This window comes from Bidens hawaiensis, unplaced genomic scaffold (genome assembly GCF_021521415.1).
Source record: "Bidens hawaiensis isolate Kalapana, Puna unplaced genomic scaffold, B.hawaiensis_p1.1 tig00040004_1, whole genome shotgun sequence".
Classification (NCBI taxonomy): domain Eukaryota; kingdom Viridiplantae; phylum Streptophyta; class Magnoliopsida; order Asterales; family Asteraceae; genus Bidens; species Bidens hawaiensis.
In genome coordinates, this window is record NW_027505637.1 from 47,097 (window position 1) to 119,185 (window position 72,089).

General features: G+C 35.9%; 2 protein-coding genes, 2 long non-coding RNA genes and 2 pseudogenes across 5 annotated transcripts; 2 read left to right on the forward strand and 4 right to left on the reverse strand.

The window, feature by feature from the left end:
• Positions 1 to 19,490: 19,490 nt before the first annotated feature.
• LOC143614429 (cell division topological specificity factor homolog, chloroplastic-like) lies at positions 19,491 to 20,131 on the forward strand. The gene has a single exon (XM_077087872.1). The coding sequence runs from the start codon at positions 19,708 to 19,710 to the stop codon at positions 20,110 to 20,112; it is 405 nt and encodes a 134-aa protein (XP_076943987.1). The 5' UTR covers positions 19,491 to 19,707; the 3' UTR covers positions 20,113 to 20,131.
• Positions 20,132 to 21,685: 1,554 nt separating this feature from the next.
• Positions 21,686 to 25,024, forward strand: LOC143614424 (eukaryotic translation initiation factor 5A-like). Its single transcript, XM_077087868.1, has 5 exons — positions 21,686 to 21,883; positions 24,233 to 24,355; positions 24,440 to 24,496; positions 24,590 to 24,664; positions 24,750 to 25,024. The coding sequence occupies exons 1-5, from the start codon at positions 21,761 to 21,763 to the stop codon at positions 24,849 to 24,851; spliced, it is 480 nt and encodes a 159-aa protein (XP_076943983.1). The 5' UTR covers positions 21,686 to 21,760; the 3' UTR covers positions 24,852 to 25,024.
• Positions 25,025 to 25,611: 587 nt separating this feature from the next.
• LOC143614425 (isopentenyl phosphate kinase-like) lies at positions 25,612 to 29,390 on the reverse strand (annotated as a pseudogene). Its single transcript, XR_013150289.1, has 10 exons — positions 29,090 to 29,390; positions 27,569 to 27,976; positions 27,009 to 27,070; positions 26,855 to 26,911; positions 26,743 to 26,778; positions 26,572 to 26,649; positions 26,396 to 26,462; positions 26,235 to 26,297; positions 26,045 to 26,148; positions 25,612 to 25,955 (listed from the first exon to the last, which is right to left on the reverse strand). The product of XR_013150289.1 is annotated as an isopentenyl phosphate kinase-like (transcript).
• Positions 29,391 to 30,843: 1,453 nt separating this feature from the next.
• LOC143614427 (uncharacterized) lies at positions 30,844 to 31,454 on the reverse strand. The gene is made up of 2 exons (XR_013150290.1): positions 31,190 to 31,454; positions 30,844 to 31,093 (listed from the first exon to the last, which is right to left on the reverse strand). It is a non-coding gene; the product is annotated as an uncharacterized LOC143614427 (long non-coding RNA).
• A 514-nt stretch (positions 31,455 to 31,968) lies between these two features.
• Positions 31,969 to 32,732, reverse strand: LOC143614428 (uncharacterized). The gene is made up of 2 exons (XR_013150291.1): positions 32,652 to 32,732; positions 31,969 to 32,190 (listed from the first exon to the last, which is right to left on the reverse strand). It is a non-coding gene; the product is annotated as an uncharacterized LOC143614428 (long non-coding RNA).
• Positions 32,733 to 32,839: 107 nt separating this feature from the next.
• Positions 32,840 to 35,019, reverse strand: LOC143614417 (disease resistance protein Roq1 pseudogene; annotated as a pseudogene).
• Positions 35,020 to 72,089: the final 37,070 nt, after the last annotated feature.

A 72,089-nucleotide genomic window follows, 5' to 3' on the forward strand; every position in this document is an offset into this window, starting at 1 on the left:
TATTTGTATAAAAAATTATACCCTAGTAACAATAATTTATTTAAAATATAATTTAAAACATTGATTTATTAAAAGAAAATTCTTTTGTATTGTTAAATTTTATGTATATTGAATAGCGTATAATTCAAATCAATAAAATGTTGAAAAGTGTGAAAACTATAGGCACATAACAGTCACGTTAATTATATTTTATATCTTAAATATAAGTAGGGGCGTTTTCCCATCAGCGTCGGGTGGAGAAAATGATGGAATGTGATTAGTGGGTTTGTTTTTTGTTTATTTTGATAATGAAATATAATAATAATTTGAATGAGCTCCATTCACAACACTCATTTTAACGAAAAAGTCTTTATTCTAACGTCACGTCACATGTCGCACAACGCCCACAAATGGACATCATCCACTATACATGGTTTTATATAGATGGTTGTTATAGTCTTCAATATAAGGGGGGGGGAGGGGTGGTGGATGTGGTGACATCACTCATCACACACCTCACCCAATCAAATGGTGCCACATCACCAACCCAAAATCCATCACATGTGATGGTTTTTTACTATGGGTGGTGGTGTGGTATGATGGTGTGTGATGGAATTTTTTTTTGTAACTTAAAAACTTAAAACAATATTTAATAGAACTTAAAAATAAAAACAATAGTTTACTAGAACATAATTCAACTTAAAAATTAGAATTAAAAAATAAAAGTTACAATAAACGTCTACTCCTCGTCTGAATCCGGGAATTCCAACCCTAAAGAACCTATAAGTTCAACTAGATCCCATCTCAACCGATAGTGAATATCTTCATCCCGCAAGTCTAATTGGACATCATCGGGAACGGGAACTTGAGTCGGAGGATCCGGTACCCAATCGGGATAAATTGCATTTCCATCTTCTTTTATTAACATATTGTGTAATATGATGCATGCATACACGTAGCTAGAGATCACAGGTTTTTCATTGCACGAACCGGTCGACTAAGTATGCACCAGCTACCCTTTAAAACACCGAAAGTTCTATCGACATCTTTTCTTGCCGATTCTTGCAACTTCTTGAACGCCTTTTCATTGGTCTCAACAGGAAACGAAAAGGCTTGCACAAAAACATACCAGTGCGGGTAGATGCCATCGACGAGATAGTAACCACGTCTGTAATATCTCCCGTTGACAAAATACAGACAGAAAGGTGCGGTGCCATATGTTACGCTCTGAAACAACGGTGATGTGTACAGAACAGTGATGTCGTTGTTTGAGCCGGGAACACCAAAATAAGAATGCCAATTCCACAAATCATTTGACGCAACCGCTTCTAGTGAGATGGTCGGTCGTTTGATATCACCCCTAACATACGCCCCTCGCAACTCCCGTGGACAATTCCTCTATTCGATATGTGTACAATCGATGCTACCGAGCATCCCTGAAAAATGCCATCTAGCCTCGTGTGCGGCGTAAAGACGTGTAATGTCGTGTCTTGTTGGTTTTCGTAGAAACTCTTTGGCATACAATTTTATAATCGCGTTACAAAAGAATTGTAGACATTCACGTGAAGTTCTCTCAGACATTTGTAAGTATTCATCGAATTGGTCGGGTGGGTTACCTGTCGCTAGTTGACGAATAGCGGATGTGCATTTTTGAAGCGCCGTAAAACTTCGTTTGCCTCTCGCGTCGTAAGATTCTTGAAACCATTATTCGTTTGCTTCGACGTCAGCTACAATATTTAAAAATAAAGATTTCGGCAAACGAAAGCGTTCCCTAAACGTCTCGTCATTGAATTTCGGCTCCTCCACAAAATAGTCGTTCATTAGCACGTCGTGGGCATGTATACGATCACGCTCCACCACTTTTTTCTTTGGACGGCTCGGGTCTTCAAGTTCTTTATATAGCAACGGGAACCATTCGAGAATGTCATCGTCCGAAGACGAAGAGCTATCGGTGTCTAAGGGCATCGAGTGTTTCGGAAATGCCATATTTTTTTGTTGTGAATGAAGGGGAAGTTTGAGAGTGTTTTTGAGTTGGATTTGGTTTTGAGTTGAATTTGGTTTATGTTTTGGTTTTATATTGGTATTTTTTATTTAACCCCCCCCCCCCCCCACCCACCCACCTCCCAACGGTACAATTTTTTGGAAACCACCCCTCATCAAGCGTAATGGCCATCACGCAAACCACCCTCCTCAAGCGTGATAGAGGAGCGGCGGCGGCGTGCTAGTAGCCACACGTGTGATGGCTTCATCACCACACGGTGCCTCCTCCCCCCTAATGGTTTTGAATAAACGTGTCGCATAATAATTTCTTTATATAGCAATAGATAAAAGATTCATGCTTTTTTTTTATATTTTATGATTAGGTGCATTTGTAACCAAACAAAGAAATACATGTAGCCCCTAATTTTAAAAGTGTTTTTTTCTTTGATCTATGAGTTGTATTATTCAACACGGGAAGATAATAACCAGGTTTATTAATTATATACAAAAAATGGTATAAACTTTTTATCTATACAAAACCCACTCAGATTTTATATACTTTTATTTTTATGAAAATTTTTAGACCAATTAAAATTAACTGATTTAAATAAAAGAGTTACATTTTGTTACTACTTAATATATTTCTTTTATAATTAAAATAATAAGATAGTAGTAAACGATAATCATCTGCCAATTAGTTTTAGCTCAACTAGCATTTAAAGGATAAATAAAGATTTGGATGAGAGACTGCAAGGCCTCATGTTTGGATCCGATCCCAGCCGGATTTTACCGCAATGGGCATTCAGGCAGCGAGTTTCCCTGAAAAATTAGGTGGTGGACTTTGGCTATCCAGTATTGCCCGTGATCGTGGATTCGTGGGCGTATATGATCGTCTTTTTTCATTGAGTTACCCCGAGTAACCGGGCTTTATTCGTTGATCGTCCAAAACAAAATGATAATCAACTTATTTAAAATATTGATGAAGTCACGGAACCTTATTAATATTTACTAATTTTCAACTGAAAAGAATAACAAAAGTAATCTTAAAATAATAAACAACATAAAGCACAAGAAAGGCAATAACGATTGAGGTGGGCGATCTCGATGGTAATATATTCAAATTTGAAACTTGGATATATATTAATTGCTTTAAATTGAATACTAAACAAAAACTTTTCTTTAAAATTAATAAATTCAAGTGTTAATAGAATCAATAAATTATTAGAATTTTAGTGACATTCATTTCAGGTTCAGTAATATATTATGAACTACATTAACTACAAAGCTTTTGTATTCAAACTTTGTAATAGAAATTGAGCTAATAATGGAGATGGTTCATGTGTTTTACCAAAAGTAACATTCTACTTTGAGAAGTTTTAAGTTTGGGATCTCTAATTTCAATTATTATTATATATAATAATTAAGAACTTTGGCGACGCATTTGATTTTAATTTGCTTTTTGTTTTTGAATTTGCGTCGGTTTGTTGCCGTAAAATACGGGTTTTTTAGCGTTGATACCGTCAAATGATAAATTCGCGTAAGATCGCGGTCACAATCTAAGGATTTTTCTTCGTGGGAATTCTTTTTTGTCCATCGATTTTGGACTAATTTGCATCAGGTCACGGTCACAACGCACATATATTTTTTTTGTTTTTGCTAACCGTCTTTTTTATGTAAATATGTTAATTTGTTGTATTTTGAGTGTAGACGAATTAACTTATTGTTTTAATTTTGGTGTCGCAACCTGATACCAACCGAACTCGTGTCGGTTCACCACCACAAGACATGGTTTTCTATGTACTCCCTCCGTCCCATTGTAAGTGTCCTACTTTGATTTTTCAAGTCTTTCTTATTTAACTTTGACCGGCAATATTTTTGTTTGTGTTATATAATACTTGATGTAAAATATATGAATGGATTGGGTTTTAAATGTATTTTACATTGATATAATTTTCATCAAGTATTATATGACATGAACAAAAATAATTACGGTCAAGTTGCAAAAGAAAGACTTAAAAAGTCAAAACATGACACTTATAATGGGAGAGGGAGTATGATTTAGTGCCGACAACGTCGATTCCTGCTGAATTCGCGTTAGTTCACAAACACAACGCACAAGTTTTTTTTATCCCTCGATTCCAGAATCAACGAATTTGTATCAGTTTGCAACTGCAACACGTGTTTATTTTTGTTCGCCGTTTTTATATTTTAAATATGTTAAACTTTTGTATTTGGGTGTGGACGAATTTATGGTTGCTTTATTTTTGGTGTCGTAACCAGATATCAAACGAAGTGTCAAAGGTTCGTAACCGTGACACATGTTTTGTTATGTTAATTTGTTGTATTTTTGCGTTAAAGTTTTTTTAGGGGGTTTATTATTAGTTTCGTAACCAAGCACCGATAGAATTCACATCGACTCGCAGACGCATTGCAAGGTTTGATAAGTTGTACAAGTTGCGCCGGGAATCTTTCTAGTTTATAATATTTATGGGATCTAAAACTAACGTCTATTTGTTTTAAACGGGAGAAGATCACATTTGTCTTACACATTAGGGCATTTACCGTTATTAAACGTGACGTTTTTCTGGTGGCTTCGTATATATTTTAGGCGCAATTTCTTTTTAGCACAACCTCGTCACATATGGTAGAAAGTTACTAGAGTAGTAGAGTATAAAATTCAATAAAAATTATATATAACATCCCACACAATCCTACCAGGGTTATCATAGTCATTCGATGATGTTATAAACTATAAACCATGTGTGAGTTTGTAGCTTTGAGGTTAAAAATATGGGATCAAACAAATCAGTTTGAAATCAACATAATCAAACTGGGATCTTTGCTATTGAATATTCTTTCTTTTTTTAATTTTTTTAAAATTATTTTGATCTTTTGAAATCAATTCCCTTGGTGTGATATACGATTAATCCAATTATCATATTGTAATCTATTGAGTTTTTAAAATTTGATGGATAAACAACTAAAAAGAACTAAATAATTTAAATACTTAACTAAAATAAACTATTCGACCATATTACCTTTATACCTTTTCAACAAAAACAAATTTAGTCCAAAAAAAAACATCGTTATCGGTTAGATGATATTCTTTTTTAGTTTTTCTTTCTTTTTTCTCGCATGTCTTTGTTCTTGTGTGTGTATGTATATATATAGTGTTTGAATAATACACAAATTAAATTAACGTGCTAAACATGCAAATCAAGTAATATAATTTTACATACAACATAGTGTAATTATAGCGTAGTTTCACTACAACATTTTAATATTACACTACGATGTAATTACATAATTACAATACTTGGGCGTGTTTTTGTTCGTGTGTGTGTGTGGTGTTTGGATCAGATACAAATTTAATTAACATACTAACGTGCAAATCAAGTAGTATAATTATATATACAACATTGTGTAATTATAGTGTACTGTCATTACAATATATGGCAATTACACTACTTGTCTAGATAACTACACTACTTTACACTACTTGATTCCACGTTAATTTAATTTATACGTTAACTTTTCCTTATATGTATATTGATTCTGATTGAGTTCAAAGGAAAATAAACTTAAATAGAAAACTAAAGTTGGTCTCATATATATAAAGAGGTTGGATACTTGGATAGGACTTTACCTTCCATCTCTTTATGTCCCCCATTAAAAATAAACTATAAATGAAGGATTTGAATTGTAATAGTTCAAAAGAAATTTTGGAAACATATATTTACAAAGAGGGAAAGGGGTGAAATCACCTTTTGGATGGTGGATGAATGTGGTTTATATAGGTGCCAATGGAGAATTAAAAGCATATGCATTTTCCTTTTTACCTATTGAATGAAATATTTCTAGTAGAAGAAAATAAAGCATATAATCAAATTAAATTAACGTATTATACGTCCAATCGTGTTGTCCTGTTGGGTTGGCACTTTGCCGTTGAAATGTTCAATCTGAACCCGACATATATTACTATTCATTTTAAAATTTTCAACTCCAACCCACGTTCACATAAAGTCGGATTGACTGGAAAACGATCCGTTTAACCCATTTATCAAAAAACTACTAATACAATTGATATAATTTTGAGTCGGTAGAGTAAATGAGTAATGTGATTTTTTTATTTTTTTTAGAATTGTTAAAAACCTTGAAAATGATTGGAAATTACACGTGTATATAAAGTATATTCAAAAAACGGAAAACGAAAAAAAGCCTAAATAAAAATATAATTATAATTTTTATAACATAATTAAACGGGGCCAACTCGTTTTTATACAGGTAAATCCTGAACCCGGCTCGTTTTTTAAACATGTTGTGTTAGTCGATCTGAACCTGACTCTTTTATTATTTTTTAAATGGTTGTATTAAGCAAACCTAAAACCTTTTTATTTCATGTCGTATTTCATATCGTCTCAACAATCGTCACGCCTATATACAACTAAGTTTTGGATGTCTTCTTGTGTCTTTTCACTACGTTAAGTCGTTAATCATTTATACTAAGTTAGTTCATCTATATACGATCTTTGTGTCTAATTAGATTCACTTGTTATTAAACGATAAGACTATTGCGTAGTGGGAGACAATTGGTAAGGTGTAACATCCTAAAAATTTTAATGATGAATAAAGGAAGTTATGTTTAGTGATTTCGCGTAATTAATTTATATCGGGTAAGGAGCGGGTCTTGGACTTGGATTAATTGAGACGGGTTAAATGAGAATGGGATTTCAGGGATATAAATACCCCCAAAACCCCAAAATACCTTCATTTCCATCATTTTCCTAAAAACACTCCATAACATACACACCACCTACAGCCGCCGGCGGCAGCCGAGGAGAGGGAGAGCGAGGTCCGAGAAAGAGAGAGCGGTTGGTTGTGATTAAGCAAGTAAACGAGATCCAAACAAGCCCAAAAAGGTATGGTTCTTGATCTTTGAAGTTTAAAGATCCAAGCTTTTTAGTGTATAAACGACCGAAAATGGCCGGGTAGCGTAGTGGGTGATATTGAACCATAGCAAGGGTGTTAAAATCGCTCGAAATGCCGATCAGAAGCTAAAACAGCAGCTGTCTGGGCAACTTCGCCTTCATCTGGGCAACTTCGCCTTCAAAGCGATGAACTTCGCCTGCAAGCCAAGTTCGCCTGATGAACTTCGCCTGCAAGCTAAGTTCGCCTGATGGCAACTTCGCCTAAAGCTAAGTTCGCCTGATGACAACTTCGCCTAGAGCTAAGTTCGCCTGAGGCTTAACTTCGCCTAAAGCCAAGTTCGCCTGATGACAACTTCGCCTAAAGCTAAGTTCGCCTAAGGTTTAATTTCGCCTAAAGCTAAGTTCGCCTAAGGTTTAACTTCGCCTAAAGCCAAGTTCGATTAGAAAATAAATTAAAAATCTAATGAAAAATGTGTTAAGACAGTTAATGGAAATAAAATTTTTCCAAGCTGACCTGGCAGCTCGACCCCAGCCAGGGGCTCTGCCCCTTGGACCCTGCTAGGGGCTGCCGCCCCTAGACCCCGCTGCCAGGGGCGCTGCCCCCGGACCCCCGTTCGTTGTGGGTCATATAAAGATAGAAATACATTATAAGTAGTGATAGTTAAATTGATATGTATACTTGTTATACAGTCAGCCGTGCACAACTGAAGAAAGGGATTACGATCAACGGAGAACGTAACCGTGTTCAGGTGAGTTTCTAGCCCCATTCCTTGTTATGTTTTCGGGGCTGTGTGCATACTTGATGTGTTGTTAATACATTTATCCTAAGTGATAAGTGTATGCCCTATGTGATATATGTGTTATGTAATAATGATTGCTTGATGGTACGTGAACGATCTTCGGATATTGCACGTACTGTCAGGTTGTAATGCTATGTATAAGGTAAGTATAATATGAATGCTTATGCGTAAGAACGTGATAGAGATAATAAAAGAAGGAAATAATGATGTATGGTCGTATGGTTACGAAAAGGGGTACCGAGCCCTAATAATACTCGAGGTATGATGTATGGTTGTATGGTTACGAAAAGGAAATAATGATGTATGGTAACGAAGAGGGAATCGAACCCTACTAATATTCGAAAACTAGGGACCAGACCCTTATAATATCTGTGATGTTAGGGACCAGACCCTTATAATATCTATGATGTTAGGGACCAGACCCTTATAATATCTGTGATGTTAGGGAATCGAACCCTTCTAATATTCGAAACTAGGGACCAGACCCTTATAATATCTGTGATGTTAGGGACCAGACCCTTATAATATCTGTGATGTTAGGGAATCGAACCCTTCTAATATTCGAAAACTAGGGACCAGACCCTTATAATATTTGTGAGGTTATAGGGCGAAAGGCTCTTTAAAACGTATGATTATGTATGTAAAGAAAGTATGAAGGTAAAAATGAAAGTAAAAGCACTTAAGTGTGTATGAAAGAAAGTTAAGAGGTTAAGTATGAAGTGTAAAGAATGTATTGTATGATTATGTGATTAACTAGAACTCACTCAGCGTAGCTGACTTTTAGTATGCACGCAGGTGAGTAGGATGAGACAGCTGGCTTGAGCGGGGACACATGGCAGAAGAATAAGAGCCTGGCATCTGAAGACTTACGATGTTTTAATTTTAATGTTTTAATGTGAAAGACAAAGGATGTTTTGAGACAAGTTATGAAATATTGTAATGTTTTATGAAAGTTTTATATTCCGCGTAAATGTTTTAATTAACTCTGATATTTAGAACTGTGTTTATGAGTAAATCCAACACGAAAGTAGGCTTACCGGTAACGGGGCCTTACATAAGGGTTTTGGGCGACAAAGGGCGAGAGCCCCCCCCCCCCCCCCCCATATTCGGGCGATAAGTGGGGATGACATACCTTTGTCTCCAGCTTGTGTGATGGAGATGTTGACATGGCGATCAAGTATTAGGGTGGGCCGATTTGTGGGCTACAACACTGTCCCCCTTGGTTGCATATCCCCCCCCCCCCCTCTGACCACCTGTCAAAAATCCCCATATTATATAGCCCTTCACTATACATAGTCTAAATATCTAGTTTATTAATTGAACTAAAGATAAAGAGTTCATTTGTTGTGAGTGTCTTAATCATTTTTTTAACTACTTTTTTTATTCCGCCTTCCACCCAATGTCTCAAGTAAGACTAGATACCCCAACTATTTGTTTTTAAGATACACATCTTTTTCACAAGATCAAGTTACCGATGAGTGTCTTAATCTCTAATTTGCTTACCTAAAGCAATCATTTCTGAGATCTAATTAATGACGATTTTAAATATCAACACTGTGTCAATGCTAACGCCCATTTTTTTACTTGTGTAGTGATAACATCATATAACGCAGAGTGATTAAAAAAAACAGTGTCAGTCTTTAAGACTCAGAGAACTTTAAAAGACAAAAAAATCACATGGATTATAAGAAAAACAAAACCAAAGTTGTCCTATAGACATTTGGTGTGGAAGGTGGTCCAAACAATTACCTTCATCGGACCACATCATGGACGTCATCATCTGATTTCACCGCTTGCATATGCTATAACCTAATATTTTTATCATGGTTTTGTAGGTTTCTTATTTCCAGATGTCGCGAGTAGTTATTTTGAACAATCTATGTAACTATGTTACACTTTTGTATTAAAGTATTTTGTCTACATACAAAAATCAATAACCTGATTAGACGTAAAGTGATCTTTGAAATAAAGAACACACGGTTGGCCAATTGACACAATGGTGGCGTTTCTAGTTATAGGACATGAAAGTAACTCTAAATTATAAGTTCAATATATCAACTTATTTAGAACCCGTTAACGCATTTGTAAATCAATTACTTAGCCAATTATTTAAGATCGTCAAAAATAAATAAATAAATAAATAAATAAATAAATAAATAAAGATTGGATGTTTATAATAAGATGTTACTCAAGTCATTTCATGCTACATGGGTTAATAGAGTGTCGTGATTTATTTATTTTTTACAAAGCCATACTTGAAAATCATTTATATTATATACTTAATGATTATGTTCTAATAATATTTACAATTAATGTTTAGTATTTTAATTTAAAATTTAATGTCATTTGTGAATACATACATTTTAAACGTATCTTCAGAAATTTTATCTAAAATAGTTATAAAATGCTCATTTTCAATTCAAGGGTAATATTGTCATTCAAGACCGTTAATACGCTATAAATAAAATAAATAAATATATATTTTTAATACAATACCTAACCATTTAGTCTAAATTATGATTGGTAATGGGTCAGATTTGAGCCGTGTTTAGATAGCCTTAGCTCCATACCTGATTATAAAAGATTGGCATACCCGGCCTAAAATCCATTAGATATCTAACTGATAATACTTACCCGTCGGACATCGGATTTACCATGGCTTTAGGTAGTTATATATAGTATATACTTAAACAAATTGGGTGTGTGTGGGTGTGTGTCGTATATACATTAATAAGTAGGGTAAATTATATACCATATACCTTTAAAATAAATCGTGTTGGTAGGAGCTACAAATACACTCAATAATATTATACTCCGTATGACGTATATACTTATAAATAATAGAAAATGTTGGGGTATATAATCGGGTAAACGGGTATATGTTATCGAGCAATCGAGTCGCGTAAACAAGTATATCTCCAAACCTCACATCTGTACCATACCCAAGAAAATAAAGTAATTTCATACCCTATCACAATTACCCGACCCTATACCTGAATTCTTATAATTTCGAGTTTCATTGTCATCCATATTCTAAGATACCTTGTTTATCCGTACAAACGTTTTTTCACACATCATTTAATACTCTTTAATGTTTTATAAATGCATACCTACAAAAATATATTATTCAAGATATTTAAGAAGAATTAGTTTTTTCATCAACCAATATATGTGATATCACCTACTCACAAAATATAATTTATTAAGTGTAAAAACATTACATTGTCATTCAAAAATGGCCTGTAATATTGATTGCTTTTTAATCCAGATCTATTGCAACAATAAGCAACCATTAAGGCAGGTTTGACAAATAACCTCCTGAAGCTAAGCTATAGTTTACATGTATTAATTAATCATTAATTATATCTCAATGTTGCCCCTTAATTGGCTAATATGTTTAGGCAGAGGGTCCATCATGGGTACATTCTCTTTTTTTAAGGTGGGATATTATATTTTGTTTGTGTTATTATCTCACTTTTATTTTATAAACCATATTGCATACTTTATTATGCGTCAATGATTTATTTAAGCCGTTGAGGTAAAACTTTTAAAAACTTCTTTTTCAATATTTGAAAAGGTAGTTAAGGGTTGTGAGTGATTTAATATTTGAAAACTTTCTTTTTCAATATTTTAAAAACTTCTTTTTCAATATTTGAAAACTTTTAAAAACTTCTTTTCCATCTCACTCATGATGGAATAAAGATGATCAAATCACTTAATGAGTCAGTAACTTGTGAGTGATTTAATTAAATGTTAAAAAATAAATAAAATAAAATACCATATTATGCGTGTGAATCTCCTATACACATGAAATATGATATCTCGAAACTTTCTTTTTGACATAGGGAGATTTTCTTAACGTGTGGGGTTTAAAAAAATAAAATAAAAGTATGTAATTTTTCTTTCTTGTTTAAAAATATGGTAATAGTAACACCGGTTTCAACAACAACTACTGATTTGGTCTAGTGGTAAAGCCGTAAAGATGTATGTTTACCACTAAAAGATTGTGGGTTCTAGTCTCACTTAAGACATTGAGCGAAAGATGAAAAAAAATTGTTAAAAAAAAGTAACGCTAGTTCCAAACCTCGTATCCATTCTCTATAAACTCACTAACTTTATGTCTTTAAAAAAGTTCGATCATAATTTATTTTTCTTTAATAATTGTGATTTAAAAATATATACCTAATTACTAATTAGTAAGTAAACTTATTACGTCTCGTATTATAATTTTTATGTATTTTAATCATATTTTTATATCAAAATATCCTTTAATTGCTAAATCTTTATTACTAGATGTTTAATGTTTTTTTTGTAATTTCCGTTCAATACAGGTATTTACAACCTAATTTATATAAAAAGTTGTATCCTTTTTTTCTCTAGATTTTAACATATATTATTTCTTAAACTAAATTGTATTCATCGTAAAGTACTTTATATTTATGTTTTCATTAAAACTTACATCAAAATATAACAAAAATTAAGTAAATTTGCATGTTTAGACTTTTGATCAAATATAAATTATTAAAAAAAATATTAAATTTTACGTCTATAGGAAACTTTAAAAAACATTCGGAAGGTTGAGGGTTTGAAATTATCAAATTCTTGTTCAAAAAAAATTACGCTATTTTAATTATTTTTAATAGTTATTTTAATTATAAAATCGCATAGGATTAGTTTTTTATGAGGGTTTTAGTTTATTGTGTCTAGGCCCACTTCCAGCGTTAATTTAATACCATATATAACATTATGCATGTATTCATGAATCATATTCCATGGCACATTTTTTTATTGCACAAAGCATCGTCTTTCTCTTTAATCTAGTAATATTTAAATTTATTCTATGATTAAAAGAATATTTGACTATTAATTGTTTATTAAACACATAATGTGAAAATAAAAGTTATTATTTTTGTAAAACATGCTATTTTTAACAACATTTTTGACGATTGGTACTGAATAGGGATGAGATCGGTACAGTATCTGTATTCGTACATTATTATAACCGTGTCAAAAATCAATAAAAACGAGTACCGAGCGTACTGAATTTATTGGTATTGTACGTGTATTTCGATACAGTACTCGCTTATATACCGCTTTTATTTCTCCAAATTTCCAACGATCTTGGTACTTGTACCGGTACGAGTAACAAATAAGTTGAATTGGTTATCCTACTAGTACATGACAGGTACATGATGGCTAAATTGGTACGGGTACCAACATTATTAATGCCACAACCAAACATAAAACCAAAAGCAAAAATAAAACCAATAAACCATAATACCAAAGTAAACCATAATATCAAATTCGAACAAAATGTAACATAATACCGAACATAATACGTGTGTAGGATTTATTTTAGATATTAAACGTTGAGAATCGCAATAAAAATAAAACATCTGCATATTTCAAACAAGTACAAAAACAAAAATAAAATAAAACGAGTGCTGATACCCTTACTAAATCAAATTGTTATGGGTGATACGGATGCGTACGAGTATTCGGGAAAAATCTCATCCCAAGCAATGAAGATACAAAAGATGGATACAATTTAAAGTATTTAACCATTATTCAAGTATTTAAAATATAAATCTATCAATAAGAGGCGAATAATGGGATTGGTGGTTAATTAGTAAAGGCAAAAGCTTTAAAATTAAATCACCAAAAGGTTGAAAGGTCATGTGTATAAATCTCCTAGATAGAGATGAGCAAAACGGATAAGCATACTGATTTGATACCAACAGTACAAAGTCGGTATTAAGTTTTGAGTATCCAGTATTGTACTGGTATTTTTCAAATTTTACATTTAATACCGGTACCAAAAATTTAAGAAAATCAATACATGTACCGATACCAGTATCCGTTCATCACTATTCTCGGATGGCATAAAAGATTCGTCGTTAAATAAAAAAATAGAGAATGTTAAACCTCAGAAACATCTTAAAATATTACAAAAAGAGGTGAATGCTATTAATATACACATCCGTTATGCATAATTGCATGCATATTTTTCACACTGTCCAAATCACATTTTTATTTATAAAAAGGGAATTATAAACCTCACATACGTCATAAAATAATTACTAAAAAGACTGTGTATAAGACAATATTACGAATGTTAAACGGTTGTATTTATAGGTTATCAAGGTTAAACCCGATACAAACCTGGAAATTTGATGTGAATTCAAACACGATATAAATTTAAAAATCATGCCATACATGTAGCTTGATAATGACAAGAGCTTTTGTCACACCCTCAAAATTCACTAACGGAGTTTTACCGTCAGAGGGTGTGAACTGGCAGGATCGGAATCATCAGTTATAATCAAACCATAAAATAAAGTTTCAAAACCATGAAAACGTTTACGAGTAATTAAATGCGGAAGCGTAAAAACCTTTAATCAAAAGTTGCGTCACGCAGGACGACTTAAAACCAAAGATAATCGTTAAAAATAAGTTTGCAGGACAAAAGCGTTTTCAATCAATGCATGTTCCTAAACCGCGCGCCCGCCTCGGCTACCTGAGAATAACATACTAAAAGTGTCAACACAAGGTTGGTGAGTTCACAAGTTATATAAAATAAATCGTTTTAGCGTTTTGCGTAACCACGTTACGGCGTTTTGCGTTAAGCGTTTTGCGTAACAACGTTACGGCGTTTTGCGTTACCAGATAGTGTTATGTCAAATTATATATCGATAGGTAGCTAATCTATACAACAAGTATTACTAAGTGTTCGACACCGAAGCTGACTCGTTTAGTAAGTGCCTTGTCACCAGGTCCTCCAGACCATGGTACGTGTTAGCCAAAATTACACCCGCTCGACCTCCAGTCGAGTTTAGCGTTGGGTGGGGTTTGTCAAACCCAGTAGTACTACTCAACAGTGACTCGCTATTCTAAATATTAACCGGTTCGATGTGTAGGACTTCAAATATTTCGTTTGCCACTTAGCCTTTACAAGTGATATATAATTTATAACAAAATCTCAAATGCGTTGTGGAGTATGTTATCTCCCCCAAGTGAAAAGCGTTTGAAAACAGTTTAAAGAGGGGAAAGTGAAACTCACTGTTTGCGAAGAATTTCCCAAAATAAATCACCAAGATGCGCGTCACCGAAAAACTCTCTCTAACGTTCTAAAACAACAAAGAGATTTTTCTAAGTGTCGGAATATTATCGAGTCTCTAGACCCGGCACATAATACCTATGCACATAACATGTTTCGTGTTTCGTTCGTGAATCGTGTGTGACTTTAACAAGTGTTTTTGTGACACATCACATGTGTAAGAAATCATATACGTGTCATGTATTCATAACGTACATTACTAGCAATTTTTCCCCGTAAGGGCATTTTGGTCAACAAATAACAATTAACTAGCCATTATTCCCCATAAGGGCATTTTGGTCAAATTATGACAATCAATTAGCAGTTATTCCCCGCAAGGGCATTTTAGTCAAAACACGACAATTATCTTGCAATCATTCCCCTCAAGGGCAATTTGGTCATAACACGATAATAAATTAGCAAGTATCATATTTCATGCATTTTCACAAAACTCAGCAGCTAGTTTCACCGAGACAGAAATCCTACTAGAAAGATTGTACTATTTCACCGATCATAGCGTCTCAATTAATTTACCAAAAATCATCACAGAAGCACATATGTCTCAGGTTTCCAGAACATATTTTATTACATTTTTATTCCTCATAGTTTTCTCACAATCATCAAATCATTACAGCAAACTCATAACAGTCAGATTCATGCACAACAGAATGTTATTTGCAATTACCGTTAAACGAAAAATCCAATAAATGCAAGACCACTTGGGTTTGGTTCCTAACTCAATGAGTCAACTTCCAGAAGTAGAACCAACCCAATTGGTCTCGTAGTTCATGAGATATAACATTTACAACATAACCTAACAGCAGGTCTAACAGCTCAGCTTTGCACAACGTTTTTGTAAAATCATAAAAGTTAACTTCTACTTGTCCAAAAATTACAAACTTATACTTTATAGAAACTAGACTCAACCTAGTTTACTGCAGTACCCACAATCTCAACCAAATTTCACGTTTACACTTCGTTACAGTCACTTAAACATCGTATACACATTCTGTCCAGAATCTGTTTGCATCCAAACTCAACATAATAACAATCTATGAACTATCATGCATCCATATAACCCTCTAGACTCCATAAACACCATCCATGCACATCAATTTCACATTACATACAAGATTAGGGTTTTTGTTTGAACTCAAATCATAGACACAACAATCAACATGTAACAACATCAATACTAGTTATCAATCATCATTGATTCAACAACAATCATGTTAGCTATGTACATACTCAAAATCGGCAGCCTAGGGTTTGTGGTTAACCCAACAAACATCAAAATCAAGCAACAAGAATGTAAAGTATGATCAATTATACCTTCCTAGCACCTAGTTCTTCAATCAAACACTTGATTTGATGGTTGAATGTGTGTATAGAGTGGACGGCAGCCAAGGGTTCACAAGGGAAGGAGGCCGATCGGACTTGAGGTTAATAATAAGGAGTTAGGGTTAAGTTATTAAGGTTATATTTATAGACATACAAGTTACACTCAAGTCCCTCCACTTCCAATTGTTGTTTTTCTAACTTAACTAACTTAGTTATTGTTTCTTGTCTAGCATTACACACCATATAATCAAGTAACACATATGTTAACACATAATTATCCCATAATTATTGTTTTGACGTTTTTCGTTTATTCATCAATCGTTTGCGTCAACTCGTTTGCGTTTCGGTGCAAATCCCGAAAGACTACACATGTAGTAAGTGTTAAGCGTTATTTAAATCCTAGTTTAAATGTAATGAAGTGTGCGTTGTAGATTTAGTGATCTTAAGTTTGAATTGACGGAGTTGAGTTAACGGAGTTAACCTGAAATTGACGATTGTCACATCATTCCATGTTAAAGAATTTTCGTCCCGAAAATTTGAGTCAAGTCGTGATGAGTGTCTGAAAGAGTAAGAAAATTTTTTTTTTCAGTTTGTCATAGCTTTTGTTGGTTAACAAAATAAAATTTTATTTTACTTCTTTTCGTATCAATACTCCAAGGCTATATTTTATTACAAAAAGTACAAATGTACATAAAAATGTAAAATAATTACATTTAAACAATAAACTTATACATGTATTTTTTATTTTAAATTTTAGTATAAAGTATTTAATTAGTTTAAGTTATGACATAATACACATTTTAAAAAAATAAGTGTATAATTAAAAAGGTTAAAATCGAAGGTCTACCGAACGCAAACTATTTTAACAAGCGTGCTTGGCTTGAACCTCAAAATTAATCTAAACATGATTAGGCTAAATTCATACGATCATGAACTATATATTAGATTCATATCGTGAATTTTCCTATCCATAACACATTTCGCAATAAAATATACGATAAGAAATGTGACTAATATCTTGTTGAAAACTTACATTGGAATTTTTTTGCAATATCATCACTACAAAATATACCATGACTGACCAAACACATTACTGTATATATTATTTTCAAAAGTAGGTATGAACATTGATTTTTTTTTCTTAAGTTTCATATTCATTTTTATGGCGTAAGTAATATATGTCTAACTAATTTAATTATCGTTCAATTTAATTGTGGGGCCATTCACTAACAATTAACTAAACTTTTGTTTTACTTTAGAGTAAACTGCGGTTTTCGTCCATGTGGTTTATCCAAATTTACGTTTTTAATTCAATAGTATAAATTTGTGATTTTCATTCATGTGGTTTCAATTACTTGTAATGAAACCTGAATTCACTAACCCCGTTAAGTTTGGTTATTAAACCCATCAGCGTGCCTCTCACGTCAGGGGCAGTATTGCCTTTTTTATCCCAAAATAAACATCAATCTTAATTCGTAAGTCCCCTCATATGAGGGGCTGGGTTGTATTTGGGGAGAAAGGGGACAAATTTGCCCCTCATGTGAGGGGCACGCTAATGGTTTAACGACCAAACTTAACGGGGTTAGTGAATTCGGGCTTAATTGCAAGTTAAATGAAACATGGATAAAAATCACAAATTTAAAACTATTGGACTAAAACCGTAAATTTAAACAAAATACAAGAACAAAAACCACAGTTTACTCTTTTTTCCTTATTTTCTCTATTATCATAACCAGCTAGTTATGACTAATTAATAGGCCTGTCAATTTTCACCCGAACCCGAGAACCGAACCCGACCCGAATAGACCCGACCCGAAGACACATCCAAACCGCATAACCCGAACCCGAGATACCACGTAACCCGAACCCGATTGCAATAGTTCGGGTCGGGTTTTGGATAGGATTTCCTCAATTCGGGTTAACCCGAAAAACCCGAGAAGGTAGCGATTTAAAATGCCAAAATTTTATAGGTTTGAATTTTTACCTATTATACATACAATACAATTCAAAAGAGAATAATAATATATGCATACGGCACACTCTGTTTCTTCATCAGACAATACAACTTCAAAGTTCCAATCAAAGAGTTTGCAAAAGGTATGCTCGATCAATGTTTAATTGAAATTAGTTGATTATATTTGAACGAATGCGGTTTCTCTAAATTCCAACTCAACAGTATGGTTATTTCTTGTTGAATTGAATCCATTAAAACTAGAGCATTCATGTGTTTCTTGTTGGTATACTATTTAATTAAAATCAATTGAAATTAGTTAAAGAAGTAACATCAATTGGTTTGAGACATGGTATTTCTATATAACAATTGTTTGTTACGGATTGAGATTTTGGTGTTTTTTTACATTTAAACGATTACTCGTATTTCTTCTTAATGTTTGATTTAATTATTGTTAAATGCTAATATGTTCATATACGAGGTGGTGTATAATAATACTATTTAAGTGCCATTGTACACTATGATGACAAAAATACCCACCTTTTTGTAAATCATTTCAACCCTTTCACAACATTCACTTAACCCGAAACCCGAATCAAACCGACCCGATCTAATACGACCCAATAAACCCGAAAACCATAAAACCCGAAACTAGAATGGTTTGGTTTTCGGATTATATTTCCACTCATAAAACCCGAAAAACCCGACCCGAAAAATCCGAAACCGACAAAAAAACCCGAAGAATACCCCTACTAATTAACCCACAACGTTCAAGTTAATATATATCACGTTTTAAGTTTTAAGTGGTTCTTGCTAGTTTAACCAAACATATATAAGGATTAGCCTGGAAGTTGGTGATAATTACAAAAGGTTTTGTACTTGTCCACATTTGATTGATGGATGGATTGATACTCTGTCACAAACAAAGAGTCTATAATTTGTGTGTGAGGGTACTATTTAAAGGTATATTATTATTGGGATGTGTTATTCATACACTTTTATAAGGGTGTATGTAGAGATAAGATGTGTGTTAAGAGGGTGTGTGAATATTCAAAAAAAATGTGTAAATAATCATTGCCTTATTATCTGTATATGTTCTGACACGTGGCTCCATGCTTTTCCCCTCATATTATTTTAAAGACTGGTCCCACCTATGGATACCATCATCTTTGATGGCAACAAGTTTTTCTTTTCTTTTTTTTTTTCTAAGGCTGAGGGGTGTGGAGTGCGAGAGGGGGCGCGTGAGCCCATCCGCTCGCGCCCCGGGGCGCGAGCACCTATGTTCTGATTTAATTCATGTTTGTTGACATAGCTTATGGTCCTAATGTTTCTGTGTATATTTGAATTTGATATTCATTAAAGCTAATTAAAAAAATAGCATTTCAATACATTTTAACAGAGTGTTCATGTATGTTTACTGATCATATTTCTTGAATACAGGTGGATTCAGTTAGTTTTCTAACCCGCAGATCGAGTGTTTCTAAAAACACGCATAAACGGTCAACTTCAATATCACGTGTATCGAGCACACGGTGCCACGCTAAACGACCTCTCGGGATATTTAGCGACTATGATTTTTCCAAAACCTCAATCAACCAAGACGCCGAAAGCTTCTTAATAAACACGATAAACATGAACTTCTTCGAGCGGTTAACTTTAGCATGGAAGGTAGTATTCCCGTCTTCATCAATGATCAAGAACTCAAACGCGAGTGTCGCTAAACAACGGTTGAAAATGATTTTGTTTTCTGATCGGTGTGCGGTCAGTGACGAGGCGAAGCAGAAGATAGTTGGAAATATAGTCGACGCGCTTTCGGATTTTGTGGTGATTGAGTCGCAAGATAAAGTCCAGCTCAACGTGTCGACGGACCCTGCGCTTGGGACGGTTTACTCGGTTACTGTGCCCGTGAGACGGGTGAAAGCCGAGTATCAAGAAGAGGACGAAGAGGGAACGGTTGTGAATGTCGAAGATAAAGATGATGGCGCGAGTTCGGGTTTGATGGATGTGAAGTTTGATTTTTATGTTCCAAGTGAATGATTGATTGATCAACTGGTTGGAATTTTTATAATTTATAAGATAAGTTGTAAATATTTGACATGATAATGCTTGTTAGATGTTTTGGATTTGATGGTATGATCTGTACACGATCCTACTAAAAACTAAGTTACAGTTCTTTGGCGTCGATAAGTTACGGTGCACGACCCGTTGAACTTTTACAACTTTTGCTATAAAATTGATAACTATATCTAGTGCTGCTATTGACTACAGGTACAACCAATGTTTGCATAACTGAATCGAACATGCCGTTTATGGCCGGTCCCAATCCAATCGATGGTTTTGTCCGTTTATGAAAACGGTGACTAGAATATAAACCATGACGGTATTGATTCTAACGTTTATAGTTATAAAAAAATGCACAAAACCACTTTAGACATCTACTTTATGTTCAAGTATCATTAGAAATGTTTCAAAGTATGTAAACCTTGATATACTTTTTACCATTTTTTTCCTACGCATCAAACATGCTTTTTTTTTTCACAATACATAATGTTTATAAAGTTTATATAACTCTCATAATGTTTGAATTATAAACTTCATACCGCTTAAATCACCAAACTTATATAAAAAAACAATAATTTTGGCATTGACAATATTCCTTGACAACTAGGTCATAAGCGAACCGAACGAACACAAAGATGGACAAATTCGTGTTTGTTCATTTAATTTTAAACAAACATGAATGCGAACACTTAACCGAACAAATATATTGTGTTCATGTTAGTTTATTTAAAAAAATGAACATGTTCATGTTCTTTTGTTTAAAATCTAAACGAACAGTTCGGTTTTCGTCCACGTGGTTTGTCAAAATCTGCGGTTTTAGTCTAATAGTTTCAAATTTGCGATTTCCGTCCCTGTGGTTTCATTTCACTTGCAGTTAAACCCGAATTCACTAACCTCGTTAAGTCTTATTGTTAAACTCATAGGTGTGAGGGACTGTTTTGTCCTTTTTCCCCATATACATCCCAGCCCATCACGTGAGTGAGCTTGCGGATTATTATTGGGGTTTATTTTGGGAGAAAAATGACAAAAATGCTTCTTACACCAATGAGTTTAACGACCAGACTTAACGGGGTTAGTGAATTCAGGTTTGATTGCAAGTGAAATGATACCACATGGACGAAAATCGAAAATCGCAAATTAGAAACCACTGGACTAAAACCGCATATTTGAAAAAACACAGGAACGAATACCACAGTTTACTATGATCTTTAAGTAGATTACTCATTTAAATAGTATTTAATTATTTTCTGTTAATACATAAACGAACATAAATAGACAAAAACAAACAAACATAAATAACCAAACACAAAATTTTTGTTCATCTCCATTCGTTTAATAAATAAACAAACTTTAGCCGAACGATTCATAAACAGTTCACCGAAAATTCGGTTCATTTACATACCTATTCACAACCCAAAACATTGAGGATGTAATATGTCAACCAAACAATACACAAAGGATATAATAATAACCACCAAACCCCAATCTCTTCAATCCAACGGCCACAATCCAATCTCACCAATCTGTTTGTACGGCTGCCATTAAAAACCCTAAATCCCCAATTCTTCACACTCCTTCAATCAATCAATCATCTTCTTCGTCAATATCAATAATAATAATAATCATGTCTGACGAAGAGCACCAGTTCGAGTCGAAGGCCGATGCCGGAGCATCGAAAACGTTCCCGCAGCAAGCCGGTACCATCAGGAAGAACGGTTATATCGTTATTAAGAATCGTGCTTGTAAGGTACTGATTTAATATTTTAATATTTAATATTATAATTATAGATCTGATTTAGTTGATGTTAATGTTATGGATTATTATTATTATTATTATTATTATTATTAGGTTATTGTTATAAGGTTATATGGATTGAAATGTTGATATGTTCACTTGTTTAGTGTTTGTTATGATTAGGCTTGAGTTTGGCTTGTTTCGAGATATTTTTCTAAAGCTTTGAGTTTGTTATGTTTTAAAGCTCGAGCTCGAGCTCGGCTTGTTTATTGTTTTATTAATTAATTTATTTAAATACACTTTTAGTTATTTTTAATTTTTTTTTATGAGAAAAACTAAATAGCTTCTTTTCTAGAGCTTGAGCTTGGCCTGTTAGTTTTTTATTGATTATTAATAACTTTATATACAGGTTTATATATTTGTATATATATTGTGAAAAACTAGACTAGCTAAAGATCGGCTGGAGTTCGTATTCAGAACCTTAAACAAGCCAAAGCTTGAGCTCGGCTTGTTAGCATTTTGTTAATTATTAATTTCTTTATATACAATTATATATATATATATATATATAGAGAGAGAGAGAGAGAGAGAGAGAGAGAGAGAAACCAGATGAGCTAAAGATCGGCTGGAGCTCGTATTCAGAACCTTAAACGAGCCAAAGTTTGAGCTTGGCTTGTTTAATTTTGGAAAACTTGCATAAGTAATCTAGTTTGACTAATATTTTTTCAAAAATTTACCCTCCAACTTCAATAGGAATTCTAATTGAGTCAATCAGGCTTTGACCACACACTACAAGATGGCTAAAAGTATGAAAGCTTAGCCACCACTTTTTCAGCACTGACAATCACAAAAAGTAACCACTGACCAATCAGAAACGGCCACGTGTTCAAATCCTGCTGAATTTAGCCTACAAGCCTTAGCCGCATCGATGTGGGCTAAAAGAGAACGTCGGCTAAACCACCTTCTCTTTTTTAGCCGCCTTTTCTTTTTTTAGCGGTTAAAAAGGAGATTTTGGCTTAGCTGATGTTTTTTAGCCTACAACGAGGCAACTAAAATTTGTAGGTTATATTTAGCCTGCTTTTGACGTGTGGCAGTTTCTGATTTGTTTTGAGGTTGTTTTTAATGATTTTCAAAGTCCAAAGAGTGACGGCTAAGGCTTAACCGCCTTCCATATTTGTAGCCGTATTGAAGTATGTGGTGAATACTGATTGGATCAATGCGCATGTCTTTTGAGGTTGGAGACTAAATTTTAGTGTCTGTTTTTGAAAAAAATTGGTCAAATTTGATTTTTTTTTTGTAGTTTTCTCTTTATTTTTATTTATTGTTTATTAATTTCTTTATATACAATTTTATGTATTTGTATATATTGTGAGAAAAATCAAACGAGCTTAAGGTCGACCTGAGCTCGTATGCAGAACCTTAAATGAGCTAAAGCTTGGCTTGAAAAGACTATGTTGTGTGAAACTAATACATAGAAGTTTAAAAGAGTTGAACTTTAAAAGGTCGCAAGGCTGGTTAAGGCTCCACGTGCCTAAACAATTTTCCATACAATGCTTGAGCTCCAGATTGATATAACTAGGCAAGCTTTATTTGAGGCTTGGCTTGTTTTGTTTTGTGCTTTTCATCCATCTGATCTTGAATTGCTTTGTGAGCGGCTCAGCTCGTTTGCACTTCTAGTTTGTGGTCTTGTTTAGAGGTTGAAATGAGTTGAGCCTTAGCTTGTTTAGGCTCAAACTCAGCTTGTTTAGAGTTGTATTTCTAAAGCTCGAGGTTGGCTTCGCTTGAGCTTGGCTTGTTTATTGATTATTAGTTATTTAGTTATTTCATTTATATATTTATATAGTTATTTACAAGTTACTTATAATTCCAATTTATCATTATAATAGAGTATATATTAATTAGTTATTTTATCATATATTTGTGTATAATAATTATTATGAAAATATATTAAATAAAAATGAAGGAAATTATATATATAAAAAGCTTGTTTAGGCTCGAGCTTGTTTAAGTTTGTTTCGAGGTGAGCTTCTAACGGCTGGTCTCGAGTGGCTCGGCTTGTTTGTGAAGATTTTCTGGTTTAAGTTTGACATTCTGGAAAATGTATAGATTAATGATCATCCATCTGTGCCACTTGTTCTTTAATCTGATAGAAATTTGAAGTTTATTGTCACCATGTATCGGTGGCTTTTTTTTTAATTACCAGAAACAGTATTCTGATTGAATTTCACCTCTTTATATGGACCAATTATTGAAAATGAAAGCAAATTCTGTTATTGTAGTTTGTGTTTATAACGTGAATTAGTGTTAATTTAAATACTTACATGTGTTAACTGTAATAATATAATATTATTTTTTTTGCAGGTTGTTGAAGTTTCTACTTCTAAGACTGGCAAGCACGGTCATGCTAAATGCCACTTTGTTGCAATCGATATCTTCAATGGAAAGAAACTTGAAGATATCGTTCCATCTTCCCACAATTGTGATGTATGTTTTTTATACATCAAAAATCATTTTCATTTCTTTATTAAAAATTATATATTTTTCTTATGTTATTCTTGTTAATTGCAGGTTCCACATGTTAACCGTACCGATTATCAGCTCATTGATATTTCCGAGGATGGATTTGTAAGTGTCCTATAGTATCTTTTGGTATTGTCACTTTCTTTAAATTTCTATGTAAGTTTGCATATAGTGATATTTTGCTTAATGTTTGTATAGGTGAGTTTGTTGACTGAGAGCGGTGGTACCAAGGATGACCTCAAGCTTCCAACCGATGACACTCTGCTTACACAGGTCTGTACCGATAATCACGCTAATAAGTAAATCGCCATGTTTCGTATAACGCATATTGTAACTATAGTGTACCATATGTATGCAGATTAAGGATGGTTTTGCTGAAGGAAAGGACCTTGTTGTGACGGTCATGTCTGCCATGGGAGAGGAGCAGATCTGCGCTCTTAAGGATATCGGTCCCAAGTAATTTCTGGAAGTTGTTGCTTGTTTGGATTGGAATGTGGAGTTATTGTTAGCTTTCATATTAAAGAACCATATGCTAGAATCATGGTGTTTGGTTATTTGAAGGTTTCTACTAGGTTTCTGCTATGTTTCCTACAGTTTTTGCTTTGTTTTGTTTTGTTTTGTTTTCTTGTGTTACTTTGACATTTTGGTTGTTTGGTGAGAGAGATATGTACACTTTGCCTCTCATTTTTTTGGGAAGCTGACATGTGAACTTATGAAATGCTTATTTTGCATAACTATTTTTGTTTTGTAACATCTGTTCTTTAATGCTAACTAGTATTAGCTCGCATTAGTCGCTCAAACCACACGAGCTTTGTTTCTAAGCATAAAAACTGTTTATAACCATGTCCAGAATCGACAGCACGAGGGCGCGTGTTCATTATCTATTTTACTCTCAAAACCTATGGTTACGAGAGTTTGAGCTTGGCTTGTTTTGAACTGTTCTTTTAAAGCTTGAGTTATTTTGAACTCTTCTTTTAAAGCTTGAGTTAAGCTTGTCTATTTATTTTCATTTGATTGTTTTGTTTAAGCATTATAATTTCTTTTTATTTTCTAATATCACAAATATATACATATAGTAAGCTTTGACAAGTGAAGCCTAGGCTTGAATATTGAAACATACAATAGACTCAACCTCTTGTTTAAGATTGTCTCGATTTAGAGTTTAATTAGCCGATCTTGTATAGTTCACCAGCGGTTTAGCTCGCTTACACTCTTTACCACTTATACAAGAAAAAAACTTTATGAATCTAACATTGTCTTAAAGTTTTAATCAAAAAAATCCACAATAAAAACATATATAAATTCCAAATGAATCTTAAAAACATAAATTTTAGCAAACTACAAATATATCTGATGAATGAAGAATGCCTGAAAATTATATCAAAACCTGAACTGGTCAAATTGCATGGTACAATAACAAAGAGACTCATGAAAAAATGAAGTTGCACAACACATGACAAAACATGTTTCATGGAACATAACGAATAACTGTTCCGAGCCAGTCTTCAGGGATCTTATCTCTCAGTTTACCACTTAACGCTGTCAACGAATGTTCAGTTGTCGCCTGCAAAGAACATTTTCATAATTAAGTACCTTTATATAAAAAGCAAGCTACGAATGACAAATATTAAAAATAAAAATACATATATATACCTTCACAATATACACATCAATACCAAGTTTTGCAATCATTGCGGCTTCTGATATTTTGGTCACCATACCTCCTGTTGTATCGTGCGACGCCACACTAATCTCAACTGTTTAACAAAAATCATTTATAAACTTTATTTTTCTCTTTATTTCATTTCATTTTCTAAATAATAAACTTTATTATTTTACTAACCTTGCTTATCTGAGTCTTCAAATGTTGGGTTCACAACCGACCAGCTGCCATCTTCACGTACGGCTGCCACAGTCATTATTTAATCAAGTTAAACGACAATAAAACCGTTAATAATAATATTGACGTACCGACGAAGAACTGTGTATAAAGATTGTACTCACCAATCTCTCTGAGAAGAACAGCGTTCGGTTCTGCAGGAGGGCGATCATATACGCCAAAAACATCGGTCTTTATTGCTTATTGTATAGGAACACTATAGAAATAATATTTATCATGTTTGATATTACTTTGGTTTAAAGCTATATATATAGTGAAGGAAAACAAAACAGTAGGATACAAGGAAAACTACAAATTGAGGCTTTAAATGCGCGGCTAGATGACTTATGATCACGTCTCCGCTTAATATAGTGCAGCCCTGAAACAATATCAAATCACATGTTGTAATTAGATACTAATCGTCATTAGCATAGAAGAACTCTCGTTGTTAAATGCTAATAATGCTACATACCAGTGACTCATCAAGCACCGCATCACCGTGCAAAACCTAGATGGAAACTATTAATTCAAATTTACAAAATAATTAATATTAACTTTTTGACAATCATATGTGCAAAACTTACCGGAACAAAACCGGAGTCAAGGGCTTCAACCACGTTTGACACATCAGCAGAAGCTATCTGTAAAAAAGTATGCTTTCGGTTTTTAAATGTTCACATGTAAAAGATGTCACAAAAATTCAAATAATCTTATAAAGATTTTTATGTGCGTCCATACATTTCTTTCACGAGTTGACCATCCACATGAAAATGGAGACATTGCAACTGACGGGATACCCTCTGTGACAAATTTTTAAACAAACGTAAATAATAATCACGTCTCGTCTTTAAGATTAACTTTTTTTTTTTTTGGAAACTGAGATAATCAGTTAGAAAAACTCATGGGCCCCACCAATACCCTGCTAACCAATAGGTTTACCCGACACTAACAAACCTCTGCTAGGATATTGGTGGGGCCCGTGACTCCCTTGCCAACTAATGGAGAAAAACATGGGGCCCACCAATACCCTGCTAACCAATAGGTTTACCAGACACTAACAGACCTCTGCTAGGATATTGGTGGGGCCCGTAATTCCCTTGCTAACTAATGGAGAAAAGCATGGACCCACCAACACCCCGAGAATCATGAGATCTCTAAGGGAAATCGGACGCTTACCAAAGCGCCACCCTTGAAATGTTGAATGATGAATAATGACAACATGTATGTAAACATTTTACACAAGTCAAACGATATAATCTCTATCGGCTACATTACTAAATAGTAAACTAGAATTGTACCTCTCGCAAGTGCTCTAACTATTTCAAGATTGAGCGAAGTCACCTTACAAAACGAGAAACAACTGAAAATAAAAACACGAGACAAAAGCCAGCAATAATAAAATTAAAAACCCTGAAAAACATAAATAATAAAATTAAAAACCGAAAACATAACTCACATATACAGCTTAACTGAACCTGCTCCATGAATAACAACAAAACTGTTGGACTCTAAAACATGTTGTTCCGTAAACTCGTCAACTTTAATCGCAGTTTCCGATGTTCCAGGGCGTTTGCTCCAATCCATTTCAAGTACGGGTCCAGATGACGATCCAAACATCATTGATTCACGCAGTTGCGAAGAAACTGTAGTAAGATTGGTTTCGTTTATCTTTTCGAATTCGTTCTTGCAGGTGATCGCTGCGCCTCCTATAAGTTCACATATTATTATTATTATTCAGTATGGGATCTTGTTTAGGGATGACAATGGGTTGGGTTTATATAATCCCAACTCCATATCCGATTATTAAAGTTTGTTCCATACCCGTCCCAAAACCCGTTGGGTATCTATTGATGTGCATGAAACCGAAGAACCCGAACAGGAAAAACTGAACCGAAACAAAAACCGAAGGTACACTTTTATGTTTTTGTAAAAAGAAAACCTACAGTTGAATGTTCGGTTTAGGTTTTGCATGAAATAAAAGCCAAAAAACAGAACCAAATCAAATTTATAAATTTTATATATTTTTTGTATTTCAAGTAATTTATAAGAAATTAATAAATCTGTAACTCAAATATTTTAGCTCAAATGTATAATAATCCATTAATTTTTAGATAACTAAATGATTTAGGCCCGACTTCATTATTTTGAGCCAACATTTTTTTCGATCCAAAATTTTCAATTTAAGCGGCAAAACCAAAAAAACCGAACCAAATTGGAAAACCAAAAAATCCGAAAGTGAACGTTTTCAAAAATTCAAAGACCAAACTTTTAGTTTTTAGTTCAAGAATTCAAAAAAAAAAAAAAAAAAAACGAAAGTAAAATTTCAAAAACCGAAGTTTTAGCTTTAGCTCACCCCTAGGTATATTATTATACCGTATATACCTAAAATAAATCGAGCATATTATATACCGTATACACTTGAAATAATTCGGTTAATAAAAATTAGAAATATATCAATATAATCAAGTTATTATCTACCGTATATGCTTAAAATAAATCGGGTATATTATATACCGCATATTCACATACATTTAAAATAAATAAAAAAAGAAAGTCATTTCGGGTATCTAATCAGGTAAATGGGTATATAACCAAATCCCATACCCGTCCTATACCCCACGGAAAATTTAAAAAATAATCCCAAACCCATCCCTTACCTATAGTCCTATACCCGTCCCATCAGTTTCGGGTTTCATTTCCATCCCTTACCTATACCCGTCCCAGATGTTTTGGGTATTATTTCAATTCCTAATCTTGTAACACAATTTTATAGCATGAATCATAATTAGGGAATTAATTGAAAAGAAAGGATGTTTGACCGAGTTTGACGATGCAACGAACTGGGGTTTTGGGTTTTGTGTTATTTTGCTTTGTCTCCATATTGTTGTTTTGTTTGATGATTGCTTCAGTGACCAGTTGAATCCTATGAATTTGATTTGATTTCACACTTGTTTGGTCTTTCAAGTGTTAAGTTGTTGACTAATCGAATCTTGGTAGTTTGTACTTTTGTTTTGGGAAGATGATATAAAGAGCCCCTTATCTTTTGTATACTTATTTATTCATCCTTACTGTTTTTGTAAAAGCACATGTTAACATTTTAACATGTGTATTTGAGGTAAAGGTTAAGAAATGTGATAAAAATTTGTAGAAAAAAAAATCCTCAGAATTTTTTAATAAAAATAATAATATAATAATCGTAATTCAAAATATAAACAAAAATTAAAAAAAAAAAAAAACTAAAACGTTTCCCACGTCTTTTGGGTTAAAAAAAAAAGAAAAAAAAAACACTAAGAAAACACAATTTTGAGAAAAAAGTCACATTGACGGAAAATAAAAACACAATTAATGACAAAAATATACAAAAAAACACAATGAAAAATAAAAATACACAATAATATTTTTTTCTCAATATCGTGACTTTTTTTTGAAGAGTGAGGAAGATAGGGGAAACATTTTTGTTTTCATTTATTTCTTTTTTTTCGCTGCCTGTTTTAGTTTTGAGTTTTTTTTTTTAAATTTCTTGGCCATAAATCCTTATCATTCTTCTCATTTTTTGTCTTTTTTATAGAATAACTTGACCCACGTATTTAATTCCAGTTTTTAAACCATAATAACAGCCAATACTAATCACCGAACAAATAACTAATGAAATAAAATCAAAGTTATAATATTACATTATGACCAATTTTGGTAAAATTAGATAAATCAAGTAGCATACTTTATGATAAACAAACATAATTGATCGATATAAACAAACACAAATGAACATAATTGATCGAGCATGTATGAACACAAATGAAGATAATTAAGTTAGTATTAATGTACACAAACGAACAAGTGCAATACATCACAATTAATTCAAACACACATCTATCTAAACTATGGATTTGATTTACACTATTCATTCAAAAATATCCATTATAATTTTACGAAAAAGAAATTTATTATCATGATTCATCCGAATAGATCCATCTATCCACCTTCCATGTTTCATCTAAAATCATCCATCAATGCTTAAACCTGTAATAGAAAAGAAGAAGCTCAAATACATAAGATCAAAAGTTTGGTTGTGTCCTCAGCTCAGCATATATATGTTTTGTACACACAGATGTTGCAAAAAACAAAAAAAAAGGAAGGAAAAGAATATCGATTGCTGCAGCAATCCGAAAACACATTTAATTTGTTGACTGAAATTACCATTTTAATACATATTGGATGTCAAAATCAAGTTCACGCACCACAATCTCGAGTAATCTTTCATTTAACGATCATTGATGCAGACAAAGGTTAAGAGAACTTACATAACAGCATAGAGAATTATGTAACCATGCAATTTCGATAGAAGACCCTGAAGCCTGCTGGATTGTAAATGTCTTTCTGTCTTTAATTTGTTCATCCCAAAATTCTAAGCAATCTGTTGATCTTTCCGTTGAACCACCATTACTTCGCCTAGGAACAAGTTCAACTTTAAACGTACACCAACGAATGAAAAATGAAATATTACCATTCCATCGTGGCATATGCATCAATGAACTAAAGGGTATATAACATGTTTTCCTTATTTCAGTTGCACCAAATTCGCCCAAAAAACAAGATTGATCGTTCATGTGCATCTCTTGCTTGATAACAATCATCAAATCGGGCGTCTCAGACCAAGCAACACATATTAAGAATCCACTATAGTCACTATACCAATTCTGCGGAAGCAGAAATGTAAATGTATCAGATGAAAAGGGCCTTGTCGATATGTCAAAACCTAGTCCCCGTGGAATGTCAAAATAATATCTTTCAAAACTCATAAAATGATCTTCAATTGCATTTCCCTGTCAGTCATTTAATCATGATGTTCTTATATTATTCTGTTTGGGTTTATACAAAGATAGAAAATCAAGAACATTATATTTAAGATAGAGCCGAACCTGAAACACTGATTGCAATACATTCTCTCCACCACACACTTTATACCCAAGTGAGACTTTCCACAACCATTTATAAGTTGTTGGAAAATCTTCTATGATAAGTGAGTCGCACTCTTTTGCATCAAGAACAGCTATGCTTGATGGGAGATCCGGCAATTCTATAAGGATTTTGCATTTTGAAATGTTAAGGAATTTGAGACGAGGAAGTTGCAAGAGGATGGAATGGATCCTCGAGAATCTGTTTTCACTCAAGTCTAGTACTTGTAAGTTACATAACTCACAAATATCAGAGGGGATGTCTTCGTCTAGTAAGTTGGACGATCTAAGACTCAAACTTTTAAGAAACGTGGAAAGTGAGGAAACCTGATTTTAAGATAGTATCGTAGAAAATCGTCTTCTAACCCTCTAGAAGTAATGTGTTTGAAGAAGAAAATCGAATCTAGAAAAGGAGGTAGTTGGCGCATAGGATGTAAAGAAAGCACCTCTAAGCAACAGTCTACATTAAAGAGGTCTTGTGCTGGTGTCTCAAGTTGTATACAACCTGAGAGATGGAGCTCTTTCAATTTTTTTAGGCGACAAAAGTCGACTTCAATACTCTTTAGATAGAAGCAATCACTTAGATATAGAGAAACGAGGTTTGTACAAAATTGTACAATTGATGATGGTAAAACTTCTATCCCACTCTCTCCTAAACAAATATCTACCAAGCTATCCATGTTTGTTTTGATATCTGGAAACTTATGAAGATTAAAGCACCTCGAGAGTATAAGAGTCACCAATTTTGGCATCCCGGTGATGGCCGGAAACATTCCAAGATTTTCACATCCATACAAGTCCAGAAAAACAAGTCTTTTATGACATCCAATTGATGGATGACATTCTTTTAAACCAGAACAATTACGGAGCATTAGTTTTTCAAGGAATGGAAGTCCCTCTAAATCTGGTATCTTGATTAGGTTTTTCGAATTACTGAGGTTGAACACTTTCAAATTTGGTAGATGCTGTTGTATAAAAAATCATACACAAGTCAGATATGTTGTTTGTTGGAATAACTGGATCGAACAACACACAGTTCTTTGATGAACATCCGAACAAAATCAGATTTTGTGAAAACCCTTGATGACTCTTCTCATTATCATTCAAAACAGTAACCCACAAAGATTTTTAAAAGACTCAACCCCGCTAAAAAATCTAAGCATAAGTGGCATTTAAACTCAACCAATTAAGACTTAACCTGCTATGGCTCAACCTCAATAAACAAAATCGATAGACACAAACAACTTAACTAACTCAAACTCTCACTAAAGCTAATTAATCAATATTAATCACTACAGTGTCTTGATTCAGTTCCATAACTATGTGGTCATATTATGTTTAAAATTTACTAATTTCCAGGTTGGTTAGATTAATAATTTGCTATGTTTACATTCGTAATAGAGCAAATTATATAGTAAGAAATTACCTTATACCCCTCCCAGAGTTGTTCTTGCAAGCTTTCTTTCAAGATTAGACAGCAAAGCTTTGTTGGCTGGAAATTAGTTGGCAAAAGACTTGGAGGATAACATTCCCAATAAAACGACCGGAGATTTTTCATGGTAGCGACGACCTGAGGAAGATGTTGTGAACAATGCATCCTAGTGCTAGCAAAACCTAAAGCTTCAATGTTATCACTATTCTGTGATAAGGAATTGAAAGGTTGTTAGAGACAAGATGAATTAAACATTTTATATATATATATATATATATATATATATATATATATATATATTGCAAAGATATAGCTTAATCATTACCATTGTTGAGTTCATAGAACATATGCTTAAAATATGTTTGTCCTGCCAAACCCTACTATGTTTTTCAGGATTCTTTGGATACTCTCCTTGAACAATGTAATGGCCCAATTCTTGTACCAAATCATGCATATCCAACTTTCCTTGTGAATAACGCAAATTAAACACTTCATTTGAAACACTTATGAGAGCCTTTTGTATCAACACCTTTATTCCTATAATAGGGTGAAAACCACAAGCCTCTAGGCTCAACATAGCATCTTCTAGCTTTTCCCCCCTATGAAAACATGCGATATCTAGGAACAACTCTTTCTCCATTGGTGTAAGTCCATCATAACTAATCTTTAGCAGTCCTATAATATCATTTTCTGGGATATCTTTTAGTCTCGCCAAGGCACTGTGCCATTCATTTACGTCTTTATCACATAGAAAAGAACCTAAAACTTTAAGTGCTAAAGGGAGTCCGCAAGCATAAGAAACAACATCTTTTGAAAGGATCTCATAAGTTTCTATAGGCATGTTATCTTGAGGTGCATGCTTACGAAAGAGCTTCATAGCCTCGCCATCATTTAACAATCTAATATTGTATATCGCTTTAACTTTGTGAGCATTTAGTACATGATTATCTCTAGTTGTGATTATTACACGACTTCCTTCACCAAACCAATCTAGTGATCCAACTAACATGTTTAGCTGATCAAGGAATCGACATCGTCAAGAACAATCAATACTTTTCTATTACACAACCTTCTCTTTATCATGCGTCTACCTTCCTGAACACTCCCTAATTTCAAATCCTTTTGTTTCAAAATATCTGAGAGTACTTTTTCTTGTAATATTTTTAAATCCGTACCTGCATGATATCTCCCTAACATTGTCCAGAAAGCAACAACCATCAAACTTTCTATATATTTCATTGTAAATAGAAGATGCAAGAGTAGTCTTACCACCACCACCCATCCCCCATATTCCAATCATGTGCACGCCACCCTGCTCAACTTGTAAGTGTGCTCTCAATTCTTTTAAACGAGCCCTAATACCAATGAGTTCTTCATCGACATATGAATTCGAGGAAAACAAGATACATGATACAATATCAACAATCTCTTTGATGCCTTTCGATTCATGCCTACACATTCGATGAAGTAATAATAATTAGCATATGCTCAAAATCAAACAAATTATCTTATATTGCACAATGAAATAAGATTGGTAGACCAGATCAATACCACAAGCACGTTAGTGGCCGTAAATTACTCATTGGTTTGTCAAGTCAGTAAGCTACAAATATGACTGCGTGTTCATTAAATTTCAAAACAACAATCTGAAGCTTTTGAATAATATGTATATTTTTCATGGCTCAATCCTCAAAATAAGATTACTAGTATGAGGTACAAATCTCTTTGTATGTTCATCAAATCTCTAAGCAATAAAGTCCATACTTGGATACAAGCATTATAGAATTTTAACCTTACGCTACAAAAACTTACTAGAGTCATCTTACGCATAATGATTAAATATAAAATTACCCGTTTGCAGTATGCTTGATTACCCAACCCGATATGCTAGCTGATTGTACTAGTGCTTTTCTCCATGTATTAGCTTTGCTCATATTCTTCCAACAATGTTTGGCAATTTTCCAATTTGGATTTTGCATGTCTGATGGATTTACATGATAAAATATTGGCATAACGATTTGCCCTCTCTCATCTCTACATTTCATAATACACGCAAGTTCATCCAAACACCAAGAAGAATCGACATAGTTTTTGGAGAATATAATAATGGCGAACTTTGATTCTTTGATTGCCTTAAAGAGGGATTGAGCGATGGATTGGCCTCGGGAAGTGTCTCGTCATCCTTGTAAGTGTCGATTCCTTGTTGCACAAGAGCATCGTAGAGAAAATCCACATAAGTCTTACGTGTATCTTCTCCTCTGAAACTAAGAAATACATCGTATTTCCATGAGTGAGAAGATGAAGGAGCAGAGTAAGATGATGAGGATGAAGATGCCATTGATGTTTTGATTTGTATGGAGTGAGTATACCTCTAAGGATGACGAAGAAAAGAAGTATGTGGTTTAAGTTTGTATTATCCTATATGAATGAGTAAATACAAAGAAATTCCTGGAAACTTAATGTCAAGGAAGCTACTTGATGTAAGCACATCTTTATGAACAATGAAATTAAAAAGAATAAAACATTAAGAATATACATTTTTTTTCAATTATAAAAGAAAATATTTTTGCTTATATCTTTAATTGTCAGATATATAAAGACACAATTATAATCAATTTAATCTTATTTAAACACAACACATTACCGGATTAAAGTTTTAATAAACCTAAAATGGGGTGGTTTTTATAACATTGATATCTGTGTAAAAAGGAAGGGTTTAGGAAATTTCTTGGATAGAAGCACTTTATTAAAATTAAAAATATAATCGTATATATAAGAATTGCATATCGTGTTGTCTAGCTACTTGTGACATTGATGTCTTACCTACCTAATATATTACAGAGTAGATTACACAAACTGGCCATACTATAGTTTTATAAAAATAGTCAAACAAATCTTAAACTACCTAATATGTAAACTTGATCTATGTATTTTTTATTTATTTATTTGTTAATTTATTTTTATCTCCTCACAAAAAAATCAAATGGAATTGAGGCTCCTCATGTTAAGTGAAGAAGAGTGCCGAGTTAGTTATGAATAATAGAAAGGGATGTACCATCTATAGCTAGTGGCGTGAAGTGAAAGTCAAAAGAATTATTCTAATGCGCAAACATATATATCTTGTAGTGTTGATGGTATGTATAAAGGGTGGATGGTGAAAAAAAGAAACAGTGCATATCATTGCATTTTTGTAAGCATAACTACTTAGAACATAAATTGTGATTCAAAATTTGTATTTTGTGGAACTTATCTATATGTTATATGTTGTTTTGTTAAATTGTGAGTTTGAGTTGAAGCTAACAATTTAGTTTAACTAATTTTAGACTTAATTTGTTGTTAAAAAACTTATTTTATATGTTTTTGTTTTGAAATTAAGCCAAACCGAGCAGAATTGAGTTGGTCGATTGAAAACTAGTCCAAGTTCGAACATAAAAAATCCGTTCATTTTGCAAATTCAAATCAATAATAGATGCACTGGTTGTAGCTGAGCCGAGTTCAAGCTTTAAAACATTTATGACCACTCATATTTCATAAAGGTCTATAGGTGGCTGACATTTTTACACAAAAAGTATATGCTATTTTTGATTTTGATCTGTTTTCAGCTTAGATACATTTATGACCACTCATATGTTTATATTAGAAATTTTCCATTTCTTTGCCTTGTCTAGTTAGACAAAGTATGAGTGCATTTGGGCATCATGGATAGATGATTTTTGGGGGTGCTTATAAGAAGAGATAATATGATGTGGATGTGATAGGGTATGATGTAAATGGTTTGTGAGACGAGTAGGAGGAAAGAGAAGAGATGTTGTGTTATGGTGGAGTCAAATGGCAAGTGATGTATAAAAACACTCTAAAAAAATATTAGAGATGGTCTTAGCTCTTGGTGTTTCTTTTATCCTTTTTTCTTCTTTTAATAAAACTGTCTCTTTGTTTCATTTAAGAGTAGTGTTTACATCGGAATGGAAGTCAAACATGCAACAAACCACGTTGCTAGCCCTTTTTGAATGGTAAAACTAATTTTTTTAAAAATTATATTAATTGATCTTGGTTTATAATTTATTTGTAAAGAGAGACAAATTTATAATTTACGGTACTAAAATACTAAAAAAGTGATGGACAGCACCACAATCTTATTAATTAAACACAAATCTTCAAAGACATCTATCATTTATAGAGTTTCAAGCATTTATCATAACTATTCTGTGAATGTGCTTCTAATCTTGGGGATATCCTTCAAGTTCCTTTTACAAATAATACAAGTCAAACAATACAACTAATTTTATGTTCTTGTATATATTATTTGAAACAGTTGATGTGTTCGACCGTCTATTTTTATTTATCAAATAATATATGGCCACTTAATCCCAAGAGGAGCCAGTCAGCCAATGATGCAACAAAATGGTTCAATGAGTGGATTTTCAAAATTAAAACAATAGGTCAATATGGGAAGGAGTCAAGGAAAAGCATCCTTAATCTACATAGCAAAGCAGATTATATATATGTCTTATGAGTTTTCATTTGGAATCACTTTAAGGTATTCAACTGTTCTTATAAAAAATGCATTTATATTCATATAATAGAGAGTGAACATCCCAATTCAATACATATTGCTATATTCACTGTCAACATCTTTAAAAACTGAAAGTCGACCATGAGAAGCCAGTATCTTTGTTGCCGCGCCTTTGCTCTTGCCACCTCATGTAGCAAACCAAGTAAAAGTATTTCTACTGAATCCATCGTCACCGGGATTTACCTTTTCCAGAATTTCGTCAACGGGGACACTTTCTAATTTAGCCAATGCACTTGTCTACTCAAGCTTGTCTTTGCCATGTAAAAAAGAGGCCAAATTTTTAAGCACGCAGGCAACGTTACACATTTCATTAGTTTGATGTTTTTTTTGGCTCACTTATGAGATAAAAAGGTTGTGACTTCAATACAGATAATTTTGTGAATTAGGTTGTTCTAAAACTCACCGATCTTACCAAACCAAGCATGCGGTGACTGTTTTAAACCGTAATCGCTTTCTTTAACTGACAAACATAATTTGGAAACTTTTGACCTACAAAACCTCCCTGGCCCATGCATTATTCGATCTAAAACGCCATACAAGAACACATTAGTAACATCCATTTGCCACAAATTCCGACATTTGTACGCATCGATAGCTAAAATTACTTGAACCGAAACTAGTTTAGCTCCGGAAATAAACGTTTCATACTCGATTTCGTACTCCTATGGAAAAGTCGTGCTACTAATCGAGCCTTATATCTTTCTATCGATTCGTTGGCCCGCCTTTTAATTTTAAAAACCCACTTGCATGAAATTGCTTTTCCATCACACGGCTTCAGAACAAGATGCTAAGTCTCTTTACTGGCTAAAGCTTCTAACTCTTTCTTCATGGGTTCCATCCACTTAGGATCTTATATAGCTTGTTCTACGGTCTCAGGTTAGGTTTCTTGAATGATAAGTAAAGCAACATTCACGTGTTTCGGGTTATACCTTCTGATTCATCAGACCTTCAAACAACCTGTACACCACCCTCTGCATTAACTAATTCAGTTGAGGTGCTAGTTTGATCGTTCATTTGACTAACTGAAGAACAGGTTCATAATGGATTAAAACATTCCCGTTTCGTATTCCAGAAAACTCAGGTTCACTGTTAGTTGTCTGTCAGATTGTTCATCTAGGTGATTATCAACAACCTGAACCGTAACATACTCATCATACTCTTTTTGTAGGTCATGTGTGTCGGGAAAGACTTCTTTACTTGGTTACCACCATGATGAGTTTTCATCAAATATTGTCACACCCTCAAAATCCACTAACGGAGTTTTACCGTCAGAGGGTGTGAACTGGCAGGATCGGAATCATTAGTTATAACCAAACCAAAGAAAACGTTTAAATGAAAAATAAGTGCGGAAGCGTAAAACCTTAATTCAAAAGTTGCGTCACGCAGGACGACTTAAAACCAAATGTAAATGTTAAAATTAAGTTTGCAGAGTAAGATGTTTAACAATTAATGCATGCTCCTAAACCGCGCGCCCGCCTCGGCTACCTGAGAATAACATACTAAAAGAGGTCAACACGAGGTTGGTGAGTTCACAAGTTATATAAGATAAATCGTTTAGCGTTTGAGTTCAGCGTTTTCGTTAAGTGTTTTGCGTAACCACGTTACGGCGTTTAAAAGTTTTGCGTAACCACGTTACGGCGTTTAAATGTTTTGCGTAACCACGTTACGGCGTTTAAGTGTGTAACCACGTTACAGCGTTTAAGTGTTTTGCGTAACCACGTTACGGCGTTTAAGTGTGTAACCACGTTACAGCGTTTAAGTGTTACCAGATAATGTTATGTCAAATTATATATCGATAGGTAGCTAATCTATACAACAGGTATTACTAAGTGGTTCGAGACCGAAGCTGACTGTTTATCAAGTGCCCGTCACCAGGTCAACCCAGACCATGGTAAGTGTTAGCCAAAATTACACCCACTCAACCTCCAGTTGAGCTTAGCGTCGGGTGGGGTTTGTCAAACCCAGTAGTACTACTCAACAGTGACTCGCTATTCCAAATATTAACCGGTTCGATGCGTGGGACTTCAAGGGTTACGTGCCGCTTAGCCTCTACAAGTGATATATATAATTTATAACAAAATCTTAAATATGTGTTTATCTCAAAAATGCGTTTATCGGAGTATGTTATCTCCCCCAAGTGAAAAACGTTTGAAAACAGTTCAAAGAGCGGGGTAAGTGAACTCACTGTTTGCGAAGAATATTCCAAATTAGATCACCGAGTGATGCGCGTCGTAGAAAACTCTCTAGCGTTCTAAAATAACAAAGAGATTTTCTAAGTATCGGAACGTTTAACGAGTCTCTAGACTCGGCACATAATACCTATGCACGTATCATGTTTCGTGTTTCGTTTGTGAACCGTGTGTGATTTAAACAAGTACAATTGTGATACGATACACGAGTGAGCAATTACTTTCGTGTCATGTATTAATAACGTACTTACAAGCAATTATTCCCGTAAGGGCATTTTGGTCAACAAACAAAGACTAACTAACCATTATTCCCCATAAGGGCAATTTGGTCAATTCATGGCAATCAAACTAGCAACTATTCCCCGCAAGGGTATTTTGGTCAAAATACAACAATTATATAAAAACTATCATATTTCATGCATTCCTACACAACTCAGCAGCTAGTTTCATTGTGACAGAATTTCTACTTGAAAGATTGTACTATTTCACCGATCATATCATCTCAATTAATTCACCAAAAATCACCACTGAAACATACATGTCTTAGGTTTCCAGAACATATTTTATATTATTTTTATTCCATATAGATTTCTCATAATGATCAAAACACTACAGTAAACTCATATCAGTCAGATTCATGCACAACAGAATGTTATTTGCAATTCCCGGTAAACGAAAAATCCAATAAATGCAAGACCACTTGGGTTTGGTTCCTAACTCAGTGAGTCAACTTCCAGAAGTGGAACCAACCCAATTGGCCTCGTAGTTCATGAGATATAGAATTTACAATATAACCTAACAGCAGGTCTAACAGCTCAGCTTTGCATCACGTTTTTGTAAAATCATAAAAGTATACTTCCACTTATCCAAAAATTACGAATTTATACTTTATAGAAACTAGACTCAACCTAGTTTACTGCAGTACCCACAATCTCAATCAATTTTCACGTTTACACTTCGTTACAGTCAGTTAAACATCGTATATATATTCTGTCCAGAATCTGTTCACATCAAAACTCAACATCATAACAATCTATGAACTATCATGCATCCATATAACCCTCTAGACACCATAACTACTATCCATGCATATAAATCACACCATACATACAAGATTAGGGTTTGTGTTTTAATTCAAATCAAGAACAACAATCAATCATGTATCAATATCAATCTAGTTATCACTTTATCATCAAATCGATTCAAGAATCACATGAACAATATAACACCTAGAATCGGCCAGCTAGGGTTTGTTATTAACCCAACAAACATCAAATTCAATCAACAAGGATGTGAAGGATGATCAAATATACCTTCCTAGCACTTAGTTCTTGGATCAAAGACTTGAATTGATGGTGTATGTGGGTGTTCTTGTGGACGGCAGCCGTGGAGAAGGGAGGTGAGAGAGAGCCGATCGGAACTTGTAGGTTAGGGTTAGGATAATAATAATAGTTAGGGTTAAGTTAATAATATATTTATAGATATACAAGTTACATTCTAATCCCTCTACTTTCCAAGTGTTGTTTTTCTAGAACATTCTATCATACTTGCACAATAAGTTAACATGACCATAATATTATCACATAGCACATAATCCTAACACATAGTAATCACATAGTTCGTGTTTTGACGTTTGTCGTTTATTTATCAACTCGTTTGCGTTTCGGTGCAAATCCCGAAAGACTACTACACATGTAGTAAATGTTAAGCGTCATTTAAACCCTAGTTTAAATGTAATGAAGTATGCGTTATAGATTCAACGATCTTTAAAGTTTGAATTAACGGAGTTGAGTTAACGAGGTTAACCTGGAATTGACGATTGTCACATCATTCCCATGTTAAAGAATTTTCGTCCCGAAAATTTGAGTCAAGTCGTGATGAGAGCCTGAAAAAGTAAGAAGAAAAATTTTCAGTTTGTCATATCATCCCCTAGTAAAAAGAAATTTCGTCCCGAAATTTAATTCATACATTCGGTGATGTTTGACGGTTTGCCGGGTTTCGCGGTTTTCGGTGTTTGGTTAGCCCTTCAAAAAGGTGAGGATACTTTTTCATCATTTGATCCTCGCGTTCCCACGTGAACTCCGGTCCACGTCTCGAGTTCCAACGAACCTTAACGATTGGAATTTTGCTGTGTTTGAGTGTTTTGGTTTCCCAATCCAAAACTTCGACTGGTTCCTCAATGAACCGTAACTGTTCATCAACTTGCAGTTCCTCCAAAGGGACTACTTGGGTTTCATCAGATAGGCATTTCTTCAAATTTGATACGTGGAATACATCGTGTACGCCACTGAGTTCTGTGGGTAGGTCCAGTCGGTACGCCACCGGACCAATGCGCTCAGTTATCCGGTACGGACCAACATACCGTGGGTTGAGTTTGTTTCGCTTACCAAAGCGAACTACACCTTTCCAAGGTGAGACTTTGAGTAACACCCGATCGTTCACTTTAAATTCGAGAGGTTTTCGGCGCTTGTCGGCGTAACTCTTTTGGCGATCCCGTGCTGCTGCCATGCGATTTCGGATTTGAACAATCTTTTCCGAGGTTTCGAGTACCAGTTCTGGACCAGTGATTTGGCTGTCACCCACCTCTGCCCAGCAGAGTGGTGATCGACACTTCCGTCCGTACAGCGCTTCAAACGGCGCTGCCTTAATACTTGCGTGGTAGCTGTTATTATACGAAAACTCTACCAAGGGTAAGTGGGGTTCCCAACTTTTTCCGAAATCTAAAACGCATGCACGCAACATATCCTCCAGGGTCTGAATAGTCCGTTCACTTTGCCCATCCGTCTGAGGATGGTATGCTGTACTCATATCGAGACGTGTGCCCAGTGCGCTTTGCAGCGACTTCCAAAAGTGTGAGGTAAAACGAGAATCTCGATCGGAAATGATCGAGACAGGCACTCCGTGTCTAGACACCACTTCTTTCATGTATACTCGAGTCAGTCTTTCCATTTTGTCCGTTTCCTTAATCGCTAGGAAATGTGCCGATTTAGTCAACCGGTCAACGATCACCCAGATGGTATCGCATCCCGTCGGTGTCTTAGGCAAACCCGTAATAAAATCCATTGAGATGTGCTCCCATTTCCACATTGGGAGTTCCGGTTGTTGCAGTAGACCAGATGGTTTCTGGTATTCAATCTTGACTCTGGAACAAGTCAAGCATTTGCTCACGTAGGTGGCAATGTCGGCTTTCATGTTCGGCCACCAGTAAAGTGCCTTTAAATCATGATACATTTTATCTGAGCCAGGGTGGATAGAATATCGGGACTTGTGAGCTTCGTCCATCACTAGAGTTCTCAACTCTCCGTATCGTGGAACCCAAATCCGGTTCTCAAAATATCGGACCCCGTCCGATCTGGTTTCAAGTTGCTTGCTCATGCCCCGCATGAGTTCCGATGGAAGATTTTCATCTTTCAAAGCTTCCAGTTGCGCATCGCGAATCTGATCGGGTAAGCTGGCATGAATCGTAAGTTGCAATGCTCTTACTCGTCTGGGTTTATCTGTTTCTTTTCTGCTGAGGGCGTCGGCCACCACATTGGCCTTGCCCGGGTGGTACTTGATGGCACAATCATAATCTTTGAGCAGCTCGACCCAACGACGCTGTCGCATGTTCAGCTCCTTCTGATCGTAGATATGTTGGAGACTCTTGTGGTCGGTGTAAATGGTAAACTTGGTACCGTACAAGTAATGCCTCCATATCTTAAGAGCAAACACCACAGCTCCGAGTTCCAAATCATGGGTCGTGTAGTTCTTCTCGTGAACCCGTAGTTGTCTAGAGGCGTAGGCTATAACCTTCTCGAGTTGCATCAGCACACAACCGAGACCTTGTATAGATGCGTCACAGTGTACCTCAAAATTTTCTGTTCCCTCGGGGAGGGCTAAAATAGGGGCGCTACAAAGCTTGGTTTTCAACAGTTGGAAAGCGGATTCTTGCGCGTCACCCCAGTTGTACTTAGTGCCCTTGTGAGTCAAAGCGGTGAGGGGTTGAGCAATCTTTGAAAATCCCTCGATGAAACGCCGATAGTAGCCGGCCAGTCCTAGGAATTGTCGCACTTCAGTCGAAGTCTTAGGTGCTTCCCAGTTTTTGATGGCCTCTACCTTACCGGGATCGACATGGATACCATTCTCGTTGATCACATGTCCTAAAAAGTGAACCTCGCGAAGCCAAAATTCACATTTCGAGACTTTAGCATACAGTTGTTCCTTCTTCAGTAGTTCCAGAATTATCCTTAAGTGCTCTTCGTGGTCAGTCTCGTTCTTGGAGTAGACAAGAATATCATCGATGAAAACAATCACGAACTTGTCGAGGTACGCCTTGCATACTCGATTCATGAGATCCATAAATACGGCTGGCGCGTTGGTTAGGCCAAAAGGCATAACCGAGAACTCGTAGTGACCATACCGTGTTCTGAAAGCCGTCTTTGAAATATCTTCTTCGCGCACTCTCAACTGGTGGTAACCGGATCGTAGATCGATCTTCGAGTAGTAACTCGATCCCTGAAGCTGGTCAAATAAATCATCAATTCGGGGTAAAGGATAACGGTTCTTGACCGTCACCTTGTTCAATTCCCGGTAGTCGATGCACATTCGGAAAGTCCCGTCTTTCTTTCGAACAAACAAGACAGGGGCTCCCCATGGCGATGAGCTAGGTCGGATAAAACCTTTATCCAACAAATCTTGCAACTGGGTGGACAACTCCTGAAGTTCCGCCGGTGCGAGCCGATACGGGGCTCGTGCTATGGGTGCTGCACCGGGTGTCAACTCGATTTGGAATTCGACTTGACGAATAGGAGGGAGTCCGGGCAAATCCTCCGGGAAAACTTCCGGAAAGTCTCGCACAACCGGTATGTCTTCAATTCGTTTCTCCTCCGCGGGTTTCTCAACAATCTGCGCCAAAATTGCCGGATGACCCTTTCGTAGATACTTCTATGCTTTCATAAGGGTGATGATGCTGTTGGTCATGCCGCTTCTCTCGCCTCGGACCGAAATGATCTCGCCGGAAGGGGTGGTAATATGGACTATTTTATCATGGCATATAATCTCCGCTCGGTTCTCGGATAACCAGTCCATGCCGACAACGACATCGAAACTACTAAGCGTAAAAGGAATAAGGTCGATGTCAAAAACATGACCTGACAGTTTCAACTTACATCCCGCAAGTATATGAGTTGTTACTACAGTTTTACCATTAGCTAATTCAACAGGAAACTTAGCGTCTAACGGGGTTGGAGTAAGGTCTAAAAGTTGGCTAAAGGCTTTCGACACAAAACTCCTATCAGCTCCAGTGTCAAACAAAATAGAAGCAAAATAATCGTTTACAGGGAACTTACCGGACACCACATGCGGATCATTGCGGGCTTGACCCGATCCAATCACAAACGCTCTTCCTTTGCCATTTCCTCCACCGTTACTGCCACTTCCATTGCCCCCATTGTTGTCATTATGTTTCAGCTTGGGGCAATCCTTCCGGAAATGACCTTCCTGTCCACATTCAAAACATCCCTTAGTCATCGGTTGCTTAGGAGCACCCTTTGCCGCAAGGTCTCCTCTACATTCTTTCGCTTGGTGACCTATCTTTCCGCATCTTTGACACTTGACACGGTCACACTGGCCAACATGATGATAGTTGCACCTGTTGCACTTTGGATACTTCCCAGCATATCCGCTCGAAACCTGCCCGCTACCGTTGTTGTTGGAGTTGTTGTTGTTGTGATTCTGAGTGTTAAAGCTCCGGGTGAACTCGGGTTTACGGTAGTGTTGTTGCGGTGGGAGGTTCGAGGATGAAGATCTGGTGTTGTCGAACTTTCTCTTCCCGCTGTTCGGGTTGCTGTTGTTACTGTTGCTGACGTGGTCATTACTCGGGTTGTTACGGGCTTTAACAGTCGAACCCCTCGGTGGTAACGCACCCTGGGTCACAGCCTGATCCGTCAGTTTGTGAGCCAAACGGATCGCTTGTTGGATCGTGGCTGGTCTGGAAGACGTCACCATACCCTGAATCTGTGGTGCTAACCCATCAATGTACATCTCTATTCTCTTGCTCGGCGGATCCACCATCCGCGGACACATCACAGCCACACATTAGTCTAAAAAAAAAAATTCATGATTAAAACCATTGTATCCGCCACAAAGTATTTCCAATCAATCCTCGATTCATAGAAAAATAATAGTTAGGATGGAGACAACCCCTCCATCTAAGCATCATCATTACTAGATGTCGTCATCTGAGGACACCTCTGAGTGTGCCTCCTCCTCAGCCGGTTCTTCCTCCGGTTCTTCTTCGGGATCTTCCTCGGGATCTTCTTCGGGATCTTCCTCAGGCTCCTCTTCGGGATCTTCTTCAGGTTCTACTTCAGGCTCTGCCCCAGGCTCGGCCTCAGGCTCTGCCTCAGGGTCGGCTGCGTTCTGAGCAATCTGCATTTGTAGGATATCGCAACGCTCTAACGCTATTTCGGTTCGGGTCCTTGCTTCTTGGAGTTGCTCTTTCAAGTCTATCATTTCGGCTTGCATCTTCATCATAACCTTCGTTTGTTGATCACTAGCCCCTTGCATATCCTTCATTGCCGCCGCCATGCGGGCAACCTCCTCCTTATTCTCGGTTTCGTCTTTTAACAATCTGGAAACGTTCTCTCTCGTGTAGCGCATGTAACCCACATCACGCTCCAAACATGAAACAACGGCTGCGAGAACTCTCTCTACAGGTTCGGTTATGGGTGGTAGGGTGTTGGGATAAGCAGGGTGGTTCGGGTGTGGCAACGGGGGAACTTGTTCACGGTAGACCATACGTCTGATCATGTTAGGGTACCAATCCCAGCTAACGTTGTTTTCGTAAAGGCTTCCGGATAGGCGGTACCTCTTCGGTGCGGGAGCTGCGAGTTCCGGGACTACGCGGGGGTGGCGAGGCGGTAGGTAACTGAGGTTCCTTCCCGTGAGCATGCGTCATCGAATCGGATGATGATGAGGGTGGCGTCGACATTCCTACAGGTAAGCCGTGTATGCGCGCGCGTATGAGCGAAAGAGGTAAGAGATAAGATTACAAAACTACACAAACCTATGCAGTGCGTATTATTATAACTAATGGGTCGTCGCGGTTATAGTCTAGTATGCATGCAGTTTCTAGTTCGCTATAACCAATGGCTCTGATACCAATCTGTCACACCCTCAAAATCCACTAACGGAGTTTTACCGTCAGAGGGTGTGAACTGGCAGGATCGGAATCATTAGTTATAACCAAACCAAAGAAAACGTTTAAATGAAAAATAAGTGCGGAAGCGTAAAACCTTAATTCAAAAGTTGCGTCACGCAGGACGACTTAAAACCAAATGTAAATGTTAAAATTAAGTTTGCAGAGTAAGATGTTTAACAATTAATGCATGCTCCTAAACCGCGCGCCCGCCTCGGCTACCTGAGAATAACATACTAAAAGAGGTCAACACGAGGTTGGTGAGTTCACAAGTTATATAAGATAAATCGTTTAGCGTTTGAGTTCAGCGTTTTCGTTAAGTGTTTTGCGTAACCACGTTACGGCGTTTAAAAGTTTTGCGTAACCACGTTACGGCGTTTAAATGTTTTGCGTAACCACGTTACGGCGTTTAAGTGTGTAACCACGTTACAGCGTTTAAGTGTTACCAGATAATGTTATGTCAAATTATATATCGATAGGTAGCTAATCTATACAACAGGTATTACTAAGTGGTTCGAGACCGAAGCTGACTGTTTATCAAGTGCCCGTCACCAGGTCAACCCAGACCATGGTAAGTGTTAGCCAAAATTACACCCACTCAACCTCCAGTTGAGCTTAGCGTCGGGTGGGGTTTGTCAAACCCAGTAGTACTACTCAACAGTGACTCGCTATTCCAAATATTAACCGGTTCGATGCGTGGGACTTCAAGGGTTACGTGCCGCTTAGCCTCTACAAGTGATATATATAATTTATAACAAAATCTTAAATATGTGTTTATCTCAAAAATGCGTTTATCGGAGTATGTTATCTCCCCCAAGTGAAAAACGTTTGAAAACAGTTCAAAGAGCGGGGTAAGTGAACTCACTGTTTGCGAAGAATATTCCAAATTAGATCACCGAGTGATGCGCGTCGTAGAAAACTCTCTAGCGTTCTAAAATAACAAAGAGATTTTCTAAGTATCGGAACGTTTAACGAGTCTCTAGACTCGGCACATAATACCTATGCACGTATCATGTTTCGTGTTTCGTTTGTGAACCGTGTGTGATTTAAACAAGTACAATTGTGATACGATACACGAGTGAGCAATTACTTTCGTGTCATGTATTAATAACGTACTTACAAGCAATTATTCCCGTAAGGGCATTTTGGTCAACAAACAAAGACTAACTAACCATTATTCCCCATAAGGGCAATTTGGTCAATTCATGGCAATCAAACTAGCAACTATTCCCCGCAAGGGTATTTTGGTCAAAATACAACAATTATATAAAAACTATCATATTTCATGCATTCCTACACAACTCAGCAGCTAGTTTCATTGTGACAGAATTTCTACTTGAAAGATTGTACTATTTCACCGATCATATCATCTCAATTAATTCACCAAAAATCACCACTGAAACATACATGTCTTAGGTTTCCAGAACATATTTTATATTATTTTTATTCCATATAGATTTCTCATAATGATCAAAACACTACAGTAAACTCATATCAGTCAGATTCATGCACAACAGAATGTTATTTGCAATTCCCGGTAAACGAAAAATCCAATAAATGCAAGACCACTTGGGTTTGGTTCCTAACTCAGTGAGTCAACTTCCAGAAGTGGAACCAACCCAATTGGCCTCGTAGTTCATGAGATATAGAATTTACAATATAACCTAACAGCAGGTCTAACAGCTCAGCTTTGCATCACGTTTTTGTAAAATCATAAAAGTATACTTCCACTTATCCAAAAATTACGAATTTATACTTTATAGAAACTAGACTCAACCTAGTTTACTGCAGTACCCACAATCTCAATCAATTTTCACGTTTACACTTCGTTACAGTCAGTTAAACATCGTATATATATTCTGTCCAGAATCTGTTCACATCAAAACTCAACATCATAACAATCTATGAACTATCATGCATCCATATAACCCTCTAGACACCATAACTACTATCCATGCATATAAATCACACCATACATACAAGATTAGGGTTTGTGTTTTAATTCAAATCAAGAACAACAATCAATCATGTATCAATATCAATCTAGTTATCACTTTATCATCAAATCGATTCAAGAATCACATGAACAATATAACACCTAGAATCGGCCAGCTAGGGTTTGTTATTAACCCAACAAACATCAAATTCAATCAACAAGGATGTGAAGGATGATCAAATATACCTTCCTAGCACTTAGTTCTTGGATCAAAGACTTGAATTGATGGTGTATGTGGGTGTTCTTGTGGACGGCAGCCGTGGAGAAGGGAGGTGAGAGAGAGCCGATCGGAACTTGTAGGTTAGGGTTAGGATAATAATAATAGTTAGGGTTAAGTTAATAATATATTTATAGATATACAAGTTACATTCTAATCCCTCTACTTTCCAAGTGTTGTTTTTCTAGAACATTCTATCATACTTGCACAATAAGTTAACATGACCATAATATTATCACATAGCACATAATCCTAACACATAGTAATCACATAGTTCGTGTTTTGACGTTTGTCGTTTATTTATCAACTCGTTTGCGTTTCGGTGCAAATCCCGAAAGACTACTACACATGTAGTAAATGTTAAGCGTCATTTAAACCCTAGTTTAAATGTAATGAAGTATGCGTTATAGATTCAACGATCTTTAAAGTTTGAATTAACGGAGTTGAGTTAACGAGGTTAACCTGGAATTGACGATTGTCACAAATATTACGTCCCAAGGCACTTAAATTAGCCAGGTACTCGGCTCACAACTTCAGTTTCCTTTATTTTCATTAGCATAACAAAAAATACATCTCATTGCCTTTTTCTCCAACTTGTGTCTGAGATGTCCCGAGGTGAACAAGTAACACGTGCATACGAAGACCCAAAAATAACTAACATTTGGCCGGATTTTGAACATTGATGCGGGCCAAGTGTAGAAGACCGGGCCATTATGTTTTTGGAGTTCCAAGATCGCGCTTCAAAAGGGGCTGCACGGAAATGGGCTTAACTTGGGCTACGGTCCTACATTTCAAGCGTGCTACCAGTCGAAACGACCGTTGAAACGTGGGCCACGTTGTGGTAACCAGACACATGCAGGTTATCCCATTTATTTTTCCGAAATAAGGCTTCTAGATACACTTTTGGGTCACTTTTGTGTTTTTCGTCTGCTTTTTGTGTTTTGTTTTGGGCAGTTGTTGGGCCTAGGGTTGTTTGTTTTGGCCCAAGCCTATTTTAAATTCTCTATTAATATGTTATGAATGTATTGTGACTGATCATTGATCAGATTAAATAAAAAAAACTTTTGACTTTCAAGTTCTTGACTTTTGGGTCGAATTTAAGGGTTTGGGGAAGGATCTTCACGGGTATTTCAAGAATCAACGTAATTAGCCTTCAGATTCTCATTGTACGCTGCATTAAGCATATTCTCATATGGTCTTGTAGCCCATTTCTTGTTGTGGCAATCAAATAATGTCTCTCATATGGACCTACTTTGAAAAATGATTTCAATTTTGTCACCTAAATTTTAGAATTCAAAAAATGTCTCTCTCTAACTCAACTTTGACGATGTGCTAGAAAAATTCAAAGTGGACGGAGTTTACAAGGAATGAAAGTCAAAAAAAACCTGTCAGGAATTCATTAATTTTGTTAATTTTGACATGTGGCTTTTTCTACACGGACTTTCAAAAACCGTCGGAAATTAAACCAAATATATTGTTGGCAACAACTTTTTAGTGACATTTTTAGAATTCAAAAAATGTCTCTCTCTAACTCAACTTTGACGATGTGCTAGAAAAATTCAAAGTGGACAGAGTTTAAAGGAATGAAAGTCAAAAAAACCTGTCAGGAATTTATTAATTTTGTTAATTTTGACATGTGGCTTTTTCTACACGGTCTTTCAAAAACCGTTTGAAATTAAACCAAATATGTTGTTAGCAACAACTTTTTAGTGACATTTTTAGAAAGTTTTTAAAAAGATGGTTAAATATAGAATCTCACTTGAAAAGGATCTTTAGGTAATGTTTCCCGAAACTTACACATTGTCTTTAAGGTGCCATCCAACCAAATTGCTTGCACCAACAAGTGCTTCTCTCCATAAATCAACTTTGTTGTTGTTCTTGAACTCATACATGGTAAATGCTTTTTGAAAATTTGTATCTTGTTTTCGCACTTCAGAGGGATCCACGTGATAGAATATGGGCAAAACGATTAGTCCTCTCGTGCCCATGCAATCCATGATACACAAAAGTTCATCCAAGCACCAAGAAGAAGTGACATAGTTCTTAGAGAATACAACGATGGCAATCCGTGATTCTTGAATAGCCTTTGTGAGGGATGACGCAATGGGTGCGCCCGGTGAAAGTGCTTTATCATCTATGTAAGTGGGAATTCCTTTTTGTTCAAGAGCCGAGTACAAAAGAGTTGCGAGTATCTTCTCCTCTAAAATTTAGAAAGACGTCATGTTTACACGGCGGAGAAGACCAAGATGAATGTGCCATTGATGTGTTGGTTATTTGGAACCAGTGTAAGCTTAGAACAAGGATAAAATAAGATGTATATGGTTTACTTTCTGGGAAGCATATGCCAAAGACATCGGGGAGTTCATAAAATTTTCAAGAGACAACCTGTTACTTGAGATATACCCCAGCTTTACAAATCCAAAGTCAAACAACAACTTTACGAATATCATACTATAAGAAAGTCAATGAGTAAAACAAAGCTAGTGAATTTAAAAGAAAGTCAACTAGTGTTTAAATTTCAAGTTGAACTCAAAACCGGCTTAGAACGTCCAAGACTGATTCAATCATCCTCTATGACACCTGATTTGCTAGCATGAAAGTGACAAAAGAGCCTGTAACACATAAATAATAAATTTAAAACCCAAAACATAAGTCACAAAGAATGAAATAGCTAGCAAATGTACAACTTAACTAACCTACCCCATGAATAACAACACTGTTGTACTCTAAAACATGATTTTTTCCTTAAACTCATCTTTCACATATTTACACATCCATCTTTTTTATGTTCATAAAAGAACTTGTTAATACTTTCAAAAGAAAACAGTATAGTTTATAACCACCAAAAAAGGAAATAGTTATTTTAGGTCTCATCAAGACTTACCCAGTCATTTGTCGATAGCTTTTGTTAACATAATTTCATAAAATCAATACTTTTACGTTAGTAATCATCCATACATAATAAATAACTAACTGTAGGAACCGAATTCGTGAATTGAGTAAATAAACAGAAAATTAACAAACAGTTTTATTACTTATACAATACAATACAAGAATCTGAAATACAATACAAAATCAAAGAAATAAACCAAATACAACACGAAAAAAAAATGTAAACGGTTTGGCTGAGGATCGTGTTGAACACGGGGCCCTTAAAACAATATTTCAAGTCTCCCAAGAGAACTCGTTGTTTCCCAGGGTACAATAGCCGGAGCAGTAGTACTGCCGGAGTTAACCGTAAACCTGAAAAAGGTTCGAATAAAAGAAACCAGAAATGTAGAAGAAGAAGAAGTTGGAAAAACCTTGCAACAATGCTTGTGTTGTGTGTAAGGTTTGGCGTGTGTTGCAACTTAGTTTACCTCTCTATTTATAGAGGAAAAACAAGGCACAAGTTCTTCATCCCACCAATGTGGGATACACCACTATAGTATTTTTTTTCAAATACACACAATCACACATCGATATCTCATTCATCAATGTCTATAAGTGTGCATTTGTTGTGTCATAACAACCTACTAATGCACACGTAACAAATTTTCCAACAATCCCCCACATGAATGGAAATCGATTCTTCGAAGTAAGTTTCAGCAGTTGAGTATTGCCGGATAGGTAGGTGTTACCCTTTGAACTTTCCGTTGTGAAGCATACTTAGCCTCCTAGCGGTTTGTAGTCGCGATGACTTTGAAAAGACCCCATTTGTGTAGACGACAATATGCCTTCACACAATACTCTCCCTGGTCTGGTCAACCCCTCATTCTTGTGTCCGTTATGGTCATGGATCACGGTCCTGGTTCTGCGAGAGCTCTAGGAAACTGCGCCTCCCCACAATTCCATTCGAAGCGACCACACTTCTCTCTAACATAGGTGATTCCCATGAATTATTAAAAGCATCATGGTTATTTTCACTTAACTTTAATATGCTTAACCTCTCCCAAATGTCACTGGTTTTAGGGTACTCCCCTAGGAGAAAGGACTAGGAAGTTCAAGACTCCCTTTGGTTTTGGGGTACTCCCCCACAGTGACTGCCTCTGGTCATATGATTAAGTTTGCCTATTGAACTTAGCTCTTGGGATCTCCAGTCTGCTAAGTTAGGTTTCCCTCATACTTCCTTTATCTCGGGCTTTAGTCCCATTCCTCTCGACAACTTATAAAATTTATCCGTGCTTAAGCCTTTTGTTAACGGGTGTCACACCCCCAATCTAGGCCTAAGAGTGCGACACAATAGTTGGTACCATGTTTGTAAATAAATCAGAGTTACGTTTATTTGCGGAAGACTTATAAATTACAAGGATCGAAAGTGTAATATTTATATTTACAAACAAAAGATGGGATTATAAAGATACCCGTTTAAGTTGCACAAAAGATTACTTGTTTATATTTTACAAAAATATCATATATATTAAGTTCACAAAATGAATCCGAGCCATCGGATATATCAAAGCACTTAGACACTCCAAGTGCTAAGCTTGTTCACCTGCAAAATGTAATAAAATACGTCAGCAACGAATGCTGGTGAACATGTTGACGCAAAAATACTTTCTTTTACTTAATTACCCCTCGAGGCTACGCCTGCCTCGGCCCAACGTGGCTTAGGAATAACCAAGTTAAATAATACATTATAAACTAGAGCCTCTACACTAGGTCACCTCACGAACACCGCAGCGTTCGACTTAGTTAAGTACCCGTAAATATACACAACGGTCGTACTCCCTACAGGAGAGCGTCCTACGACCAAGGGTGGTGCGATCATGCCCATACATCGCATAGTACCACCTATGTAAGGATCCAGACATATGTATTCCACAGCCTGAGGGCTAGGTTCATACCCATAGTTATAACGGTTTTAGGAACACATAGTTCCTTGTAAACAATTTCATATAACAAATTTGACTCATTTAAAAACAAGTTTAAAAGTTTGGGGGCGTATTCACCTTGTCTCTTTAGGATTGGCTTCACTCACCGTCCAAGGGTCTTTCCCTTATTTTATCTCTAACCTATAGTTACGAGTATAAATGTTAGTCGGATACACGATCCGGCTTAAGACCTTTAGTCTTATATCTCAATCCTCGATTGAACCTTTAGTTCAATTCTTTATTTACTTGAAAACCTCTTGTTTAAAAGTAAACTGTAAACCTTTAGTTTATATAAAAACCCGATGTTTCTTCTTCTTTGAGAAACGTAATCTTTTTTTTTATTATTTAAGAATACTCTTTATTCATTAAATAATACTTTCGTAACAAAGATTATGCATACATACTTACACACATATGTATATAACAATATTCAATATTCATACTTTCATCTTATTTCTTTGTTATGTTTATTCTTCTTTTCTTTTATTGAGGTATCGAGTATATCCTCGACTTAAGGCCTAAGCCTTTGAATATAATGTTAAATTATATTAAATTCATTATTACGCCTAACCTTAGTGGCGTATGAAAATTTAAGGGACTTGAGCAGCACTCCAACGCAGCTTTACTTTGCTCGATACGCGAATCGAGGAACACCAAACTTCAACACCCGGTGGCACGAACTTCAAGACTCATTGCCAACAATGGATTATGGCACGTTTATCGAGGTGGAGGGTGGAACAACTTCGAAGGAAATGTTGATACACAATTGAAGGTTTGGGACACACTCAACAATGGATTATGGCACGTTTATCGAGGTAGATCGAGTATACAATTGTCGGGATGTAGTGAGATGTTAGAGAGAGAGTTAAGAACTCAGTTTGGTGTGTGAAAAATGAAATCCCGGAGGTTGCTATTTATAGACAAATTTTTGGACCCCATCGCGGTACGCGATGGGTCACTGGACAGACCTATCGCGTACCGCGATATAGGTCTGTCGAGTCATGCCTATAGGCTTGCCAAGTGTCGACACGTGGCAGCAGTGTTGCCACATGGTGACACGTGGCAGCACCTGGTGCCACTGTGTGCCACGTGGCACGCGTGTCACAATGTGTCAGGTACCCCATCGCGGTACGCGATAGGGTTCTCTTTTGACTCATCGCATAGCGCGATGGGTTAGGAAAACCAAATTTTCAATTTAAACCCTCAAGTTTGGATTTTTGGCAATTTTAGTCCCTAGACTTTGGAAAGTTGATACTTTGAACTTGAAATTGTCACGATGTTACAACGGGTCTGCAATGTTATCTTCTGACCTCACATGGTCAATCGTGATAACACCCGTTGACAGTAGTTGTCGTATCATGTTATGTCTACGTCTCATATGCCTTGATTTGCCATTATACATTGAACGTTGAGATCTACCAAATGCAGACTCACTGTCACAATGTATGCAAATTGCCGACAACGGCTCTGGCCATTGTGGAATGTCTTTCACGAATTGACGTAGCCATTCTGCCTCTTCCCTAGATTTGTCTAAGGCAATGAATTCAGACTCCATTGTGGATCTAGCAATTACAGTTTGTTTGGATGATTTCCAAGATATTGCTGCCCCACCAAGTAGGAACACGTACCCACTTGTTGATTTGGAATCTTTCATATCCGAAATCCAATTCGCATCAGTATACCCTTCGATCACAGCTGGATGGTTGGTATAATGCAAACCATAGTCTCTTGTGTATCTTATGTACCTAAGCACCCTTATAATAGCTTTCCAATGTTGAACACTTGGATTGCTAGTATATCTACTTAGCCTACTCACCGCGTATGCTAAATCGGGTCTCGTACATGTCATGAGATACATTAGACTTCCAATGATTCTTGAATACTCTAATTGAGCAACTGGCTCAGCTCTAATTTTACATAGATGTAGAGTAGTGTCAACAGGAGAACGAGCCACTCGCTTGTCTTCCTTGTTGAATTTTTCAAGAATCTTGTCGACATAGTGTGCTTGACTCAAAGTAAGACCTTCTTTGATTTTAATGATTTTTATTCCAAGAATAGTATCAACTAAACCCATGTCTTTCATGTCAAATCGTGCCTTTAACATGTCTTTTGTAGATTGGACCATTTTATCATTACTCCCAATGATAAGCATGTCATCCACATAAAGGCATAAAATAACATAACCTCCATTTGTGTTTTTAACATAAAAACATTTATCACACTCATTAATTTTGAAACCATTGCCAATCATGACTTGGTCAAACTTTTGGTGTCATTGTTTTGGAGCTTGCTTCAAGCCATACAAAGACTTGATGAGTTTGCATACTTTGCCCTTTTGACTAGGGGCGGAGAAACCCTCAGGTTGCTCCATGTATATCTCTTCTTCCAAATCACCATTTAGAAAAGCCGATTTTACATCCATTTGGTGCATTTCCAAACTTCGTAAAGACGTGATTGCAAGAACCAACCTTATAGAGGTTATACGTGTTACAGGTGAGTAAGTATCAAAATAGTCTAGACCTTCTTTTTGTCTAAAACCTTTGATCACTAGCCTCGCCTTGTATTTATCAATGCTTCCATCGGCTTTCATCTTCTTTTTGAATATCCAACGATATCCAAGTGGTTTGCAACCAACTGGAAGATCTACCAATTCCCAAGTATGATTTTGTAAGATCGAATCAATTTCATTCTTGATTGCTTCTTTCCATTGAGGTCCTTCAGGTTAGGTCACCGCTTCATGGTAGGTATTAGGTTCACCTTCAACCATAAAGCTTACGAAGTCAGGACCAAAGAATTTTGCAACCTTTTGTCTTTTGCTTCGTCTTAAATCACCATCCTCAGTCTCAGCCGTTCATGTGTTCCTTCATGAACCAAGTCGTCATTTTGTGTTGACGAGCTTGCACCTACATCATTCGCTCGTGATGATGAGGCCTCATGTGTGTGTCCTAACTTAGGAAACACGTGCTCAAAATACGAGACAGTATTGGAGCTCGCCTCCATGAAAGTGTTTACGTGTACATTTGGATTTTTGGATTCATGTACCAAAAACCGATGTGTACTACTATTGTGAGCATATCCAATGAAAATTCAATCAACAGTTTTGGGACCAATCCTAAGAGCCTTAGGAGGTGGTACGATGACTTTAGCTAGGCACCCCCACACTTTCATGTATTTGTACGAAGGTTCTCTTCCCTTCCATAACTTATAAGGAGTCCCGTCCCTATTCTTGAGAGGTATCTTATTTAAAAGATAATTTGCCGTTAAAATGGCATCCCCCCACATGTCATGGCTCACCCCAGAACTAACCAACATGGCATTCATCATCTCTTTCAATGTACGGTTCTTTCGTTCCGCCATGCCATTTGATTGTGGAGAATAAGGAGCGGTTAATTCATGTATTATGCCACTTTGTGCGCATAAATCCGCAAATGGTGAAACGTATTCACCTCCTCGATCGCTTCTCACACGTTTTATTTTCTTGTTAAGTTGTAACTCAACTTCATTTTTAAACAAGATAAATTTTTCTATTGCTTCATCTTTACTTTTAAGTAAATATACATAGCAATATTTTGAGAAATCATCAATAAACGTGATGAAATATTTGTTTCCCCCTCTTGTTGGGCACATTTTTAAATTGCACACATCGGTGTGAATTAAATAAAGTGTTTCGGTTATTCTTTCAGCCGATTTGAAGGATGATCTTGTAAGTTTGGATTCAACACATGTTTCGCATTTCGAGTTTGTATCAATGTGGAATGTTGGTATGCTTTTTAATTTAATTAAACGACGAAGTGAATTGAAATTTACATGTCCTAATCTACCATGCCAAACATTTGAATTTAAAGACTCAATAATATAAGCAGAAGTAGATGCCTTATTCATTTCATTTCCAATCACGGTTACATCAAGTTTAAACATACCATTGAGGGCATAGCCCTTACCAACATACATTCCATGCTTAGTCAAGACAGACTTGTCCGACTCAAACACTAAACGTAAACCAAACTTATTAAGCAACCAACCCGAAACCAAATTCTTACGAATTTCGGGCACATACAAAGTGTTGCTCAAAGTAAGCTCTTTTCCCAAAGTCATCTTCAAGATCACATTCCCTTCACCCTTGATGTCCGCCGTTGCTTGATTCCCCATAAACAACTTGGCATCACTAGCAGCCTCCTTAAAGGTGCTAAAGAGGGTCTTGTCACCACACACATGACGGGTCGCACCCGTATCAATGAACCATCATTGCGGTTTGTCCCCCACAAGATTGATTTCTTCAATCATTGCCGAGAGCTCGATGATCATTGCCACCAACGGTTCACCATTTTCATCCACCATATGCGCACGCTCACGCTTAGGCTTCTTGCATTGGTTCGCACGATGGCCATTCTCATTACAATTGTAACAAACACCTTGGAAGTTTGAAGATTGAGGTTTCTTTTTCACAACCTCCTTCTTCGGTCCAAGGTTCACCTTTCCCTTTACCTTATCCATTTTACCCTTACCCTTATGCCCCCCTTAGAAAATTGTCCAAGTTCAACCATGTTGGCCTTAGCCATTGGCTCCACACGAGCTGATTTTTGAGCCGTTTTATTGTCTTCCTCAGTTCGAAGAAGAACAATTAATTCATCAATAGTCATCTCCTTTCGTTTGTGCTTAAAATAATTCTTAAACACAACCCAACTAGGAGGCAACTTTTCAATTATGGTTGCAACTTGGAACACTTCACTAAGTGTCATACCCTCGGCATGAATTTCATGAAGTATAACTTGTAGTTCTTGGACTTGGGTGATCACAGTCTTGGAGTCAACCATTTTAAAGTCCAAAAAACGGGCCACAACAAATTTCTTTGTTTCCGCATCTTCGGTTTTATACTTCTTGTCTAAAGACTCCCATAGTTCTTTGGCAGTCTTTATCCCACAATAGACGTTATACAATGGATCCGCCAAACCATTGAGCACGTAATTGCGACATAGAAATTCAGAATGTTTCCAAGCGTCCAAAGCACTCACACTTTGGGCATCGTCTTGGGCAGTGGGTATGGGGGCTGTTTTCTCCAAGAACTGTGCTAAGTTCAAGGTTGTTAAGCAGAAAAACATTTTCTGCTGCCACCTCTTAAAGTGGACACCCGTGAACTTTTCGGGGTTTTCAGCATGGTTAGCCATTGTGGTCGCTCCCACATTGGCTGGGGTTGTCAAATGGACAGCAGGGGTAGCATTAGAAGTGTTTGGGGTTGGTCCTGTCATTCTTGCAACACATAAAACAGACCAAGTTAGTAACTTAGAAAAAAATTCAGAAAATTCTGAAATTTGCGAGATAAATTTATCCCGTGCGAGATAGCTTTATCTCGTGCGAGATAACAAAACCAGCCCAAAAAAGGAGCCTTTTCTGATTTCATAATGCTAAACCAAGAACGAATCTGTCTAAGTCCAGCTTTGAAGATCCAATTCTTGATTCTGAGACCAAAACAGAAAAGAAAAAACCGTTTTTAAAACATATACTATTTTGAAACAAAACTGGTTTGGATCAAAATAGAATAGTTTTTGAAAATTTAAACAAAGTTTTCACGATAAGCTATCTCGTGCTAGATAGCCAAAAACAGCCCAAAAGAGGAGCCTTTTCTGATTTCAGAATGTTAAACCAAGAACGAATCTGTCTAAGTCCAACTTTGAAGATCCAATTCTTGATTCTGAGACCAAAACAGAAAAGAAAAAACTGTTTTTAAAACATATATTATTTTGAAATAAAAATGGTTTGGATCAAAACAGAATAGTTTCTGAAACTTTAAACAAATTTTTCACGAAACGGTTTTAAAAATATTGTTTTAAGATTGTAGGAACCGAATTCGTGAATTGAGTAAATAAACAGAAAATTAACAAAAAGTTTTATTACTCATACAATACAATACAAAAATCTGAAATACAATACAGAATCAAAGAAATAAACCAAATACAATACGAAAAAAATGTAAACGGTTTGGCTGAGGATCGTGTTGAACACGAGGCCCTTAAGACAATATTTCGAGTCTCCCAAGAGAACTCGTTGTTTCCCAGGGTACAACAGCCGGAGCAGTAGTACTGCCGGAGTTAACCGTAAACCTGAAAAAGGTTCGAATAAAAGAAACCAGAAATGTAGAAGAAGAAGAAGTTGGAAAAACCTTGCAACAATGCTTGTGTTGTGTGTAAGGTTTGGTGTGTGTTGCAACTTAGTTTACCTCTCTATTTATAGAGGAAAAATAAGGCACAAGTTCTCCATCCCACCAATGTGGGATACACCACTATAGTATTTTCTTTCAAATACACACAATCACACATCGATATCTCATTCATCAATGTCTATTAGCGTGCATTTGTTGTATCATAACAACCTACTAATGCACACGTAACAAATTTTCCAACACTAACTAGTTACGTCAATTTGTTAGAATTATGTTAGCCCAAAATTCTTTTCCGTACTTATCTTATTTCACTTATAAGAGGTAGCATGAGGAAAGTTGATCCCACTTGCTAATGAAGAAACCAAACAACGACAATGTTGACGATAAATAATAAAGTCGAGCTTAAAAACGTATTGTATTTTTTTAGTTTTGAAAATTAAAAGAATAAATATAAAATATGCTTTATTCTGTTTAATAAAAAATGAGCAAACTTGTCATTTCCAATGTGTGTAGTGGTAAACAATTTTTTAATGGAGACCTAAGTTCAAATCCCACTAACAACACTTTCGAGGAGACATGGGTGGCTCAATGAAGAAATACTGAGATCTTTGAATTCGATCCTTAAGGTGTTCGGGTTTTACCACCAGTGGGCTTCGGGTGGGTGGGTTCTCCCCGAAACTGAAGATAATCTTTGAGTTCGATCCTTAGGGCGTTCGGGTTTTGCCATCAGTGGACTTCGACTTTGGGTGGGTGGGTTTTCCCCGAAACTGAAGATAATCGATCTTTGAGTTCGATCCTTAGGGCGTTCGGGTTTTACCACCAGTGGGTTTCGGGTGGGTGGGTTTTCCCCGAAACTGAAGATAACTTGGAGGTACGGCTGTGTTGTGCTAGCTGGCGGTGGCCTTTTATCATTGGGTCACCTGGCCTGTACGAAGTACCTAGGCAATTCTGTTTGTTGGTCGTTCAAAAAAAATGAGCAAATAAACAGAAAGAAGCAACCAGACATTCATCAATATTGCTATGGAAGTTCTTAACGTAATGAAGAAGGCTGTCAATATGGGGGATCTACAAAAAAGATATCTTTACCAAATGGTGGGCCAACGGTTAGCCACATGTTTTATGCAGGCGATGCATTAAGATGTTTTTTTTTTCATTTTGTCTGGGTTGAAAGTTAGCGTTCACAAAAGCAAAGTGTTTGGGGGTAAGCCTCCTTGTTCATGAAATGCCAATTAAGCCGGGGTTTTTTTCCCTTCACGTACGTCAGACTCAAAATTGGGGCAAATACGAACTTAAATGCTAGCTAGAAACCTGTGATTGATAGATTCGCAGGCAGGTTGTGGCATTTCATATCGGTTGGGGAGGAGAAGAAAGTCTTCTTTATAATAAAAAGAGTGATACATTCACCATCATCATGTGTTTTGTACGCTTAATGGTAACGGATGAGAGAATAACTCCATAGTTAAGTGTGCTTAGATGAAAATAGTATTAGGATGGGTGACTTCCTGAGAAGTCTTCACATGGACAACCAAAAAACAATTCGTGAGGCTGGGTTGTTCCAATTGGAAAACAAAGGTGGCAACCAAAAATAAATCTGTGAGACTGGGTTGTTACAATTGGAAAGCAAAGGTTTTATCTTTAGCCGGAAGAATCACACTTATAAAAATTGTCATTAGAAATCTCCCAACACATTACTTGCCTTTGTATAAGTAACCATGCCTTGCAAGCATAAAGAGAACGTGGTCAGGATGCTGCATTTGTTATTATTTCCTTTATTTCTTCATGTTGCAGTAGGTTTATGATAGTAGTTATTTTATTTCAGTTACATGTCTTTTGGTTTGCTATTTAAACAAAGTGTTTAGTTATGGGAATGATTGAAAAATATGATTTGAAAATTTATTTCTTATTATCTTGGACTATTTGATTAACGATTAGGTTCGTATCAAGTCATCAGCACGTTCGATTGTATTAGTCGGAAATTCTAATAGGAGGCTGTGGTTCTAGAAAGAAAATTAGGTGGGTCTCATGAGAAAAGACAATGATGCCCAAAAGGGGTGGGTGAGTGGGTGTGTGTGTGCGGGTGGTGTGGGGGGGGGGGGGGGTTAGTTTAAAAGAAACAAATGCAACACTCTCTAACGAAATGGTGGTGGAGATATAAAGCAAACCCTCAAAACTTGGGCCAAACTCATTAATGCAATCTATGATGGTGTAAGAGCATTTTCATGTCCTATAATTATATGAGTTAGTTTTGTAAATTATATTGTATTATTATAACTATTGTGCAAATGCAATAAACGACCCAACCACCGAAATTGTGTGAAAAATGGAATAACGACCGGACTTACATATTAATTTGGGTATCTTTCGGTGTAAGTTAGGTCGTCAACGGTTAAAGGACTGAGACCGAGAAAATGATGAAGACGATGGAGTGAGTTCCGGGGACTTCACATCGGTGTACTACTCCATGGTGGTGGTAGTTCCTCTTTTTTCTTTTATCCTGAAACGGTGAACCGTGATAGGACCTTTGTTTAGCACACATGATTCCACGACGGTCCAATTAGTGTACTCGCCATTGGCCACTCCATATTTTTATCGGGTTGGTCTCTGTTTTTTGGTTTGTCAGATCATTGTCATCATATCCTCCAAATTTATGTGAAGGAAGTTTGTAAATTATAGGATGAGGTTTTGAGTGATTGTGATGTAAATTATAAGGTGGAGAGAGAAAATGTAGTGATTTTTTATAAATATGGGGAAACAAAGTTTGCCCCAAACACAAGTTTCAAAAATACAATAAAATCACATTACATATTATTTTCAAGTCTGCCTTCAAACACTTACGTTAATCAACTCGAGTTACTCGGGTTTTGTAAGGTTTTGAGTTTTTAGGACCGAAGAATTGACCCGAAACCGAAAATTTTGAGTTTCTAGGACTGAAATAGAACATTGAACTTTAGGGTATGTCAGGGTTCAGGTTTTTTTAGGGTCGGTTTTCTCGGGTTTTTCGATCCGGTCCTAAATATGATCACACCTAGTTATGAATGGTTGTGAGTAAAAGAGAGAGAAAAGTTACATTGTTCACGTCGTATTTTTTTAATATATTTTTGAAAGTAGTTGTGAGTGGAAGATAGTGAAAAAATAATAATAAATGTGTAATAAAGTAAGACTACTCTCATTGGTGATTTTTGCCTAAGAGATTGGACCAAAAAAAAATTAAAAAAGCCACGACTAGTTCACGACCACGATCAAGATTGCAAACAAAGTTTGGAGATAGTGGAATCCAAGTGTCACACTTGGGTTGGTTGCTTTTTATTTTATTTTTTGATTTTTCTCTTAACATAATTCATTTTAATTATAATTTGATTTTTCTTAAATAACTTATAATATTTAAAATTTTAAAAAATTTAAAAACACAATCTTGTTTAGTTTTTTTTTGTGAACATTCCGGTATAAATTTTATAAAAAACAAAGTTCGTTTCAAAATTTGCATTTTTAATACAAATTAAATATTAACATTATCTTCGTCACCACATGTCACGATTTTATATTTAAAAAAAATATAATTACTTAATTATATTTATATAGTTAATCAAAACTAATTATAAATTGAATTTATTTAATAAAAAAAATGATGAGATTGGGTTGTTAATGAGAGTAAAAGATTGGAGTGAGTTAAATTTTGTAGATTGAAGAGAGAGAAATTAATTTTATAATGTGGGATTGAGATTGTGAGATTGTTAATGAGAGTAGTCTAATATTTAATTGAACATAAGAAATATAAATAGTAGTGTAATTATATGAATATGAATAAGTAATTGGCTGGAAATGCTCCAAGAACTTTAAAAATTGTCCCGATAATCAAAGCAAATTTTGGAGGGTATTGCTAAATGTACCATTTCTACTGAATGTACTCCCACCTTTATAACTTATCAAATTACTTACTATTTTTATTTAACATTATAAACATGTATATTAGTCTCTTTAACATATTTTTCACGTAATAGTCTCCATTAAACTATCAAATCGAAAACTATTAAGTTATTATTACTTTATTTGTATGACTATCAATATTGTAATACTATTAATGTCACTCTCTCATACACACGCATATAGTTTTGTAAATATAATAATGCATAGACACTCATAATATTATTATGATTAAGTGCAATATACAAAAGAGAGAAAAACTAAAAAATAAAAATAAAAAATTTATAGTTTTATATTTAATTATTTTGAAAAGAGACTATAGAATGAAATTAATGTTAGAGGGGGTGTTGGCCCTGTTTAGTTTTACATTAATAGGCTTATGTATTAGATTAATTTATCATGTATCGTTTATTTGCTTTCGTTTAGTTTATTGTATTAGGTCGTAGGCCATAAACTATGTAAATGCCCCTTTGGCCGGCCATGAGGCCCATGAAATAAACCGAGGTGCATGGGTATAAATAGGCCGGAAACTATTCACACATGCACCACAAGATTCCCAACCTACATTCTCTCTGCCTTTACTACTTTCTCTCTTTATTATTTTCTTACCATTCTTAATCCGAGATCATAGTAGCATCAGTGATTTCCGCCCATTGGTGTTGCGGGTTGATTCGTACAAGTTGTTATATACATTTCAGGAACCTACAAGGAGAGTAATATTATGTTAAATAGAATTGTTAAAGAATTGAAAGTCTAGGGAAAGGGGATACGTTTAGTCTAACCCTTTTTTAAGTACGGAATTTTGTTGGCAACATAGAAAAGGAGCTGGCAAATTTTAACGTTGACACACATGACAAGCAGGTAAAGGTTGGTAATGTCAAACTAGGATTCGCAATACCTACACACAACATGACACGGTGATTCAACTAGGTGGAGATCGCTCTCAATTATTCGGACTGTTGGAAATTAAAACCCTAAATCTCTATGTTCGTTTGGAGACAGAAATGGGGGAGAGAGACTGAAACCCTAATCGCGATTTGATTGCACTTGCGATTATATTACGGCTTGTTAGACAAAATGCAAAACTCCATAATTAATGCCCTCCAATCTCTTCATATTTACAAAAAATGGTCATTATTCTAAAACCCCCCTTGTTTTGTTTTCTGAATAAATGAACTCAATTTTATGCCTCTTACACTTTTTTATAATTTATTATTATGGTTTTAAACAGTTAAATGCTCGCAAAGAAGTCACGTGTTTCAATAGTTGTTCAATCCGTTACTTACTCCTCTAACAATATTTGAAATATGAATTTAGCATATTTTATTTTTATTCATAAAACGAGATGTTACAACATTCACTCGACATCTTTAACAAAAAAAAGCCGGCCGTGAGCATCTTTGTTACCACACTTTTGCTCTTGCCCCCTCTAGTAAGAAGCCAAGAAAATGTATTTCTGTTTACTCCATCGTCACCAGGGTTTACCTTTTCCAGAATTTCGTCAGCGGGGGTACCTTCTAGTCTAGCCAATGCACTTGTCCACTCAAGCTTGTCTTTGCCATGTAGAAAAGCCCCCAAATTTTTAAGTGTTGCTGGATGACCACCAAATTTAGAAACTATACTTTGTGCAAGCTCCTCAAAACCTTCATCAGGTCTACTTGCCCCAAATGCATTCCAGCTAAAGAGCTCAATAGCCTCTTCAGCATCTAACATTCTCACATTATGTGTTACATAATTGTGAGCTTTCACTAGATCTTGGTTTCTAGAGGTGATTATTATTACACTTCCATCACCAAACCAGTTGCCTGATGCAGCTAACATATTTAAGTGTACAACATGATCCACGTCATCAAGGACAATCAAAACACTGTTTTGAGATAATCTTCTAGTCATCATGGATATTCCTTCGTTGGTGTCCCTTAATGTTACTTTTGATTTGAATACATCTGACAAAATTTTCTCTTGTAACGTTTTCAAACCATGCAGTGTGGACTCGGTACGAACATTTTGGACATAGCAGAAACCTTCAAATTCATGATTTATCTCGTCATATATAGAAGATGCGAGAGCAGACTTACCACCACCCCAAATCCCACATATTCCAACCATACGAACACCATCTGGTCCGCTTTCCAAAAGTGATCTCAAATCTTGCATGCGACCCTCTATTCCGATTAGGTTTGTATGGGCACTTCTTTCAGCAATTGCATTGTCGCTTGGTATTAAGCTAAGATATGTATGTGTAATCGTGTAAACAATTTCTTGGATGGCTTTTTCTTCATCCCTGCAGATTTTGAATAATTGTGAGAGCTCATACTCGCACAAATAGTAATTTATGTCCCCAAAGTAGTTAACCTGTTACTTGTTAAAATAATCAATCTCTTGTGCTTATTCTCCATCCTACGTAGCATTCATATGTGGATGTGAACATGTGCAGGAATGGCTCTACTTAATTACCATTTCATTAATTTGAAGTAGAATATAAACATATTATGCACCAAATTTTGGGGGGAAATATTACCCGGTGACTACAAATCCTGCAATGTTAGCCGCATCAACTAGTGCTTTTCTCCAAGATTCAACTTTATCGATATTTTCCAACTCATGTTTGGAAAATGCTGCTGCATACATCTGTTTTTGTCTTCGCACAACTGAGGGATCCACGTGATAGAATACAGGTATAACAACTAGCCCTCTCTCAGCCCGACATTTCATTATATATTCAAGTTCGTTTAAGCACCAATCAGAATCGGCATAGTTTATGGAGAATATAATGATGGCAATCTTTGATTCTTGGATAGCCTTGAATAGGGATGGACCAATGGATTCACCCCGGGGAATTAACTCGTCCTTAAACACTCGCTGTTGTACAAGAGCTGAGTAGAGACGTTTTACAAATGTCATGCGGGTATCTTGTCCTCTAAAACTGAGAAACACATCATATCTCCTACTGGAAGGAGATGGCTCAAAAGACGACTTCGATGATAACCTGTTGGATGGTCTCAAATTACTGTACAAATAATTTATGATATGATATAAAGGGAGAAAGTGCTTCTTCTTGATGGAGTTTTGAATTTTGATGAATAGTTGGAAGTTTCCTACCAGAAGATCCAGTTTTATGATGGTTCACTGATTATTATTTTTTCTTTTTAATATTTTTACAGGTTTATGATCACTATATATTCATCAAAATCAAATATATAATATATATCTAGTTTTAAAGTTATTTTCTAAAAGCAATTTAAACTTTTTATGGTGTTCTTTGGTATGTAGTAAGCTGTAAGTATGAGAACGAAAATGTAATAATCTGTTTCAGACAAAGAATCATGGTGGGCACAACCTTGTAAACTGGACACAAATGGGTTTTCCTCAAATCATTTGATGATCAGTTTGGTTTCATGTAGGTGTACCATGAACTTGAGCAGAATGGTCAGTTAGCCGTCATACTGAGGTTGCACTGATAGCCAAAGCATTTGGCGATCATCTTGTTTTCTTCGCTAACTCACCAAGATCTCGTCCATATGCAGATTTGAAAAAAATATTACAGATCACCAAATGATTTGGCAATTCGTCATTGCATTGTCACATTAATTAGTAGGTAAAGCAAATTAGAATCTTGATGTGACAATGCAATGAGTAATCACCAATCCGTTGACGAGTTTGGCGATCAGTTTAATTTTCTAATAAAACACGAATGTAATCTTGGAGTGTTGGCAAAGAAACAAACTGGTCGTCAAATAGTTTGATGTCCACACATACCTGCCACTTTACTCACCTTTATGACAAACCCATATGAAACCAAATTGATTGTCAAATGGTTTGGCGATCACCGTAATTGTGTCATGTTTAGGCGAGGTTTGCGACTTTGCCCCCTTATGACGTTCTGGGTGGTGGGATGCCCTGTATAAAGAAATCGAAAAGAACCAGTCTGATATCATCATCCACTCCATTTGTATACATCATTGACAATAAACAAATAAGCGTACCAACTCAAATAGGACTGGTAACCAAAATAATCAAGTTCAAAAGTGTCATAGTCATCTTCAACCGAATCTGTAGGTACACTGCACCTGCCCGCAACTGTATATGGACTAGAAGAATGTATAACCATGCCACAGTCATCATAATCAACAATAGGTAGACGAGAAATACGCATAATAGGGCCATAGTCATCATCATGGTTATTAGATATTGATGGTCCATCATCCGCAGCTGTAGATAGACTACATAAACTTGCACTTTGATAGTAATTGGCAGCTGTAAAATCATTGTATACATCAGATGATGCTCCACTTGGTGCCTATGATAAACAACCAAACAAGGATATCTAAAAATCATACGAAAGCAAAATAACGGTGTAAAAAGATTATAAAAAATAAATAAATAAATGAATAAACCCTTATGTGATTGCAACAACTTACTAACTGAATATCAAGAGCCTTTTGTAGTTGTTCCACGACCTCCACCATTGTTGGGCGTTCTCTTGCAGTTTTCAAACATCGATAGGCGACGGCTGAAAACTTAAGTAAGGAAGCTGGGTTTATTTGTTCATGCAAACCGTATTGAATGATCTCATCTAATCTTTTGTTTATGTACTGCTGTTTGACCCAAACAGAAAAAAATTGGCCATAAACCGTCCTAACTGATGCTGACTTTCCGGACAGCACTTCAAACAATATAACCCCAAAAGAAAAAACATCTGATTTTTGTGTTAGATAACCAGTAGAAAAGTATTCTGGATCAGTATATCCTAATGTGCCACTGGCCTTTGAGATAACAAAGCTAGCCTGCTCGTTAGCATTACCGTTGTTGGACAACCCAAAATCGGAAATTTTTGCATTCCATTTTTCATCCAAAAGGATGTTTGTGCTCTTCACATTCCTATGGATCGTTCTATGCTCAGGCGTGACATCATGGTGAATGTATTTTAACCCACGGGCAGCGCCTAAACAAATCTGTAGACGTTGGGTCCAGGTTAGATTTCTGCTCCACAAGCATTTGGCGAGACTCCCATTGCTTTCATACTTGTAAACAAGTATCTTCTCGTCATCTTCATCGCAAAATCCGAGTAGAGAGACAATATTTTCATGTTTATACATTGAATGAAAATCAATCTCTGTTTGAAATTCATTATCTGCTTGAGCGCGCTCCCCGCCTTCACGATCCCACCGCTTTACAGCGATGGTGCCATATTTTTCAGATTCGCATATATATACCTTCCCGAATCCACCCGATCCAAGGATGTTCTTTTTGGCAAAGTCGTTAGTTGCAGATGATATGTGTTGGAAAGAAATATGCAAGTGGTTAAGTTCTTCACTAGAAGACATGATTTGTTTATCTAAATCCGTAAGGATAATAGCAATTAATCAAAAATCTTGAAAGGATCGGATTATAGTTTTGGATCTGAAGAGGGACGACAGTCTAATATTTTATAGTGGGATAAGGTACTAAACTAAAGCGATGAGATTCGAAATATAGATTATAGAACAATGGCACGTTGGGTTTGTCAACTTGAAATAACTTCATATTATATTAAATAATATATGATAAACGTGTTTTGTTCGGGTCAAGAGTCAACTTAGTTGGTTTTCCCATTAAAGGGAAACTTAGAGCTTACATATTGAGAGGGTTGTTTTTATACATCATCAGTTTTTATTTATTTTGAATAAGATTTTTGGAACTTATTTTGAAAACAAGTTTTTGGATAAGAACTAAAAAAAAATGAGATTGAGGTGGGCCCTTTTAAAAGTAGTGGGGTCGGGTGAGGGTTTTGGTTGTAAAAGATGGTGTTGATGTGATGAAGTTTTTAGTGTTTTTAGGATTTTTTATTAAGTGAGTTTTGAGTGTTTTTAAATAATGATGTTTTTATGATGTGACAAATTACTATGTGTATTCTTTTGTGTTTTTATGAATCCTTATTGTGGATGCTCTTATACAATTAAATACGTCAAATTCTAAAGTCCCACTCGGTTCCATGCAGTTAATTATATTTACAAAACTATTTCGGTGGTTTAGGGTTATATTCAACTGAGGTTGTTTCCACTTATGCTTTTGTAGCCTCGAGAACACAATCTTGGAAGTTACATGACCAAATTTTGCGTGATTGTGGTGTTGATTGGTTAGATTTCGATTTTGGGTGTGCGATGGATTATTTGCACAACTTTATTCCCAATCTTGATCTTGGCGGGTTCGCTAATAAGGACACCCTCCCCCCTTAAAGCCCCAAAATGCTTTAGCGAGTGCCATTTATAGTAAAACCGTCCAAAGTTTGGGAGAAAAGTTTGGCATGTCCTCTCGTCATAGAGTGGTATTAGAATGTCTTCAGGCTCCTTATGCTCAAGACTTTTTGGATTTCACCCCATCGAAGGGTTAGGCCAGCACATGTCAGCAGCGGAGTACCGAGCCATTCTTAAATATTGTTTAATGATCCCCCTGTTCCCAGTTGATGAGCCATGCCTGGTATGTCGTAAGGTTTGTTTAGATAATTTTGGTGAACATGCAGTTCATTGCAAAGAACTTTTGGGGTTTAAATATAGACATGATTTGGTTAGGGATGTCATTTGTGATGTGTTAAAATAGGCGGGAATCTCGGCAAGAAAAGAGGCTCCTGTGAATTTCTTGTCAGATTCGCGTGAAGGAAGGTCTACTCTCCAACCAGTGGATATTCTTGTGTGGACCTTATTGGGGTGTCCCCTCTTGTTGGGCTTAGGGACACCGGGTTTATTGCTAGGCAGGTCGTGCTAAACGCAGAAGCAAGAAAAATTGCTAAGCACGAGAAGGCTTATGTGGAGAATCAACACGCCTTCATTCCTTTTGCTTTTGATACATTTGGGTCTCTTGCCCCCGATGCTGCTACGTTTTTAAAAAGAGTTCAGCGGATCGTGCACAGTAGCTCAACGACGCCGAAGAACGACTGTTACGTTTCTAAAAAGAGTTCAGCGGATCGTGCACAGTAGCTCAACGCCGCCGAAGAACGATTATTTTGTTTTCAGTAAGATCGGTTTTGCCATTCAAAATGAAGTGGTGATGCAGCTTATTGCCCGTTTACCTGCCTATTTATTATAACTTGATCCTTTTACTTGAAATGAAATTACATTATACTAGAAAAAACACAAGCAAACAATAAAAATATATTGCTTGGATCCAAGTCCTAGGAAATAACAATTAGTGTTTGTTTAAGGATATATGAAAAGAAACCTTGAGATATAAGGGGAGAATAACGAATCTTGAGTGATGTTTATGTTATTCCATCTCTCAAAAATAATATTATAAGTCTTGTGTAATTAGACGAAGGAGGATAAAAATGTTACGAATAAACAACTAAAAGAGTGGATTGACTGTTTTATACAGAAGATCAAGCACATGCATTCCTTCAAGAGAGAACTGATAATTTAGAAGGTTTGAAAATATTTTGTAGTCAAAATGAAAATTTTAAAATCGATTGATCGTAAACACAACTACAAAAGATAGCAATACAAAAAAGGCCCTCACTAATATTGTGCCTAATGTCGGTATTTGATCATTGATAAGAACAAGAGAGACAGCCTTTGTTAGAACATCTACAAGCTTATCATTATACGTGTTGCAACGACCAAGGATTATTAGTTCTTATGCTACCATTTCTCTTATGAAGTGATGCTTAGCTCAATATGTTTTGGCCAGCTATGCATGATTGGGTTCTTAGATTAATAGCTAACATGTTGCATAGAGGATCCGAAATTTAAAAATAGCCTTAGTTGCAAAGTGTTGTCGCCAATGAGTTTTAGCTTAATTAGCATTGAAGATGAAGTGAAGATTTGAGATGGATGGTGCAAGGTCTCAAGTTCGAATCCGATCATAACTGGATTTTACCGTAGCGAGTGTTTAGGCAGCGGGTTTTTCTCGAAACAGGAGATGGTGAGCTTTGGTTACCCAACACTATATGAGACTGTGAGCGTATGAGGTTACTTTTTGTTATTTTTCCTTGAGATAGCGGCCTTTATTGATTCTTAGTTAAGAAAAATAAAAGAGCAAAAGTTGCAACGTGTTGTCTAGGTTATATTCGTACATTGATTTCTTACCTACATGGCCGTCTCTAAGAATTTATATGCATCAGCCTAAATAAAAAGGCTCGTAGACTCTAACGAGTAACGACTTATTATAAGCAAAAACTAAAGCTGTCTTAAGTAAGAGTAGAACTTACAACCTTTTGATTGGAACTCATACCCATTTACCACTAGACCAACCTAGTTATTGTATAATTAGAGTAAAACATAAATGTCGGGGTATGGTACTAAGAACCCTAATTTTTTATGTTTTGGGCTTATTTTATTATATGGGCTAATACATTTGTTATTGGGCTGAGGGGGT

What these genes read in the sequence shown, in the direction of transcription:
- LOC143614424 (XM_077087868.1), top strand. Translation starts at nt 21,761, where the DNA reads ATGTCTGACGAAGAGCACCAGTTCGAGTCGAAGGCCGATGCCGGAGCA. An exon ending in ATATTTCCGAGGATGGATTT is followed by an intron (nt 24,497 to 24,589) that starts GTAAGTGTCCTA and finishes ATGTTTGTATAG; the next exon opens with GTGAGTTTGTTGACTGAGAG. An exon ending in ATGACACTCTGCTTACACAG is followed by an intron (nt 24,665 to 24,749) that starts GTCTGTACCGAT and finishes ATATGTATGCAG; the next exon opens with ATTAAGGATGGTTTTGCTGA.
- LOC143614429 (XM_077087872.1), top strand. Translation starts at nt 19,708, where the DNA reads ATGAACTTCTTCGAGCGGTTAACTTTAGCATGGAAGGTAGTATTCCCG.